The following is a 61,973-nucleotide window of genomic DNA, read 5'->3' as shown; positions in this document are numbered from 1 at the left end:
CATGACAGTTGATTTTCCAAAAGGCATAATGTATTTCATTTCACCGCGCGTCGATGGCGCCACGTAATCTGCCCATCTCATGTCTTCCTACATTGGCGAAAAGGGGGTTGGCACCAGGCTTGGAAATAAGGTTTATTTCTAAACTGGTCTATTTGGCCAGTGACTCCCAACTCTGGAATTATTTAAGTGGTCACGTAGACCAGTTGGTTAATAATACGGTAGATAATTTTGAATTAATAAACTAGACACTGGACTAGTGAACCCCTAGCTTTTGAATAAAAAAACTGGTCCGAACAATTAATAAACTGTTCTTTGACCCAGTGACCACCGCTTATTTCCAAGCCTGGTCGGCACTCGCGGTCAACTTCGCCAGATACAATAGTGCCTCTATTTTTTGTTACTGTGTAGTAAAACAAGTTCACCAAGAAGGCGATAATATTATTTCGTTGCCCGTGTTATAGTTAAACAGGGCTGACAAAGACTTGAGCGGAGCTTTCTAAACGAAATTGATAGTTACGTGGTTTTGCTCTAAGAAATGATTTACCTGGTTTTAGCATTATAGACTCTTGGGGGAAAGAAGGTGTTTCTGGAAAGGATAATACAACACAGAAAACAGTTTAGAAAAGGTCTCATGGGTAAAAAACCTTTTTATTAAAATCAAAAAGCCGTGGCAAGCTTTCGACCGTCCTCGCGGTCTTCGTCAGGCACACTAATTACAAAATATACAGAAAACGTCCCGACAATACGTATTTTTTACAACTGACACCAAGAATTATTTTTTAACATTCGTTAATAATTACCATGGACGTACGTTAATAATACAATACCTCTAGCAGAGGCGGTGAGCACTTAAGCGCGACAAAGGGGGACAATGAAAATCCTACATAAGCTATATTTTATAGATTTCTAATCCAAAAATTAGTTGGTAAAAAAGCTAAATTTTCATTTAAATAAGCCTAAATTTTCATTTAAATAAGGCTAAATTTTCATTTAAATAAGCCTAAATTTTCATTTAAATAAGCCTAAATTTTCATTTAAATAAGGCTAAATTTCCATTTAAATAAGGCTACATTTTCACTTAAGTCAGGCTACATTTTTATTTAAAAAGGCTTTGGATTTAAAAAAGGATAAATTTGTATTTAAATAAGGCGAAATTTGTATTTAAATAAGGCTAAATTTGTATTTAAATAAGGCTAAATTGGTATTTAAATAAGGCTAAATTAAAATACGAAATATATCTACCATAACAATTCTGATTAAATAATTTAATAGACGCTTCAATATAACCTCTGACCTTCTCTTCTGTGATCACGCGCTTTAATGTCGTCCTACCAAAGACAAAGGCGGCTGCACACATAAAGCTCGCAAGCGAATTTTGAGTGCGCGCGCATGCGAAGCATGTGCGAAAGTAGGATTTTTTTCTAATTTCGCGTTGCGTCGCTCATGTGTGCAGCCGCCTTTAGGTGGACGCACGCATAGCCTTCGCGAGCGATATTTTCGCGTGATGTTAATGATAATGTGCTCAACGTCACGCGAAGATCTCTCGCCAAGGCTGTAATAATAATAATAATAATAATCAGCTAGGCTAATTCCCAAGGCACCACCTTAGGCCTAAGTCATCAAGCGACTTTTAAAGCCATTAATTCAGGTGGCCGGGTTTTTTAACGCCAAACCGGACAAAATTCTTACTTCACACTATAGTATACTTTTCTACTATATCTCATAGTTTCGTCTCACAAGCTAGCCAAAGAATATAAAGCCCCAGGAATGGAAGGATTGATATTTTTGGCCGCGTGTTTTGGACGAACTAGAAGCTTCCGGCAAAGCAAATCAGAGTAACCGGAAACGGTTAACGCAACCCGGTCTCTCTTTAAAAACGAGAGGCGCAAAAGTTCCACTAGACGGAGCTACACCTTCCATTCCTTTGGCTTTATATTCTCTGAGCTAGCATACTTTAAGAAAACGAGTATACTTTGTACCCGCGAACTAGCATCCTTGCGACGCTCAAACTTGTACACTTCATACGCGCACACTTTGCAGTGAAGCGTTTTCGCTGACTTTCCCCGTCATTCGCTGGCGCGATATTTGAATCTAACCACGTAACGGCCGGATTTCAACTCGAGAACGGTCAGCTTTAAAATTTTAACTCAATGTTAAGGGCCTGATTTCCAACTAATCGCACCTAATTCAAAATACCTGAGATGGTTATTAATCTAAATTATAAGAGTGATTTTAAACGCTTCCCCCTTATCTCTTTTTTTATATTTTTCCTTATCTATTTTTTTCGGTTCTTTCGAGAGTGTTTCGTTACTGGCCTTGACCCGCCTGCCCTCGCCCCGCAGATTGCGTACGTTAAAATACTATAAAAGCTACTCGCGGAAAGATAGTCTAACGAATCTCAACCAAAATAGCGAGCTGGAGCTGTCCACATATTTTCCGTACCCGCCTCGACCCGCCTGCCCTCACTCCGCAGTTCGCGAACACAGTAAAATACTATAAAAGCTACTCGTGGATCCTTACGGAAAGATAGTTCAACGAATCTCAACCAAAATAGCGAGCTGGAGCTGTCCGCATATTTCCCGTACCCGCCTCGACCCGCCTGCCCTCACTCCACAGTTCGCTAATCCTTTTCAATGGGGGTGGCGGCGGCTCTCATCCATGCTCTCATGTCCCAATCTCGATCGCATAATTTCGGTCCCCGCCCGCGTGGGGCTGGCACCGAAATAAAAAGGTTTAAGCTACTGTTGCTGCGTTGCCAGTCAGAAAATTATCGATTTCAGAAAAAAATTATCGTGCGTTTGAAATTTACGGTAAATTTGAATTTTTGTGGAATATTTTTTTTTCTCAAGTTTTAGGTCAGGGTTAGAATATATGAAAAGATAATAGTTTTAAACAGTTTAGTCTTTAGTAATCAATGGAGGCATTAGCACTCATTTAGAGGGGAAAACTTTTCTTGAAAAACGCAACTGCGTTAACGAGAAAAACTCTTAAACTCTTGAATTATCGTCTGCTTAAGAGACCCTTTCTGTTTTATAAAAGCATTAACATATTCCCGCGCTTTGTTTTAAAGAGAGTTTCGTTTGTCCGAAAACAAAATACGCGTTATGCCGACTGTCCATTTGGCTGACTGCACATTTGTCCGAGTGAGAAGTCGGCCAAAATTAATGCACCCCACCCGTAGTGACCCGTTCAGTAACTTTAAAAAAGCTCAGCGCTGAGCTCAACGGTCAGCAGTTTTTAACTTTTTTTACTGAACCACCTTTTTGACTACCGGTTTTGACGTCACGTTGCCCGTCCGTTGAGCAACGAAGTCATCATTTTTCGAGTTACTCAACGGTCACGTGACGTCGCCGCACGGAGTAAGGCTAGATGCAGACTCCGCAACAGACGATATTTTATAAAATTTACAACAAGCGTAAAAAGCGTTCAACAAGATCCTACGTCGCTGGGAGTAGTGGCGTACTCCTGAAACTTCAAGCGTCTGGGAGGCAGATTTTGTGGATGGCCGTGTGAGGACGACCACCAATCCCCCGTTGGTGTGGCTGTTACACATATCTCGCCCTGATTAATCAGGTGGACAAGCGGACTGAATTTGTCCCACACGTTACAATCCTGAATAAAAAAAAAGATCCTACATCACGTTAGCAACGGTCTCAACGAATTTAGTTTTTCAGATATTTCATTGTGAGTTACTGAACGCAGCTTTGGTCTGCCATTTTTCCAAAAAATCTAAAAGGAACACGCAAAAATTTGCTCCGATCTCGATCTCGATCCGTTGATCTGTCGAAATCGGCAGATCGGTTTTGGGCGATTTCGGAGCACACGAGAGCGGGAAATGGAACACGTGAAACTTGATCGGAGCACACGAGAGCGGGAAATGGAACACGCGAAACTTGATCGGAGCACACGAGAACGGGAAATGGAACACGCGAAACTTGATTGGAGCAGATCAGAGCACGCAAATGGAACATAACATTTTTATCAGAGCGATCCAGAGCACTCGAGAGCAGTCAAATGGAAAACTCTATAAAACATTTTCAAGGAAATTGCCAAGAAATAATATTTCTTAGACCCAGGACCTGCAAGTCACGGTTTACATATAGTGCTTGTTGAAATAATGGAATGTTTTTGCAAGGATTCTATATTTTAGAAGGATAGGAAGTGATGGCGCTTTCGCACCGGGAAGAAAACGCGCGACTGCGCAGTAGCTCCTTCCAAAAATTACCCAGCCAAGGTCAAATATCGCTATGCGTGAAGGCGCCAAAGCTCATTTCGCCGGTGAACGATTTGGCCTTTAGGGTGAGTAAAAGCGGTAAAAGTGATGTCACTCTTTTGTAAAACTCCACGCTCTTCCCGTCAGGAAGTTTATACAGGGGAACATAGTCACTTCCTATCGTTCTAAAATATAGAATCCTTGGTTTTTGCAAAGCTTTAATATGTAAAAAAATCGCTACCCGGTTAAAAGGAAACACTTGTTGCATACGGTACAGGTGAAAGGTTTCCACTATTTTCACAAGCACTATATACACAGTAACTTACAGGAAACATTACTTCTTGAGTTCTTGGCGATTTCCTTGAAGTCTCTATTAACGAACAGGGATATTGCGGTTCATCTAAAACACGAAAAAAAATTGCTAATGGTGCTCTAGCGGCAATAAAATTACACCTGCGCAAACGTGGAAATTGAGGTAAGGGACAGCTTTACCAGACGTCCTATAATTTCGAGGAATTTTTTGGGGTATATTATAATTTTTAACACGTACTATAAAGCTGCCTGAATAATATAATTTTTAGTCTTTGGAATGATAATTGGACTTTGGCAATCTGGTAAGGAATTAATCTAGATGAACTCCGTTTTTTTGGGCATGATAGACTTCGTTTTTACGGCCTTTCTCCCTTTTTCAGTATAAGGTGGAAGGTTTGGCTGAATGCGTTTTGATTGTGTTACTGCACTGGTTTGACGTGTATGTTTAGCTCGAATATTGTACAACTCCTGTAGCGCCGAGACGCTAAAAAATTAAAGTTATCACCGTTTCCCGGGTAACGTGATCCCCCGCGGGACTGTTTTCATAAATTATATTAGGACCCTAAAAGCAAAGTTCCTAGAAAAAAATTATCTTATATTCTTTAAAGGGGTGTTCGGAATAGGTTTACCTCGTAGTGCTCTCAAAGGCGCTGAAACGAACCTTAGTTTGGACAGGACTCTGTATGGTAACCGATCGGAATGAAATGGCGAGGAGAAAAAACGAGAACTCAGGAGTCAGTTACCTCGTAGTGACCGCAAAGTTTCGGTTTTGGAGTCAGAAAACGGCTGTGGAATAAACTTTGGCAACGAGGAGAATGTGATATTGAGGGAATCACCTCGTAGTCGCGAAACCGTACTCCCGGCTGAAACTTGGCTTAGAGCACTGTAGGTTACCTCTCGTTCGTTATCGAGCTTAACCTTCGAATCGGCAAAGAAGATACAAGAGACGAACGGCGCTCTAACATTAAAGTACCTGATCCCCAATGACTGTTGTTCTCCTTCTTGCTTTAAAAGTCGCTTGATGACTTAGGCCTAATGTACGTGGTGGCTTGGTTATTAGCCTAGCTAATTATTATTATTATTTTCCCCATCGATTTCCTCCACGCGACATTTTGCTGACATCGAATTTCTATCACCACGCAGGGTGGCCAATTAGGTGAAATTTTGGCTTCTAAGTATTTTGCCGTAATTTGCTATGGGTAAATATGGACGATATTTAAAAAAGTAGATCAAAATTTGTGGGGAAACGAGCCGCTATAAAAAGGCAAATATTTTACTTTATATTTGTAAACGTTTTGAATGAATAGAGTTAATTGTAAAATCAAAATCATAAAGAATTTTTGTCCGGGACTGAAGGTTATATTAAAGAGAATATCCCTTCACGCTTTTGCTCCAATATAATAAGAATGCAACAATTCTTGCCAAAGAGAAATGCGCGATCAAAACCGGGAGGGTCATCCCACTTTCAGTGGCGTATGACTTTGGTGAAGCCAGGATAATTTTTCACCTTTAGACTGTTTCATTAACTTTAAGTATTATCTCTGAGCATTGTTAATTGAAAAGTATGGATTCACTTATTACGATTTTTAAACAACGGGAACGAAAGAATATTATCGCTCTTGGTGAACTTGTTTATCCCTTCCGTTACTCGCCGGAGAGTGCTATATCCAGTAAGCATAAGCTTATATTATTAATCCAAAGTGCGAGCTTGGTGTAGCAGATCCGGCCAATCAAATACTTGCGTTTTTCCAAACCTAGGTATGAAATACGTTTGGTGTCCAGTCTCCGGTCCTCCAGTCTCCACTGGAAGGTTGGGCCTCCCATCTCCAGGTCCCCAGTCTCCATCGCGACTATAGGACTCCGGTCTTAAAGGCACCATCCCGACTAGATGCCTCCAGTCTTCATAAGGTCTGAGACTGGAGACTGTAGGCCTGAGCCCCTATATGGGGGGGGGGGGACAAGAAATATGGCGTTTACTGAATAGTGGTACACGTAGATGGTTAGCTAGTAGTGCCCATAACGGCGGGAGAGAACCGTTCGACATTGAAGAGAGGTCTACGGGTAACCTCTCTGAAAAAGAAGTGGCGGAGAAAACTGGAAATCAGTCATCTCGTAGTGGTCGCAAAGGCGCGCTTACTGCTCCAAATCCCGAAGAGCAGTATCGGTTAACCTATAAAAAAAGTCTGCGGAGAAAACGGAGAAAGATAAAATGCTAATAATAAGGTTAGCTGGTAGTGCTCGTAAAGGCTCAAATCACACAGAGCAGTGATTTGAGCCTGCTGCCGTCGAAGGGGAAAATTCGGAAATGGTCTTCCCCTTTTTCGTAAAATGTTCAGCGTTAAGGCTCGTCCAATGAAATGTGTACACAACACTGCCAGGTGTGAAACTTTCTTTTTCGAAGTCGTGTATGGCCAGAAGTAATAAATAAGTGTGGCACTTTCTTATCGAAGCCGTGTATGATCAGAAGTAATAAATAAGTGTGGCACTTTCTAATCGAAGTCGTGTATGGCCAGAAGTAATATTTAACTAAAATTTATGGTTTATTACCAATTCATGATTTTCTGCTACCTGCTTAAATGGAATACGGGCATGAAATAATATTATCGCCTTCTTGGCGAACTTGTTTCATCTTACAATCCCCCAACTTTGAACAAAATTGTTTATCGGTGAGAACCACCTCGGGTCGTCTCCTTGTAAGTGGCTTTCTCGCGTTTATTTAATATCGGGATACACAGTGCCGTAACCAGGGGGGGGGGGGGCAAATCGGAAAAATAAAAAATTAAAACATAAATTTATTTTTAAGGGTTTTACGTATTATCAAGAATGTATTCATTTATAGTCAGGGTGAATGAATATGTCGAGATTATTTTTAGCGTTTCTCCAATTCCACCCGTTGGGGCCCCCGGTATGCTCCTCCGCTTTAATAAAATCAAATAATACTGCAATTTCATTGGTTCTTAAAAATCACGTTTTTTGACGCGATTAACGCTGCTGCGAGGACGCAAAAAATTAGACCGCCTCCTTCCCCCCCCCCCCTAGTCCGTCGATAGTCTCGACATATTAATTATCCCTGTGTATAAATAAATACATTCTTGGTATTATATAATTCTGATAATACATTAAACCAAATTGTACGTTCCCACATAAGTATATACTTTTGTTTACATTTCTGTTTCAGACAATCGGACTACACAATCGCTTAATTGTCTTATCTCAAAAACGATGTATAATAAGTGTACATAATCTATAAACGGGCCCGGGGAAGATTTTTTCAAACAGATTCAATTGAAACTATCTTACAGAGGTCTTTCTTTTCCCACGCAACGTCCCCAGTTACCAAGAACAATATATAATGGCTGGAGTGTTGAAAAATAAGAAAATTGCGATAGTTGGAACGTAAGTTTTTGGTTTTATTTATATCAGTTATTGACTTAATTTCCGTAGTACATTTGCGGTTAATTATATATATATATATATATATATTGTGTTATGTAGCTTAGTCAGTGGGGGCGCCAGCATATGAGCAAACTCGGAAAATATTAGATTTTGAATAACTTATTTAGATTACAGCATATTTTTTCCTGCTATCTGCTTATAACATATGTCTCGGAAGCACTTTAGATTTATCGTTTCTGAGGGAAACAGTACACGACTACACAATATGCTGTTTTAGGCTTACTATTCCGTCTTGGTAATTGTAACGATAATACTATAACCATATGTAACATAATTCCTCATAAGTATTCTAATAGCTCTATTTCTTCACTAACGGTTTGTTTCACAGATATTGCGTCATTTGTACCGTACGTAATATTTGACGTCATCGAATCTCAAATTCCGATTATGCCTTCGCACAATTAGCTCTAAGTCTGATAAACAGACGGCTATTATTTTAGTAAACAAACCGGTTTGAACAACCAAGGCTTAGGAGCTAAAATGAACTACAATATAGTGTCAAGTTCTGTTAATGTAATTAATTTGCAAATTAATGAAGTTCTCGAAGACTCGCGTTCTAAAATAAATTTGCATTGTCAAATAAAAGAAGCAAGTTTATTAGAAAAAATAGTTGAAATTCAGGTTGGGCTTTTCTGGGGCATCTACAATTAAGGTTGAAGTCTTTGCAGATTCTTTTGAGCCTAGGCCTAACTCTTCTAGGCTTGATATGGATTTTAATAACGCTGGTGGAATATCCCACTTCGACGACTTAATTGTTCCATTTTCGGAAAGCGATCACTTATTGGTCATTTTCCCAAACTACTCATTATTTAACTTCATCCGCACAAACCGAACGAGTTTATAAAATTCAATAAAGCTACATTGGGCTGACTAAAATTCCGACACCGAAAATTCCTTCTCAGTATAGAGGTTTTCCATTGGCTTAAATACAAATGTTAGTAGCCAATAGTGTGACTCCCAAAATTACTAGGAATAAAGGTACAGTGGCATACTTTATGATACTTATGAGTAATTATGTTACATATGCTATAACGCAGAGGAGCTACTAATATAGAGTAATATCGGCGTGACGTTTGTCAACGTCACCCATGCTTTTCCCTATAGAAAAAAAACTGCCCTCAAAATGGCAGCCATAGTCCAAAGCTACAGAGCGATACTATTCTATTAATGGATTTCGACGCCTAGTTAATAGGGGCAGTGCCGTAACTAGCTTTTCTTCCGCCATGTGCAAAGTTCAATTTTTGGAGCCCTTATTTTTGGGCAAATTACTAAGACAAACACAGAACGAATTGTGCAGGGAAAATAATTAAGATCTAAAATTTTATAGTACAAGTTTGTGAGAATAATGGTGGTTCTATGCATACACATTTTATATTGTTATATTAACCGAGCTCCAGGTCATTTGGCGTCTATAAATTAAAATTGTAAAGGGAAATATTTCCATTTACTAATTTCTTTGTCCTTTTTGGATATTTAGTGAATTTAGTAAATATTTGAAATTTTTAGCAAAAATCTAAGATGACAATCAGCCGCGTAGAAATTGAATTTCACAGATTTGATTATGTCTAATGCAGAACTGAATTTGTTGTGTTACCTGAATATTGTGAGTCGTAAATTACATGATATATAGAACCGGAGGTATTTGGTGTGGAACAACAACATTTCCAACATTGCCCGCCTCCTCGTATGGGTGAATTCTTGCTAAAATTGTATGGGGTCTTCTATAAACTACACGTTGAGGTTATAATCCCTTTCAAATAATTTACAATGTTTGAATTTTCAATTTTGTCTCATTTCCTAAGTAGTCGAGTTGATTTTCAGTGACGGCTTAATTTATTATTTGAAAGGCGGCCAAAATAATTGAAATTTTTCTAATGGACAAAGAATTTGAAATGTAAACTGTGACTCGCCATATTAAACTTTACGAATAATAAAAAGAGGGGCTTCTTATTTCCAAATAATCTCGACGCCACCACAGCTTCGAAAAAATAATTTTGTTTTTAACCTCGATTATGCCCCCCCCCCCCCCCCTTGGCCTCTGGGCCCTGTGCGGCCGCACCTGTCGCACGGTTCGCACCTGCCTAGTTGCGGCACTGAATAGGGGCCTACGACCTGTACGCCTACCTCAAGATACCACCACTGAGATTAGTTATGTAATCTGGTTAAAGGGAAAATAACGTCTAGTATTTCTGTCATCCCCAAAGGGCTCCAAAATTATCGACTTCCACCTATGGATTTTGCCGTTTTCGGCACTGTTTAGTGGTTTGTCGCGCCGGTAATCCCTAAAATGGTTGCCGTCTGCGGCCTTATAGGCAGAATTATTATGGTTATAGTCCCTACGAGTCTATAAAAAGTAATTAAAACATTTTTCTAATGAAGAGGCTTTGTCGGTCGAAGCTGGGCTATGCTTTTTGCTGGTGCTGGCTATCAGGTCAGTTTGTATGACGAAAAATCAGACCAAATAGCGTCAGCCCTGATCGAGATCAAGAAACAATTGGACTTCCTGGAAGCGAACGAGATCCTGAGGGGGCAACTAAACTCCCAAGATCAGTTTCAAATGATAACTCCCGCCAGCTCACTCGCAGACTGCGTTAGTGGAGCTTTCTACGTCCAAGTAAAGTCTTTTAGGCAATAATTAAAAGTCAGTTGGTTCAAGGCTGATAATTTCCTCGTGACAGGAATCTGTTTTCGAAAGAGTAGACGTCAAAAAAAGTGTTTTCGAAAAGCTTGACGCGCTGGTCAGTGACGACATCATATTAGCCAGTTCCGTGTCCTGTATTCCACCCGCGGATTTTACAGAAAATATGGTACATCGATCTCAAGTTGTTGTGGCCCATCCGGTACGTTATGAATACACCCGATATTATTTACTGAAATTTGTGAGGGCAAAATACCCCGACAGCGAGCGTTGACGCAAAAAAAAATTATTCAAGCCTATCATGGACCAATTAACTCTTTTACGCCCAGATACCCTAGTGTTGGGGTACAGTTTGTTCCTCTCAAGGCGGCCAGTTTTCTTCGATTTAAATATAATTTCCCATTTTCCCCGTCTTGTGGTTTAAATCGAGAAGTTGAGTTCTCCATCTACCGTTAACCTCGTGCACTAGCTAACCTCGATCGATTCAAATTGTAAGCTGACGTGAAACGTGAAAAGTCAATCTCTCATCATCACTTCCGGTTTAAGAAATGGATTTATCAGCTAGCTAGCGGGGATAATACCCAAGACACCACCGTAGGCCCAAGTCACCCGCTTGCTAGCGCCAGGGCCGGACTTAGAGATCCTGGGCCCATAGGCAGATAAGGAGTCTGGGCCCCCTTTTCACGCGCCGCATTTACTCTTATCCCTGGAACTAGGCTGTGCCTGAATGTCCCTGATTCAGCGTAGAAATCTGAGCTCTACGGTTATATTACTTAATAACAGCTCTTAACAATCGTCGACTAAATACGCGATAATTATACAACATTGCGATTTAAGGCTGCGTCCGTAAACTGCCAGGCAGAAATTTTGGTAATTTAAAACAAAATCTTCTACCTAGGAATTTCTCCAATATAAATTACGATTGATATTATAGATTTATGCCTTCGAATACAGTAATTACGGTCACTGGAGGGCCCCTTCCAAGGATGGGCCCCTAGGCCACGGCCTAGGCGGAAATACGGCACTGGCTAGCGCTCCGACCAAAGAAATCCACCTAAGAAGGGTCTCTAAGATTTAATTAGTCCATAGGACTAGTACATTTTTTTGCGTCTACACTAGTCATCACGGCAGTTTTGTCCAATTGAAAACCAGCCTTAAGAGCTATCTTGCCAGGTGAATCCACCTTATTACGCGCCGATGGTGGAAATGGTTCCAAGTCCCTGGACTAAACCAGAGTTTTTCCAACGTACGAGAGAGCTTATGATCGAAATTGGACAGAAACCAATGACCGTTCGAAAGCATATATACGGTTTCGTGTCTAATAGAATTCAATACAGCATACTCAACGAGTGTTGGAGACTTATACAGGTAAAAAGCTATAAATTAAATTTCCCGAATAGAGTTAAGTTGTTGTTTAATTAACATTAGGACGACGTGGTGAGCGTGGAAGACATGGAAACTGTAATGTCGGATGGTCTGGGGATGCGGTACGCTTTCATGGGTCCCTTCGAAACTGCTTACCTGAACGCCGATGGTATTTGCAAATGATTTATTTTCGTTCCCGTTTCTCATATAATGTATAAATTGTGCTAAAACGACCTTTACAACGGGCTTTCTATAAACCCTACATTTGTGGTTGTTCCCTTAAATTAGTTATTTATCTGAATCTAATAGTCAAACGCTTTATTATAAATAGGAGAAAAAATGCATGAAAAAGGCACCAAGGGTCATACCAAAATTAGCATAAGACCCAAAAGTGTGTCAGCTGTACCTTCGCGCCTATTAAAATTTCTAGTGAGACCTAGTCGCACTATATACTACATAACCTACTAGTTGGAATAGTACTAGCAACATTATATTTAGTCTATAGTCTGGCGCGATTTTATCTCTTCGATTTACTCGCCCGTAAACATACGTTCTAAAACGCCTCACTCGGCGGCGCTGGAGTACCTCGAGTTTGATGACGTATTTTCCGACCCCCTCTTCGTTTCGCTTTTTTACTTTGCAACAAACTCTCATTAACTACTATACCGTTCTGACACACTTTTGGGTCTTATGCTACTTTCGGTCATTATTTATGTTAGTTACGCTAATAGAATTAGTGGGAGAACGAGGAACCAAAAACGTTATCCTTTTAACAATTTTCCGTTGTGATTTCTCGAAATTAACGCTAATTTCCGATAGGTTGGTTGGATTATTGCAATCGGTACGCTAAAGGAATTCAGGAAGTAAGTCAGTCTTTCGGTCCCGTTCCTTTTTTTGGAGGGGAAACTGCGCAGCGGGTACAAGAAGGCCTGGAACGGAACGTACCCATGGATAAGCTGGCCGAACGACGAAGATGGAGGGACAACTGTTTAATCGCCCTTTCGAAACTTAAGAAGCAACAAGAATAAATCTAAACGAATACTTTACTTCTTTCACTACATAGAAAATTTATGATAAAAAACTAGCACGCTTAAAAATTTTTACAATAAAAATGATAAATACACTTTTTACCCTGGTTTTGAAAGGTTTTATCCGCTATCATTATCGTTCGGACATTTACCGTTTTTTAGTTTAGCGTAAATAACTCTTTGGCGTTCTGGCTTAATCCAGTGACCCGTGAACCTCAAAGACATATCGCAGTCTTTCGGTAAGGCTTCGCCGCAAGAAAACCTCCCATCGTGGAACGGCGTCTGACCAATGGACTGTCCGCATCGTCCAGTTACGAAGACATCTTCGATGGGGAATAACGGTAAAGTCTTGATGGATTGGTAAAGTTGAGTCAGTAAACCTCCGGATACGACGTACCCCGCACCAGCGGCGAAGGTTGGATGTCCTCCAGCGAAAGTATGATCTTTGCTCATGGAACCATCCTTAGTGAGTTTCATTGGTGGGCCGATAGCGTGAGTCTTAATACAACCAAATATCCTTTTTTCATCCTGCCTCGGTTCCAAGTACTTTTTCAGGTTGTCCAAATTTACGTAAATATCGTCATCAGTTTTCATTAAGTAACTGGCCCCCGGACAACTTTCGAGGGTCCATCGAATAGCTGACACGGACTTCAAGGTCAAGTTTAAATATGAATCGACGAATCTGACTTGCAAAATGTCTCGATATGAAGAAATCTCTTCCGCAATTCCTGATTCCAAATTAGGATTGTCGTCTAGAGGTTTCCCCAGCGCAAACACCAAGTGAGCCGAGTTCTTGGTCAGTTCGGAAACGCTTCCCCAAGTTGCTCTGATGGCATCCCTTCTGTCCCTGTGACCGGGAGCCGAAGCCACGAATATAAGCAAAAACGGTTTCTCATTACGAGAACACAGAGTGCTTAACGAGTCACCGCCAATAAAAGGATAATCCGTTTCACTGTAAAAGCGTTTTGCATCGAAAGGGACCAATTTTGGTCCTTTTTTGGCTGGCTCTTTGAATTCGTCAAGGTTCACTGAATGACGCGAACTCCATCTTAGAAGAGTAAATTGAGTGGTCAGAAATATTATCACTACAACGAAAGTAACGGCGTACAGTCTATTTTCCATACTAACGTTCTCCAACTTCATTTTAGCTCTCGTTTCACTAAGCTTAAAGCGAAAAATTAAAAACTAACTTTTATTTAGAAGTTTATATAAAGCGAATAAAAAACGCGTTACTTAAAATCGCCGATTCCCAAAATAACATTATTTTGCCACGTACTATCTAGAATGCCACGAAGAGAAGAATGAAAGTTTCCCTGTGACGTTTAGTCCACTTTCTAAGATGCTCTTACCGAGATGCGTACTATTGAGAGTCATCTTCCCGTGAACTTGAAAAGTAGGTCACCACCCGTCCACAGTCGAGTTTTCTTCAAAACCGGGCTAATAGCCTTCCAAAGTTTTCACCGTTAAACGTAAGCTATGTGATATTGAGGAAACATTTCTTTTATAAATAACTTTAGATAAATAATTGGTTGAGCGAAGCGAAGTCTACGACGATATTCCCAATTATTTTTATCCTGCACGTGTGGTGTAAGCATTACGAGGGGTCGGACATTCACCAAAAATGTGTACCGGATTTAACGCTGGATTTCAAGATTTTTTGTTGGATTTTGGATTTCTTAACTTTTGTCCCGGATTTCTGGATTTCTCATCGGATTTCGAGATTACACGTTGGATTTCGATATTACTCGTTGGATTTCGAGATTTCTCGTTGGATTTCCGGATTTCTTGTAGAGTTTCGGGATTTTTCGATTTATCACTGGGTTTCTCGATTTCTCACTGGGATTTCTTGATTTCTCGCTGGATTTCTCAAATTATCGCTGGATTTCGTGATTTCCCGTCGGATTTCGCAATTTCTTAATTTCACGTCGGGTTTCCAGATTTTTTTGCTGGATTTCGAGATTTTGCTGTCAGATTTCTGGATTTTTCGCTGGATTTCGAGATTTTGAAGAAATCCAAGCTGGATTTAGAATTTCTTGGAAATTGTACGGGATTTCTTTGAATATCCGACCCCTCGAAGCATTATATGTAACATAATCATAATTAACATTATATCCAAGAAGTCATTAAAGAAAATACCGTTATGCTATACTTATAACTGATCGTGTTACATATGTCGTAAGTAACATATTTTGCGATAACTATAACTCCAGTTTCTTTCGATAACTTTTAAATAAAATGTTGTATGGTAAATACAACTGTCCAAAGGAATTTTGGGAGATTCAACTTTATTCTACTTTAATATTTTTGATAAAACAAAACGTACGCGTCTATTTAAATGTTTTCGCGAAATACCAATTGTTTGGTTAAAGGGTCACACCATAATCGTTTGCATTTCTCTAGTCTTTGGAAATAGGATTGTAGAAATTCCTGAATATGATTGGCCAGTTAAGATATCAGGAGGTACGGAAAGGGAGGTTCTACCTGAAATTCGAGCAAATTTTTCAAAAAATTATGTGCCCCTTTAAGAAAGTTTTATCATCCAAGGGCCCGTTGCAAAAGTCTGCTTTGCTAGAATCGCACATGTTAAATCCTATGGGCTAGCATTTTGGCTAGGGCTTTTGCAACAGGCCCTTAGTCAACGAAAAGTTGTTTTCTAAAAACAATGGAGCTTTGAAAAATCTGTAAATATAATCAGATATTTTTTATTAATCCATAATCTTACAATCACTTTTTAAAACGCGTGGGACTAGGGCATCGGACTCGAATCCACTAATTTTTTGAGTTTGAAAGGGGCATGATTCTCCGACCTGACAAAAAGGGAGATTAAAAAGACAAAGACCACAATACAAATGCTTTTGCTGCTACAATCCTCTCATAACGGCTTCCTGAAACATCAAGATTGTTTTCCGACAATAATTAGATATTGCTAATATTATTGATTGAAGATTAAAATAATTTAAAATAATTTGAATTTCCGGCGAAATATAGCTGGAAAAAATAATGTGAAAAAATGATGAGGCCCCATCATGAGGGATTTGCTAGTCCTACGGACGGAAAGTGAGAAACAAGTCGGAGCTGAATTTTTCAAAAGATGAAAACAAATAAATTATAAAAGACTACAGTATTTGTTGTAACCAAAGATAACACAGACCTCGTACCCTAGATTCGAAATAACTGCGTCGCGCGAAGTCCATAGCGTTTACCACTTCCTGCCGGAACTCCGAAAAAAATAGCTCGATAGTTACCATGGTAACCAACTATAGATAAGACCTAGGCCAACTTGGATGACGCGCTGTTCGTGCCACAGCCGGTCATCAAACTTGGCCGTGATAGGACCAAGGATAATATAGAGAAGGATGCAAAATTGCGAGACGAGCTTCTACCTGGCTCGTGAAAGTAATTGGAGGAGAGAAGGGGTTTCGAGGGCGCTAAGTCTTGAATCTACCATGATCAGACCCCACTTCATTGACCCTTCTCTCCCAACATGTGGGAGTAAAACGTTACGGGTGGGGAACAAGAAACGCGAGTAATTTCGCATCCTTCTCTATATTATCTTTGATAGGACAATACAGTGACCGATGGAGGACAATTTTTCGGAGGTCACGTGCCGTAAGTGGGTAAATTAAGGCACCAAACCGCGTCAACCAGAAAGCTCTCAGAATTGGAATCTAGGGTACGGAGTTCTATATTATCTTTGCTGTAATGCCGCTATGGCACACAGGTCTATGTTTCTCGCGAGGGGCTAACCACGGTCAGATGGCCTGTACACCGATTACGCGTACTCAACACTGATAAAGGTACAGAATCTAAAGATTACGCGTAATCTCATTAGTACAGACAAAGGTACGGCAGTGGCGTAGCTGAGACCTCAGATGCCCCCCCTTTTTTTATGGTTAGGGGGCCCCCCCCCCCGCACCGCGGGCCCTGCGGACCATCAGCTACGCCACTGAGGTACGGGCTTGTACACCGATTACGTGGAGTGACTAGCCCCTCGGTTTCTCGGCTGTGGTTGTGGAAACTTCATAATTCAGTGGATAATTTTTTCATAAGAAATTCTCTGAATAAAGTTGATATTTTCATAGTTTCTTCCGTAGATTTTAATTTACGTCTAAAACTCTTATTTATTACGGAGGCTATGCCAATAGCGTCGCTTGAGCCACCCCAAACTTTTCTGAAGCGCCATAATTTTAGAATTTTTCCGATTCACTTTGCAAAAAGTTTCTTCAATTTCTTTTTTAAAAATGACATCAAAAACTTTATTTTGCCTGTCAAGATTACAAACCTTGTTTTTGAGGGGGGCTTTCCTGTAAGGGATACAAGATCCGTGGTTGGATCTTGTTGAATTATTTATTTCCAGTTGGTTAACTTTCATTATGCCTACTAGCGTAGTAGATATTTCAGTTTTTCTGTCACTTCAATTATATTCAATAACCAATGGCATATAAATGTCAATATTATTTATTGATGTGAAAGAACAATGTTATAAATTGCTACTATATACACTTTGAAACAATTTTACAATGTATCTTTGATCCAAAGAGTGCGGGAGACCAAAACAGTGATACATTCGTCAAAACATTCTTTTATTTTTGTTAATAATAATTTAAGATTAATGAACCAACTACAATTTAGAAAGAACGCGTTCTTTTTGAAAAATTGAAACTGAAATTGGTTCATTAATAGACGGTTAAAGGTACTGGGCAGTCAATTTTAAAATTTCAACAAGAACGCATCTCAGTCCTTTGTATCACAAGTTTAGCTCTTCATTTAAATCTAACTGTGGTAGTTGATCATCATTCCATTTAAAGTGGTAATTCTGTTCCATTTTTCTTTGTCTATCCATTTCTCTTCTGGCTTCTCTATTGCGTGCCTGAAAAAGTTTCAAATTCAAAACTAAAAATCAACCAAGGGTTTCGGTTGCTTTATAATTACCAGTAAACTAATTATCATGTTCTGAAATTGCCTAGTTTCTTCATCGGATAACACCTGGAAATCTTTTCCTTCTTCATCATCATAATACCCCGCAGTAATTATTTTTACTTCAATACGTCGTCCTAAAATAATTTTTATCTTAACAAATCCAAAAGATGTTATTATTTATTTACGCAAGTTTTCACCATTAGTGTCCAGCCCCGCTTCCTCCAGTTTTTCTTTGACTACATCCTCTAGTTTTTGTTTTTGAGATACATCCAGGTCTTTCTGCCTGAACCATTGAACTTTGTCATCTGATTTACTAGCCCCGCTATTTATCCGGCGAATACGAACTTTTACTTTGTCATCTTCCAGGGGTATCGAGAATTCAGAATTGTCATCCATTGAATCTGTATGGAAGGTTTGTAAGTACAGTAAAAAAGGACAAGTACTGGCTGTATATTGAGATTACCAGTTTCGATTGAATCTGCATTATCAATCTGGTTCTCAGGGTCTTTATCACCTTCCTCTATTAAAGAATCAGATTGTGAAATTTTCTCAGACTGTTTTTCAAAAACACCTATGGAAATTGCAATTTTGCTTTTTCCTTAACATCAACCCAATCACCAAAAAAATTTGCATTAAAGAAGGCAAGAAATACTCACGTTTAGTGTTTTCTAAGAGGGCTTTTGCAGATTCTAAGTTTTCTAGACGTTCTTTTTCACCGTCTTTAACTGAAATTATGTTTAAAAAATTTTACGTTTTTGGAGCGTTTAATAGCTAATTTAGGAACCTTACATTTCCTTTTCAAAGCACTATTAGCTAATTTGATTTTTTCGAGTCTGTCAGTAGCAGAGTTCATATCTTTCTCAGCTTGGGCCATATTATCAATTAAGCCAAATAACGTTGAAACCATTTCCTGAACGGTAACTTCTTTCTTCTTTTGGTCGATATTTTGTAATAATTCCCGGGCCTTTTTGATAGTTTCGAGTTGACTAGTTACGGTTTCTTGCAGTTTCTTCTCCTCTTTCACTAACTTATCGGATATATCTGTCGAGACTGTTTCTAGCTCTTCCAACTTGGACTTTTCTTTCAGAAGTTTTTCTAGCATTTCATTGGACATTAACTCCAGCTCTAAAAATTTATTTTTTAAATTAATTTTCAAATATGAAACTTAGCCTAATTGTTACCATTTATGCTTTCCAATTCCTCCTCGTCGTTTATATTTTCATTTAAGTTCAATTTTAAATTTTCTTTATCTATGTGGCAAAACTAAAACTTAGGCATTTGCTTTTATGCGAAAACTAATTAGTTTTACGCTTAAATATTACCTTCGTTGGCCTCTGCAGCTTCTCCATTTTCGTTTTTATCTTTGTACTCTTGAATTTTGTTCTTGATTTCCAGAATTTTTTGTTGTTTTAGTTCTTCAAGTTTTTGTTGTTGTTCCGCAATCCATTCTTGCCTTTTCTTCTCAGCTTTCTCCTTTTCCTCTATCATAGTTGTGAAGTTCTATGTTTAGAACCCTTCTTTATAGTCTATTAAATGAAATATAATACCTTCCACTCGTTTCTGGTAGCTTTCGTAACTTTCTTCAGATAAAACTGGGTTGCAAAGTATCATGTGTGGTTTCACTGAAGGTAGCGGTTTCAAATGAGGGTGACTGCAAACTTTGGCAGTGTTTATAGTAATTATGTAACGACATGTTTCGGGTTCATCCACTCTGGCTATGTAATCGCTAGCATCCATTTCACAGAAAAACTATTCAATTTGTGGAAATTGATAACACTTATTTTTCTACTAAATATAATTTTTTTTGGCATGAAAAAAACTTACTCTAACTTCAGAACTTCTAAGTGAACCAGTCAAATCGCACTTTGAACCATTAACATAGTATTGACTAAAATATCGGTTTTGTTGCAATTGACTATTACCTTCCTGAAAGAATTATTTGGTTTGGAACCAAAATAAACATTTTAAACATAAATACTTACTGAATTCAGATTTTTATTAGAATTTAGACTAGGGTCGAAGACTCCGAGGTTTAGTATAGGGCCTGTCATTTGACTTTCTAAAACAAAATATAAAATTATAAGAATTTTGTTTCAAATTATATTTAATTACAATATTTATACCTTCTATATGATATTGTCTAATAAAACGATACGCGCATACTTCGTAAGTCCACCAAGCTATTTTAAATTCAATTATTATTATTATTTCCACATAATTAAATAGACTATTTCCAATTACCTTGAGTCTGAAATGGGTGAAAATGATAATTAAAATCAGTATGTAAAATAACTTGGTAAAATCTATACCTTCAGCAAACAGGGCGCGTTGGTTAATGGACTGAGAAGTTCATTTATATCAGGAATTTCTGGGTCATTTGTTCCTGATCCATCAGTTGCTTCTTGATCTGAAGGTAATACAGGAAGCTGGCATTGATATTGCTGACCGAATTTGCTCATAACTTGCATAACTGGCGATTCATCTAGCTATAATGAAATAATTCAATGGCATATTTATACACGTTTTACATGATGCCTTTACTTACTTTACCAGCTTTAACAGGAATGCTTAAAATATCAATTTCATAGTTAATAGATTTTAACTCTTCAGCATTGAACATGGCGTATGAAACGTTGATTAGTAAAGCCAAAATAATTACAAATAAAAGACCCATAGAATTAAAATTGACGTAGCTAAAGCGCATTTTGGTTGTCATTTGCTGGGATTGAAGCGTTTTATTTTTGGTAATGGTTATAGCCATGACTTTCATTGATTATTATTTTATTTACATAGATGTACAACACTTTAACTAATTTAAATATTCATAACCTTAAGTTTTAACTTTCCAAAATTGTTACATACAACAATCATTCTCATCCATGACCGTCTCTAGCGTTTGCAGTGCGACTTTGCACCACGTAAATTATTTCTATTGGAAAACAAATGTTTAAAGTTGGTTTCCAATAGATGGAAGTAGTATGTTGTTTGTTTGCCAGAGAATGCGGGAAATTTGAGATGTTAATGTTGGGATATCAGACTTTTGCCAACTGGTAAAACTAGGGGAAAAGGAACAAATTTGCACGAGGGTTACCACCAACTAATTAGGGAATATCCTAATAAAGATTTATGATGATTATTAACGGTTTTATAGCTGTACAATTTCATTAACTTGTATTCAAATGTTGATTTTTTCTTTGAACTATATTAAACCATTACTTCATAAGTATTATTATTATAAGTACATATATTAACACTTTCTACCAGAGATAATGGTGCGGTGCATATCATTAAACTTATTTCAAAACAAATATTTAATAAACCAGAATACTTCCAATACTAGTTTAGATCTCTTTTTTATCTGTAGAAAATGTGGCATGTTTTCGATAAAAAGATATCGTAATTTGATAGTTCTTAAACCGAAATTCTGAGACATATCGCCTGGGAATTTTGAGAGATATACAACTACTGAAATGTCGTTCTTAAAAATAAGCCGAGACTCGGATTTTCCTTTAGAGAATCTTCCCTACGGCGTATTTTCAACCAAAAACAATGTAAGTTTCTCATTGTTATTTGCAATAATAAAACGTGAATAAAAATGTTTAATTGACGCGAAAATTTAAGAAAACCCAACGTATTGGTGTGGCGATTGGGGAATATGTCCTGGATTTGTCCGTTATAAGCCATTTCTTCGATGGACCATTTCTGGTGGATCATCAACAAGTGTTTTCAAAAGTAAACTTTAATTAAAGACCCATTAATTTACAGAATTTAATGTAGCTAAATAAATAGCCAACTCTAAACGATTTCATGTCGCTGGGTTCGGAGGCTTGGTCGGAAGCCAGGGCGAAAATTAAGAAAATCTTATCGACTGATAACCCTACTTTGCGGGACGATGCTGTTCTCAAACGCAAGTATGCAGATAACACTCTTTTACAATCCCCAAATAATTTTCTCTAATTGAGGCCGCCATAGCACTGATACATGATACTGTTGAAATGAATTTCCCCCAAAAGAGTGCATGCATTTGGCGCCGTTTTTGACACAGTTTTTTAAACATTTTTTTCGAAGGGCTTTGGTGCCAATGAACACGGTTACAATGCATTTGCCCGCCTCCATTGGTTAGTTCTGTCATCATTTTATAATTATTTTTCACATAAATGTGTCAGTTTCCTATATTCCGCGTGTTAAAATTTACCGTACCGAAAGCCTTTTCTACAAGTACCAGGGGCGTAGGAACCGGGAGGGGCGGGGGGGGGGCAATGCCCCTCCCTAGAATTTGGCTGGGAGGGGCAACTAAGGTTATTGCCCCCTCCAACTTTTTGGTCAGTTGAAATCTTCAAAAGGCTCAAATTATCATTTTAAAAGCATATACAGTTTATAGAATCTCAACTGTGTTTAAATTTCAGTATTTTCCCGCCAATATACATAGTACTAAAAAGTACACATGCATTCGGAGATACTACACTCCATTAAAAATTAAAAACCATTCTCCAGACCCATTTTCGTTTCTCTTTGCCCCCTCCAACCTCTAGAACGTTCCTACGCCCCTGACAAGTACCACACATTTTTGGTGGACTTCAGAATAAATCATTAGGTCGTGTGACTAAACGTAGCATCGGTTCCCAATTTTAATAAAAAAAAATCCTCTAGTAACCCAAAGCAATTAGAGTTGTTAATTTTCCGTAAACATTAAATTCGAAAAGTTTCAGCAAATCGGAAAAATAAAAACTTTAAACATATTATTTTTTAAGGGTTTTTACTTTTGGATTCGACAAAATGAGGCGAAAATGCCGCGAAATTTAAATTTGCGAACAATATTAGGCTAATCACGAAATTAAAACCTTTTTTCGGAAAAATACGGAACATTTTCATAAATTGTTTTTCAGATGTGTTTTTCTCGCTAAAGACGCTGGGTATGATGTCAATTTAACGTCACTCATCATACATAGTTATCAATAATTAGTTCGATTAACTGACACGCTTATGGAACATGCTTCCTCGTTATAGTTAAACGTCACTCTTTAACACCTCTAACTTGTTACAATTAGGCGACTACACTGACTTCTATTCGTCACTTCAACACGCGACTAATGTGGGCATCATGTTTCGAGGGAAAGACAATGCCTTGCCCTTGAATTGGTATTATGAACTGTTCACCATTATTTATTCTTAACTATAGTTATATATTCGAAAATGAAATTTCTTTGGAAGGAAATCCATCCCAATTGGTTACCACGGAAGAGCATCGTCGATTGTTCTTTCTGGGACCGACGTACGGCGTCCTCAGGGACAAACCAAACCCGCGGAAGGTACCGTATCACGGTGTCAGGCCGTTTTATCAGAATAGTTCTTTTTATAAAATAACCTTGGCCATCTTGTTGAAATGTTGCCTCCCCGCTTCAGCTGTGGATCCGTTTTCTCTCCCACTAAAGAACTTATGAACTCATTCTTAGGCATTGGCTGAACTATTCCAGGGCAACATTTCAACAAGTTGGGCAAGCGTGAAGACATTTTATAAAATCAACTATTATAATAGATGTTTCTATAAAATGAATAAAAAGAAAAAAATATAATATGCTGCTCTTACGTCACAAGACTAGTCTTCGTACAAATCGTACCAAAAGTGACATAAGACCCAAAAGTGTGTCAACTCTACCTTCGCGCCCGCTAAAATATTTACTGAGAGCTAGTCTCACAATAGACTACATAAACTACTAGTTGGAATAGTACTAGCAACTTTATATTTAGTCTTTAGTCTGGCGCGATTTTATCTCTTCGATTAACTCGCCCGTAGACATAAATTTTAAAACGCCTCACTCGGCGGCGCTGGAGTACCTTGATATTGATGACGCATTTTCCTACCCCCCCCCCCTTCGTTTCCCTTTCTTACTTTGCGACAAACTCTCATTAACTACTATACCGTTCTGACACACTTTTGGGTCTTATGCTACTTTTGATATAACTAGAAACAATTTAAAAAAATCGCGTGAACCTGAAAAAATCAGGTATTTTAAATAATTAAATTTGAGTAAAAACTGTATTTGAAAATGAAAAAAGCACTAGTTACACCATACTTTTGAAAATGATTAATTGGAATCTTTATAGGAACTATTTTTATTATTTTTAGCGTAAACCAATTAATATTGAAATACTTTTTTGAAAAACGCCAAAAGAACAAATTAGCGTAAGCAGAATTACCTAGTTTTGAAGATAGCCATGTTTCAAGTGAATGACATTAGCAGTATTATCAGAAATACATGAACCGAAATTATCAGCGACTGCTTTTTTATTCTGAGGCGTTTTCCCACAGCGCTAGAGGAGGGTGACAAGGAAGCATTCAAATATTTCAACCCACCCGCGGCCAAGGTATATTTTTGAGTGCATGCCGGGTAGAGTATTATTCCATCTAGTGAGTGAAAAATGAAATAGTTCCAGTTGAACGAAGGTCAAATTATCGAACGTATTATGGTCAAAGGCTTAACAGTCTTAGTTTGTGATGTTGTAAATTATTTTGAATTTATATTACTTTTAATCAAATTACAAACCACCGATTTATCCTTCACTTTAGGCTTGTTAATTAGAAACATATTGCACTGGGTAAAAGCCTCCTTAATTGACATTTTGACGTTTTAATTTGAACTAAATTGATATCTGATATAATGGTAGCTGTAATTCTTTACACTGACTGAAAAAGGTACTTTTTAAGTATTTTTTTAGTCCGTGTTTTTTTAAAGTTTCTCACGGCGGCCACCAGGGTGAGTATTCAAATCTGTACCACGGACCCGTAGAGGATTGCATTCCGCGGAGGGAGGGACTACAACCGAGTAAAGAGAGGGGGAGACGGGGAAAACGCCTTTAGTATAAGCGGGATAGGTCGCTGATAATTTCGGTTCATGTATTTCTGGTATTATAGCATAGGAATATATGTATATATGTAAATATGTATACGAAATTATATGTAGACTCCCCAGTCGAGTTCGGTCCGTGTAAACTTCTGGATTTTGAGCTGGAGATGGGGTACTTCGTCGGTGCTGGTAACAAATTGGGACAACCAATCTCTATCGACCAAGCCCATAAGCACATCTTTGGAATGGTTCTGGTCAACGATTGGAGCGGTGAGTTTTCCACCCGAATCCTAAAGCGCCACACCGGCGTTTGAAAAATGCGGCCCGAATTTAGCACGTGGTAGCAAATACGACCAAGGGTTCTATGGCTAGGTTCAGTGAAGCTTAACGGTCTTATACCGTTTTACGTTTGCGTTGATTCCGTTGAGACTTTTTATCCTGTCCTGTTGAACGCTTTTTTAAGCAGCGTTCAGACTATGTGAAAATATTACATTAGCATCGGTCGTGTCGTTTCGGTTATGTTGGTCGCGTCGGTTCGTTCATTTCACTGTTCAGAAAGGAACCAAACTTACACGGAGATTAACATAAAAAGTGATTGTTCATCCAATCAGAGCTCAGTAATAACGGCGGAAAAATTTAAATAATTTTTTATCCACCTCTGATTGGTTATAGTATTTCGATGGTTCTAAAGGTCGCCACTACCTAGAGTCAGCGCTGATGAGGCATAAGGCTATATGCCTGCTATGAACTTTTTAAGCGCAACGAAATGAAAAAATGTAAACGACACGCGCGAAAATTTAAAGTCTCTGTTGAGAAGTCTGAACGGTGTAAGAAATCGAAAGAACCGACACGATCGACGCAAACGTTATATTTTCACATAGTCTGAACGCTGCTTAACGATTGTTGTAATTTTTTTTAAATATCGTCTGCTGTGTCGTCCGCAGCTAGCTTTCCCGCGTGCTGTGACGTCACGATTCCGTTTAACAACGAAGAAACCGGCTGGAAGAGCAGGTTCAAATGTTTCAGCGACGGTTCAGCAACGCTACGTCACACCGGAAATGGAAAAAAGCGTACAGTAGAAAACCGGTTCCGAAATACCGCAACGTTTAATTTGTTGCAAGCTACTGAACGTAGCCTTGCTTTTAAAAATATAGAATCCTTGATACGACTAATCCTATTCTGGAAACTAGCGCGTGAAACAGGTCAAATTCAAACGTCGTTGTGGCCCTTTAAATAATTAGAATTAATTAAAATGTTCCGTTTAGCTCGGGATATCCAAAAATGGGAGTACGTTCCACTGGGTCCGTTTCTTAGCAAAAGTTTCTCGACGACCATTAGTCCTTGGGTCGTCACGATAGAAGCGCTCCAACCTTTTCTTTGTCCCAATGTCCCTCAAGAGCCGGCACCGCTTTCTTATTTACAGCATCAAGATCCCTTCAACTACGACATACAATTAGAAGTCACGCTGAAAGCGGCCGGTTCCAAACGTGACACTGTCATTTCAAAATCGAACTTTAAGGTGCTATTTTGTCAATCGACTATTTCCAACCTAAAGATGATTCTAATCGTAACGTATTTCTCAGCATATGTACTGGACTATGAAACAACAACTGACTCATCATACAATCAATGGATGTAAAGTTCACCTTTATTACCTTAAGACCTATTCACACGAGCCAACATTATTTCCTCACTTGCAGCTAGGAGCAACCGAGAGGCTAACCACTCTTAGAAAGTCTGTACACCGGATTACGCTTAGATTAGCACTGCCAAAGGCAGGGACTTCAAAGATTACGCGTAATCCCATTAGTACAGTCAAAGGTACGGCTCTGTACACCGATTACACGGAGTGATCAGCCCCTCGGGAGCAACAAACACAAGGAGAACGCAGCTAGCCTTTAAAGGGAATATAACCTCTGGTATTTCTGTCGCCCTCCGAGGGTTCCAATATTGTCCGCTGCCTCCCATGGCTTTTCACACCTGCGGCGCTGATAATCGCTGATTGTGAAGGGAATAAAGGAAATTTATGGGGTCTTCCATAAAGAATGCGTTGGAGGTTCTATTCCCTTTAAAGGGAATATAACCTGCAAAGCAATCTTTATGGAAGACCCCTTCAATTTTTCAAATTTCGCTGTACAGTGGCGCCAAACATTTTTAAAGCGAAAGGCAAGAGCGGTCAGAGCTGCAAACGTTGGTGTTCCACACCAAATACCTGAGGTTATATTCCCTTTAACCACGCTTACGCAGTGTTGTGTACAAATTTCATTGGACGAGCCTTTACGCTGAACGTTTTACAATTTCCGAATTTCTCCCTTCCGACGGCAGCAGGCGCTAAAGCGTCTAACTAATGAAAAATGTACACAAGAAAATGCATGACTTTTGACGGGTTGCGTTCTCCTTTTGTGGGGTGCTGTTTTTGTTACTCCTAGCTTGGATGAACACCGTTTTTGACTTTAGTTCGCAAGTAAGTTGCATTTCCGTTCACACGCTTCACGAAAAGTTAACAGACGAAGAAAATTATACGTAATTCCATAAGTCTATAATATTATTCCATAAGTTTGTCACTTGGGGGAATATTTTACTGTGACGTCATCCCAAGGAGAAAATCTCCCCCTAGCGAGGCGCTTTCAAAGGCTACGTGTGACGCGTTAGCAAGCGGACGCAAAACGGCGACGAAGCCGGTAATGCAGTCTGTCTTGTGAATAGCTCTCAGTAAAACGTTTGCATATGAAGAATGGGAAGTGTCACACTTATGTAAAAATGTTATAAACTTATGGTAATACTTATTAAAAATACATATAAAATACATACAAAATATGACAATTTACGTTAATAAAGGTTGACAAGATAAATATGAATTACGATTTAGTTTTGTTCAATAGAAAGGATGTGTACGAAAATTTAACTATTTGTAATTAATTAAGCCTCAGTTGCTCTTAAAAACTTGGTGAACAAACCCGTGTTTGTGGCCAACACGTTGTTTCTTCATTCACACGGAGCAAGTCGGTTTCGCGACTCATGTCGGCACAAAAAGTTCGCTCGTATGAATTTGCCTTTAATATTTTAGATAGTTTTATGGCTAACCATAAATGTTTATTTTTAGGTAATTTAAGACCGGGTGACCTATTGGCCTCTGGAACTATCAGTGGGCCTGTGAGTATACGCACTTATAATAAATCATATTGAACTACTTAAAGGGTTCTATCAGCCTCGTAAGGGGAGAAACTTGCGTCCCCCTAGCCAGTCTGGATTTTGATTCCGATTACCACTAGAGGGTACACGTCGCGCTAGACGAATGTACGATGACCGCGTAGTATTCCTCCGCGAGTTCGCCAGTCTGTTTTAAAATTATCGGTTTTAACAAGAACTAATTTATACTTAAATTAGTTCTTGGTTTTAACAATGTCGTGCAATGAAATGAATGGTAATACATGAGAAACGAAAATAAAATCAATCACTAAGTCAATACGTTGAACAAGAACAACGTTCCATATTAATTCTAATTATATTCCAATAAAAGCAAACTAGGCCTAGGTGACAAAACTTCGTCCGTTGCGACCGATATCGAAATCCGAATTTCCGCGAAATCATAAAAATTACCACGTGTTTTGTGAAGTTTCGTATTACCAAAGGTTTACCCCCATTTCGCCCAAAATAGTTCTCCCAATTCCTATTTCTCCCAATTCCCATTTCTCCCAATCCCATTTCTCCCAATCCTATTTGTCCCAATCCCATTTGTCCCAAAATAGTTATCCCAAATCCCATTTGTCCCAAAATAGTTATCCCAAATCCCATTTGTCCCAAAATAGCTATCCCAAATCCCATTTGTCCCAAAATTACACTTGGTATAAACATGAATCTAAGTTTTATTTTAATATGCAAGTACATCAAATTTTGCCCATTTCATTTTACATTGAATCCCCATTTTATCGCTTCGAGGAATTCTTCTGGGGTTTTGGATCCTAACCTAATCTAACCTAACCTAACCTAACCTAACCTAACCTAACGCCAAGTCAATTCACATATTCACAAAACGGTAAACTTACTTTGTTTACCGATTCCAAATAATGATTGGGAGAAAGGGGAATCCATATTTTTGGGAATATTGATCGTTGGGAGAAATGGGAATCAATTTTTTTGGGAAACTTGATCGTTGGGAAAAATGGGAATACATATTTTTGGGTTAAATGAACTCCAGTTTGGAGAAATGGAATTGGGACAAATGGGACACCATGTTTTTGGGAGAACTGATAACTTTGGGAGAAGGTAAAATTGGGTTAAATGGGAACATACCTTACCAAATATTTGTATCCTTCCGCGTTAAAAAATAGTGTATTTCACCCCCCACTGTCACACCCTTACGAGGCTGATGGAACCCTTTAATATGGCGGTCGTGTGTGTTTATCAGACTCCAGATTCGTATGGATCCATGTTGGAGCTGTCCTGGAGAGGGACTAAGGAGATTTCCCTCACTAGCGGAGATACTAGGAAGTTTCTCAGAGACGGGGACGAGGTTACATTATCCGGTATATTAAATTAATTGCGGTTAAAAGGAGATTACGCTTTGAGAAATAATAATGCAGGGTTGCCACCATAGATATAAGAAATGTATATAAAGGTCTAGATAAATTTCGGGGCGTCTAAGCCTAACATAATTGACACCTAGCAGACACCGAGGAAGGCACGTGACCAAGAGCGCGAGCTCTCTTAGCATTTTCCGCAGGCCGTAGCCACCGTAGTCTTTAGACACCATCTGTTGGTGACTTGTAGTAAAATTTTTAAGCCTGAGACAATGGCTCTCGCGACGATAGCACGAGCTTTCTTACCGATAGATAGCGCCTTATAAGGATAGCCTGCATAAATTACGCGTTTCTCTGCTAGCTGTCACCTCCGTATTCACTCCCTTCGAAATATTTTATCTAGACCTTTATATACGTTTCCTATATCTATGGTTGCCACAAAATTTTCAGATTCAAATTACCGGACTATTCCCTGACCATTTTAATAGATTTTTCCTGACTTTTTAAGGCCAAAGTTTTCATTTTATATTTTACTTTTATCAGAAGTTAATAAATTTAAAGGACTTATATTTCAGTAAAAAGGTTATGGCAATGTTGAAAAAATTAGCCAAACTTTCAAGGAAATAAATAAATTGGTCATAGATCTATCTAAGTAAAATTACCTTCAAAAAGTGTCAAGATAAAATTGAACTCCCTGACTTTTCCCTGACTATATTCTTAAAATTCCCTGATCTGTCCCTGACTTTTTTTGACCATTTTTAAATTTCCTGACTTTTCCCTGATTACACTGGTGTGTGGCAACCCTGTAATGCTTGTTAGAAAGATCGTGAAAAATAAGTGAAGTCTTAACTTATAATATCAAAAAAGATATAAGTAATAACATTTCTGGAGAATTGTGACTAGGCACCTACGTGATCCTTGGTGGTAGGCTTGCCTGGAAAACATTTAGCTTTTTCAGTGAACATAGAATCCCCTAGTGGCAGCTTTGTGTTTAAACGGAATATAACCTCAGGTATTTGGTGTGGAACACCAACGTTTGCAGCTTTGGCCGCTCTTGCCTGGACTTTAAAAATGTTTGGCGCCACTGTACAGGGAAATTTGAAAAATTGAAGGGTCTTCCATAAAGATTGCTTTGCAGGTTATATTCCCTTTATAAATGACAAAGCTTAAAGGGAATATAACCTGCAAAGCAATCTTTATGGAAGACCCCTTCAATTTTTCAAATTTCGCTGTACAGTGGCGCCAAACATTTTTAAAGCGAAAGGCAAGAGCGGTCAGAGCTGCAAGCGTTGGTGTTCCACACCAAATACCTGAGGTTATATTCTCGCTGAAAACGATAATTGAGGAACATGGTTTAGTCCCTAAAAACCTAGAATGGTAATATCGGTTCCTGCAATCCTGCTGCCATGGACCGAGAATCTAAGCCAATAGGAAAATCACGGTTAATTTTAAGTTCAATATGGACAAACTAGGCGTCGCTGAAGTCGATTTCCGACGTAGTTTCGTAGAGAAGCTGGAGCATTCACGTTCAATTTTGACGAAATGGCGCCGTTGTTGTCGGTTAAATGATTAGGCTTAGTAAGATTTAGACCTAACTTTTATTTTCGAAATTGGTTCTTTAAAAGTTTAAGTAATGGTAATTAACCATTGTGTTTAGTAAAAATAACCAGTAAGCCGGATATTGCTCAGATTTTTTAATCAAATTCACTGGAATCCATTTCATTTCTAAACTTAAAAAATTAATAAAGTAAGCCTAACCTAACTTTCTCGCACGTACTGTCGCCTAAGCCCAGACTAATATTATCGTAGTGATATAGTTGAACAGAATTCTAGAGGCGCTTCAAAGCGGCTAACGTACCTTCGTAAGCCGTCCGATTTAGGCTACGCCTACCGTGTCAAAATATCTGAAACAGTGAGTCCCCTTAGCTTCTTGGTCCATGCAGCTGCCATGCTCTTATACTTTTCAGAATGAGCACGCCTAAAAAATATGTATGTAACGTCATCTATAGGTTCAAATCTTGAAATCTCAGACATATTATGTGTCTAATTATATATCAAGACAATTTTAAAAATATTAAAACCTTTAGTTTAACGCTTTTAAGAAATATTTGTCTGTATAGAAATGTATTTAAAGGCCGAGAAGAGAGATTTTGACCCCCGCGAAACTGAACTTGTCAATTTCTTGAGGAGTGACAGCGTGGACAGCTTGACCGATGGATCAGACTGCGGTAGCGGCGCTAAGGGTGGGCTGAAGTGGGCTTTAGCCCCCCTGCATTTCTGAGAGGGGCCACATATTTATATTAAAGGGGCAACAAATTTATAATTAAGAGGCCACATATTTTAATTTATGAATTTTCTTTGTTTTATTGCCTTCCAAAATCAATTTGTTTACTCAATAAGATAGTAGACCATGAACAGATAGATTCGGGAGGACGGGAGCGGAAATTGAGAGAAAGTTGAATGGACGATAGAAAGAAAAGAAAGGAAATTTATGGAAATACCCCGGGCATGTACGTGTCCCCTCCAGGTCGGATACAAGGTCATATAGGGGTCCAGTAAACCCGACGAGAGCCGCAACAAGAAAACGACCTTGCTCTTCTCGCTTCCTGAAAAATGTATAAGGGGTTACTAAATTTGTAAAATGGAGTGAAGCTACACTCCATGGTTGTAAGGGCCACAAAATTCTTAGGGGCCACAAAATAATTAGCCCACCTGTGAAAAAACCTTAGCGCCGCTACTGTCAGACTGAATAGAATATCGATAATGAGCATCACTTAATCTGTCGGAGCTGTCAAACAAGTTGTCAGAGATGTCAATCAGATGTCACTCGTCAAAAAATAAGTACAGGATGAGTGACAAGTTGTCAGAGATGTCAATCAGTTGTCAGAGATGTCAATCAGTTGTCAGAGATGTCAATCAGTTGTCAGAGATGTCAATCAGTTGTCACTCGTCAAAAAATAAGTACAGGATGAGTGACAAGTTGTCAGAGATGTCAATCAGTTGTCACTCGTCAAAAAATAAGTACAGGATGAGTGACAAGTTGTCAGAGATGTCAATCAGTTGTCAGAGATGTCAATCAGTTGTCACTCGTCAAAAAATAAGTACAGGATGAGAGGGGTGGAAATTCGCTCTCTTCTCGATTCAAATGATATGTGTTGAGATAGTGGTATTCAAAAAATATGTTAACCTAGTTTGGCAATCTATAGAGGGCGCTACATGCACCTTGTTTCAAGGTTCAAAGCGACCTAAATACCCAGGTATTCTGTGTTAATACAAGGTGTCTGATTTTGCTCAGCAACATCGTATTTTTCTCAAAAACTATATTAGGTAGAGTTTAGGAATTTCAGGGTACAAGTATGACCAAAAGTGACATAATACCAAAAGTGTGTCAATCGGACCTATTTCATAATGAATGTTACGAGCGAAATACAAGTTGGGAGGGGAGAAGGGAAATTATGCCATGGGGAGGGAAGGAAGTTAAAACCAACAAATAACGCCTCGCAGTGAGGAACGGAGGAACTAAGTAGCACTGGTCAAAGTTAGTGTATTTTTTAATTTATCGTCGTTCTGTGGAGATGCTATCGCCATCTACCTACGATATAATACCATAGACTAAAAAAAGATCCAGAAAGGCGACAATAAATAGTCTTTTATGTGGTCGATCTCGAGTCGAGCATTCAATAAACCTTTACAGGCCCGTACACAGCCGCCAAAACTCGGGGGCGCTCAAATTCTTTTTGGGGAGGCCAATGCCTTGAGTCTAATCACTTTTCCCTTTTTCGTGTGTCCGGTTGTAGCCCTAAAATATCCGTCAAAACATTTTTGATAAGCTGGTTCAATATTTCTACAATTGAAAGATTTTACTGGTGCAGTGAGAAGCGCGAAAGCAATTTTCAAAAACTATAGTAAAATGGTTTCAAATATCTACTAGTAAAAGTAATTTTCCTTTTTGATTAATATACAAATATTTTAGATCATATCTTTCGGTAATTGAGCAATCTTTTTTTTTTGGGTCGGTCGGATTGGGGAGGCTCAAGTACTCATTTGGGGGCGCTGAGCATCCCCTGGCGCCCCCCCATGTACGGGCCTGAACCTTTAGCATATGAAAGTACAGGGATTGTCACACTTTTGGTAACTATGTCACTTTTGGTATGACGTAGGAAAGATTGTAATTTCTAATTTTCCGAAAATTCGAAAAAGATTTTAACCTTATATCTTTATGAAAAGTCGGTATTTTTTAAGTATTCTCTACAACTTACTATCACCTACCGGTCAAAAAATTATTTTTTTAAAAAATCTAGCTATTATAGTTTTAGAGAAAACTGCGATGTCAGAGCTAAATCAGACGCTCTATATAAATAGAGGCAAAAGTCCATTTGCAGATTCTGATTTTTGACGATCTTGCTAATGAACGTAATGTTTTCTCAGGGTATACTTTTATATTAAGTATTTGATGTATTTACGATTTCTGGCCCTAAGGTTTTTGCCAAGGTGAAGGCTACAGAATCGGCTTTGGTTCGTGCACCGGAAAAGTTCTACCCTCCGAATAAAACACTCATTCTTTAAAAAATGTTTAATAAAGATATTATAGATTTAAAAAGACTAAAATCAATTTTAGATCACGTAAAGCGCGAATTATCATGGTTTAAATACGCAGGTAATATCTTCAACCCGAAATTTGGGTTTATTTTCGAAGAGTTGCCTCCAGGCGTAATAGGCCCGTTTGTCCCAAACGCAGTCTCCGGCGCCCTTGCAGATCATTTCGCGACATAAACTCAGGTTCCTTCGCAAAGCGCTTAAACTCGGCACAATGACTCCTTTTATGTAATTGTACAAGGACTGGCAATCGGCCTTGGTGGCGACGTTCTTCGACGACCCCCAGATCACGACGCCATCGACGCCCAGTGCGGCCGTCTGAGCCAAAAGGCGCGCGAAATCACCCTGGAAAAATAAACCCATTCTTATGTAAGGTAATTGTTGATGAATGACGTGGTATCTGAACAAAACATACCCGGGGTACAGTCTGGTTACCATCGAAAACGTAGTAGTTGATGTACGGGTACAGTGGTGAATTGTAGCCTCCTACTCTGATGGCCTCTAATATCCTACCGTGAGTGTACCAACTACGTTGAGCTAAATTGTAGTCCGTCAACTGTTGGTTTCTGACGTACAAGGATGGACATAGAGCGCTGCTTCTTTGCCACATCCATTGCAATTGATCATTTCCTTCCATGATCTTACCCCCGCAAAAGTACTGCTCCGGTCGCGTTTTTCCGTAGTAGTTGTAACAGTCTGGAAAGCCGTAGAAACACCTGGAAATTTGGTTGTTTATTACGATCTTCGTTTAACGGAAAATAAGGTATTTTACCAAGATCCAGGAATCCATAACGCTACTAGTAATAATTATCTTTCACTAATTCCCGTCGTATATTGTCGCGAAACTTCGTGTTTTATTATTTGATGTAAAACTGTGACGTCGAAGCTCTAGATTTGACTTTCTGTTCGGTATTCATCCAGCCACGACCGCCATAGGAAATGAAATGTACGACGTTGGGTAGTGGCATCTAGGAGCAATAAACACACCCCACACAAGGACAACGCAACCCCTCAAAAGTCAGCTATTTTCTTGCGTACAGTTTTCATTGGTTAGACGCTTTAGGGCCTTCTGCCGTCGGAAAGGGAAAATTCCGAAATTGTCTTCCCCCTTTCCGTAAATTCTCGTCCAATGAAATTTGTACACTTGTTTAAAGGCTGGCTGCGTTCTCCTTGTGTTTGTTGCTCCTAGGTGGCATAAATGGATTTTAGGAACCGGATTCGTTTTCTCTATGATGTTATTGAAGAATTGAAAATGCTTTACACAAAATACGTGTACGTCCCGTCAATTAGTTAGATAACTAAAGCGGACTATAGAGGTATATGATATTTTCAATTGTGTCAAGCCTTAAAACTACAGTTCTCGGTGTTGGGTTGGCTAGATAGACCGAGAAAGTAAATCTTATAACCATTCATAGTAGCTTTCTGGATTCTCGAGCTTTACCATTTTGCGTTCGGTCTCATTGTCTTGGCGAGTTTCATGGTTTTGTCCATAAAGTTCCTAGAAATAGGAAGTATAAATTTCTCGTTACAATATTTTAATTTCTTAGAGAAATTGTGACTGTATACCTGGACGCTGTCTCCCATTGTATCCGAGCCTGCCTGGTACAGTTACCCAGCGGCCAATCCGGGTGCTGTTCCCGAACCAATTCGATAGACCGTTGTTGGTATATTTGCAGGCTCGCGAAATTAAAATCGAAAATTGGTCTCCAAGCTTCCCAGTCTATCAGCGCCAACCCCGAAAAATTGGAATCGGGAATGGAGTTCTCGATGTCCTTGAGCACTTGATCCAAGTGCGACTCGACGTTCACCAACTGTAATAATCGTAGATGAAAGAAAGGGAATGGGAATCGAGTTACCACTTGCAAAGTTTTTCAATTCTCTTTAATTCCCTCCGATTGAATATGCCGATATTTAGGTTGCGTAATGTTTGTTACGCTTGTTTTTCCGAGTCTCGCGTTTCTTTTCTCTACGCTCGTGATTTAACTTCCGCATAATTAGTTGGTCGTCTTCGGTTACTTTATTCCAATATTGTTTATAGGCAATTGAAAACTGATGTTTCGTGTGTGGAGAAGTTCGGCACTTGAGGCTAGTTCCCACTTGGCGAATTTTCGAGACGAATAAAATTTTCGCGCAACGAAAAAAGACGCGTTTTTTCGGTCGCTGGGGAAGCGGTTCTCACTTTAGCGCGAAAATTTAAAAACGCTGAAAACAACCTAACATAAAACATCAGTTCAAAATGAACCAAATGGATGTTCCTGTTGATAATATCAATAAAATTAATTTAATTGTACTTAATGTCTTATTGGTTTATGCAATATACAATAAGTATGTGTCCCCAAAAGATAGACGTTTTTGGGTTAGGGAAATATTTTAAATTACCTTTACTTCAGTATCTTGATCAAGTTGGCTGAGCTGATTTTCTAAAGACCTAGGCTTAATAAGTGACGGACGGGAGCGGAATCCGAATAGATCGAGGGAACGCGTTTTCTGATTGGCTGAAGCTTTTTATCGCCAAGGTGTGGACGTCAAAAAATAGAACATTCGCTAGATACCGCGGAGACGCGATTTTAGCGGCGAATTTCAAAAAAAATCGCGAATTTTATTCGCGAGCGTCAATTTTCAGCGCTAAGTGGGAACTAGGCTTAAGACTGGTTTTGACTGGCCTAGTTTGGTGATGTTTTTGTTGACCAACTTGTCTAACGACCATTTCTCGTTCCCGTACTATTTTATAGCGTTATAGTTTAGTTTTAAAGTGGTTCATCTTTCTTCCCATTTTTTTCCTTAAAGATCAATTTTTCCTCTATCACTTTCAATATTTTTCATTATATTTAAGATAATGTTTACTTAGTTATAATTTTAATTAGTGGACAGTTTTTATTCCAGTCTAGTTCAAAATTGGCTCATCTTTTCTGTCGCAGTGACAAAATTTGAACAATTTACTTATTCACACTGAAAACCGTAATTTTGTATTTGAAACTCTACAAGAACGCGGTATATAGACTTAAAATGAAAAATTTCATCGGTTAGATATCATAAAGTGTTTTTTTTTTCGCCTGTTCTCGGTTTTTTGAGCAGGTTATAAAGTGTAGCCCTATGACGTCTTTTTACTCCAATTCTATCTTGACGAAAAAAACGAGTTGGAGTAAGAAGGTTAAAGGTTAAAGGTTATTTATTTGTTTTGTTTTTAAGTTGGCGACCGGTGGTGAGGTCATCAATATATGACTCATTTTTCTTATTTAATTAATAGTAATAATAATTAGCTAGGCTAATACCCAAGACACCACCTTAGGCCTAAGTCATCACGCAACTTTTAAATTCATTATATAGCATTTAACAATTGGATTTTCGTGATTAAAGCTTGCCATAATTAGAAGATGTTCAAAGCCCGTCATGTTTTCGTGAAACGAAATTTAAGCAGAGGAATTTTCTATATAAGCTTGATTACTCCCTCTACACCTCCTTTCAAGGAGGAGTAAAAAGTGTAACATTTGAGCTCTGGAACAAAATTCGGGACAGGGTAAATCTTACCCCGAGAACAGGCGAATAAAATGTCTTAGGGTAAAAAGTTTACACTTTTTGTCCTCGGACAGGCGGAAAAAAACCAGTAGCGGCGCTAAGGGTGGGCTGAAGTGGGCTTTAGCCCCCCTGCATTTCTGAGAGGGGCCACATATTTATATTAAAAGGGCCACATATTCATAATTAAGAGGCCACATATTTTAATTTATGAATTTTCATTATCTCTAGAAATTTGTTTTATTGCCAATTAACCTTTTTTCTGGAAAAAATCTTTCCAAATCAATTTGTTTACTCAAAAAGGTAGTAGACCATAAACATATGGATTCGGGAGGAAGGTAGCGGAAATTGAGAGAAAGTTGAAAAGAAAGGGGCTTATGGGAATTTAGGGAAATATCCCAGGCATGCACGTGTCCCCTCCAGGTCAGATACAAGGTCAGTAGGGGGTCCACAACACGCGACGAGAGCCGCCACAATAAAACGACCTTGCTCTTCTCGCTTCCTGGAAAATTTTGGGTTTTTTCGATTTCACCACTTTTCCGAAATATGGTCAATCCAAGGTTCCCGCTAAGGGCCACAAAATTCTTAGGGGCCACAAAATAATTAGCACACCTGTGAAAAAACCTTAGCGCCGCTACTGAAAAAACCACCTACTGTCGAACTAAAGTGAATTAGAAAAATAAAATCTGTATCTACTTGAGGTATTCCTCCGTTGACGTCTCCCTCTTTGGTAATCCGGGGATAGAGCCCCAGTTTGTAGAAAGTGGTGATTTTCTCTCCCTGGAAGGTGCCGCCCTGGTTGATGAGAATGCCTTCTTTTTCCAGCACCCGCGTAATATTTTCGGGCAATCTTTTGAAACACGGTTCGAAAGGCACGCTCCAAACGACCTTAAACCTCTGCTCTAGCTGAGTCCGGGAATCTTGCAACATGAAGTAGAGGAAGGCAGCTAACCAACGACTGGCCATCTTGCTGGATGCTCGAGCAACGGACCAGCTGTACGGAAATTTTCCCTAAGAATATATTGCTGCCGAGTTCGATTTTTCTTAATTAGAACTGACAACAGACGGTTGGGTCGCCCACGTTCAATCATCATCCCTGCATTTTGTAACGCCACTTGTCATTACGGTTGTATCATGACCACCCCTCTCCACCCCCCCTGTATCTTTTCCACCTGTCCAATACCTCTCAGATTTATGTATGACCAGAATTTTTTTCCTTCGCTTTAGTTTGGCGTTGAAATTCATCGTTTCTTTTTATTTGGTACGGTTAATATTATTCTTTCGGCCAATCGAAATTGATAATCCTTTTTTGAGCCCCGCGGGACACCCAGAACTATAATATTTTCGGAGAGTGCCCTCTTGACCTACCACCATTTGATCGTGTATATTTCTCAGTGAAGCGGCTCAAAAACCGTGTTTTCTGATTATCCGTATGGTTAGTCCGTGAATTCCAAAATGTTATTTTATAAATAAGGCTTTCTTAGGATAATTTAGGCCTAAACTGATAAAAATAACACCTTAAACGAAATAACAACAAACAAATTTTACTTACTCAAATTTTAACTTTTTCCATTAAAGGTTTTTTGTACACTGTTTAAATAATTTAATTACTTTGTCGTGTTGTTACGTGGCTTTTTTCCTCTTAATCCCAGCAGAAATAATTCATAATTTTGTGATTTATAAGAGCGTCTGGCGAGGTTGATATTAGAACAATTATAGAATGTTTAAATATTGGGGAAATGTATTTCGTACTGGCTCAGCTGGTTAAACGGCGCGATGTTTGGCTTTTCTGTTTTACTTTTAGCTGCGGAATTAGAAACCTTTCGTATTGATACAAAGAGGGCTTTTTGGAAAAGCAGTTGCAAAATGAAGTACGAGGCGTGCATTTACGGTGCTCTGTTTTTAATTTTTTTGAGTGGGCTTAGCGTGAATAGCCAAGAAAAGGAGAAAGATGAAAAAAAGCCTGCAGGGAAGAATCAGAAGCGGCGGCGAAGAGGCAATCTCATTAACGTTCTGACCTACGCTGTGATTTGTGGTTCGTTTTAAACCGATAGAAATTCAAATTTTCCAGTTTAAAAGTTGTTTCACCGCGTTTTTAAGATGATAAGGAAATTTCCAGTTGTACGGAACCGATGAAACTAGTACGTAAAAATTAAAATTGCGCTTATAATTTAAATACAATTAATTTAAGCGTTTTACCGCGTATAGCATGAGGATGTTAAAAATGCGCTTTCTTCAGTGACCGTCGCCCCAGAGTTAAAAAGCGCCATTTGTTTGAGCAAAGAAGTAAGAAATGATATTTGAAATGGCGTATACTATAAACATATTTAGGCTACTGAGAACGTACTAGTCTACCTTTCAGATCCGCTAGAATGCTCTACTACCTAAGCTACCCTCTGAATTTTCCTCAATTGTATAGCGCCATCTAGTAAGGCTCGTAAGAACTTTCTTTTATCTTCTGATAATATGCGCCATAGATGTTTCAATAAAATTAATAAACAGTAAAAAATAGAATATGTTGCTCTTACGTTAAAAGACACTTCTTTATTAGGATATTCTCCGCACGCACGATTTTCACGCGCCCTAGAAAAACCGATTTTCCTCTGGCCACTGAATTTAACGATTTAATAAAACATATATAGTAAAATAGGTGGTTCATTCTTAAATATCGGGTAAAAATATTTTAAAAGTACTAATTCAATTTGAATACTCAGTAACTTAAATATGTCCTTAGTATAGCTTATCACGAGTAATGAACCGTTGAATTAGGTGAGAGTAAAGCTACACAAGTTGAGAAAGCAAATCGCCGAAAGCTACGTCAAAAATCAGGTGAAATTTATTAAAATGCTTAACGAGTTATTTGTCTACGTAATAATCGCATTTTTAATCATTCTCAGCTACTTCCCTTGAATAAAAGCAAAATCGACGTAAGAATTACTTATATAGGACCAATTTTTAACAAAATTAATTTGGCTTTTGATTCGTAGATGGCGGAATTAAAAACTGCAAATGCAAGTTTATTTTTTGGCAAATTTTTTTAAAGATGTTTTCAGAAATTAATTATGACTTTATTCATAACTGAAGGAATGCTTCTCGTCTAAGCTTTCAAAGGCCAAAGAGGACAAAGAAGATGCCCAAGTGGTTGTCGTCAAAGCGGATGACAAAGAGAACGCGTCTAAATAAGCTTTTGTATATTCAGCTGAATTAAGAAACCAAATAAATTATTTGATAAATAGACCTAAAAGGATTTCATCATTTCGAGCACGATCTAATCCAGTGGAAGGGCAACCTAATTGGCCTTTCTATAAAGTAACATTGGCCTTATTGTTTAGACGTATCGGGCACGTCACTATGATAGCCAATAGACGCTAGCATCTAGGAGCAACAAACACAAGGAGAACGCAGCTAACCTTTAAACACGCTAAAGCCTAGTTCCCACTTAGCGAAAAAAACAATTTTCGCGCTGAAAATTGACGCTCGCGAATAAAATTTCCGATTTTTTTCAAATTCGCCGCCAAAGTCGCGTCTCCGCGGTCTTTAGCGAATGTTCTATTTTTTGACGTTCCCTCGATCTCTTCCGCTCCCGTCCGTCACTTATTAAGCCTAAGTCTTTAGAAAAGCAGCTCAGCCAACTTGACCAAGATTCTGAAGTAAAGGTAATTATCTCACGAATAGCATCGTTTATTTATTGAAATTATCAACAGGGACATCCATTTGGTTCATTTTGAACTGATGTTTTATGTTCGGCCTAAAACATTACTAAAAATCCGCACGAGTTGTTTTCAGCGTTTTTAAATTTTCGCACTAAAGTGAAAACCGCTTCCCCAGCGACCGAAAAAAACACGTCTTTTTTCGTTGCGCCAAGTGGGAACTAGCCTTTACGCAGTGTTGTGTACAAATTTCATTGGACGAACCTTTACGGTGAACCTTTTACGGTCGGTGGGGGGGGGGGACAATTTCCGAATTTTCCCCTTCCGACGGCAGTAGACGCGAAAGTGAAAAATGTACACAAGCAAATGCACGACTTTTGACGGGTTGCGTTCTCCTTGTGTGGGGTGCTGTGTTTGTTGCTCCTAGCTAGAATAAACTCTATTTATGTCTTATTCAACTTGTGTAAAGTTCCACGCGCACGTCTTGATATTTTAGCATGCTCTCTGAAATAAAAGAAATGCGCGAGCCTTTTACGCTAAAATATTAAAGAGTGCGTGGAACATTTTAGCAAGTTGAACAAGGCATGAATTAAAATTCGATGAGTCTCCCTTTTTATGCAGATCTAATACTGAACTGAACTCCTACGTATCTCGTGACGAAAGCGATACATTAAAACAAGTTCGGCAAGCGTAATGACTTTATAGAAAGGCTTATTGACAGAATCTTCACCGTGACAGTTACCGAAGGGGGAAAAGGCTTGCATGAAGCAGCATGATCTAGTTCAAAGAAAGTCGGCCTGTGGCGTTACCGTACAACGCCAAAGTACTAGTTTCAGTGTCTCGTTTTAGTTTGAGCGGGTTCTGCTTTTGTTGCCCTTTGTTATCTATATCATAATTTTAAAATTTAAATTTCTATTTCAAACTCTCAGATTTCGAGAGAAAGTGGTGCAGCTGACGGCAGTGGCGTTGCCAAGAGCGGGAACGGGCCCCGGTAAAATATAAATTTTGGACCCCAAGAGAGCCATTGCTACTGGAAATAGCTACACTTTCACGGAAAGAAACTCGGGATAAGTATACCTCGTTTGTTCAAACCCGGGCCCCTAGGCTGCACGGGGCCCTGTAATTTGTGCCGGCTTCCCCAGTCTCTTGTCGGGCCCGAGCGAACGTATAAATTTCAGACTGGCCCATAATTTAATTTAATCCTGAATTCATTCTTGATTAAATTGAAATATTAAAGGCAAAAGTGCGATAATGTTTTTCAGTTTTACGAATACCAAAATAAAATTATTAAATATTTGCTATTTCAAACACGAATTATAAAAATATTTTGTTAAAATTAAGATAAATATTATTATTAACTTCTCACTAGAGTTTTTCTTCCTAACTCGAAATTATGATTTTTATGACAAGGCTTTTCGTTTTTCTTTTTTCTTTTTAAGAAGGGGGATCTAAATGACCAGCCTACATGAAAACAAACCAAGCAGCGCCACTGTTTGGCGGACCTGAAGTTTCTTGCATTTGTTGTATCCTCAGAGCAAAGTCTCAAGTGCCTCTCGTGTGTTTTGGCAGTGGCGGCGCCAGGTTTTATGGGAAGGTAGGCTAAGTGAATAGATGGGCCCCCTTAATATTATATATTACCTTCAACAACCAAGCGAGTTATGTTCCGATAATAATCTATCATTATTTCGCTGAAGTAAGCGCTATTTTACTTTTGAAGGCGTTTTAGTTTTCATTATGCCTTGGCCACGAGCTCATTATTATGCCTGAAAGTTACACAAATGCCCAGTTATTTTGCGGCGTACGCGTTAAATACGTAAAAAGGCCGAGAATGTTTCTACGTGTAAACGAGGTTTATAGTCCCTTTAATCCAAATCAATATTATAACCTTTGGTTAATTAATAGTGAAAGAAGGTTAAACAGACGGAACTCTTAATTTATAAAATGTTAATAGAAAATTAATTTTTCCTTAAGCTTTTGTTATCTGTATTATTTTTATATAAGAAAATAAAGTTAACTACTTTGTTAACTCTGCCGTGACTTCTTTCGGGGTGATTATGTTCAGTTCTTATTGCAGCAGAACTAGGCAGCGCTGCTCGATCCGGATCACGTGGATAATTGCTGCAAGCAGTTTCTGGCGATCACCTCGGTCTAGACCATCGGTCCACTTCTCCTCACGGTTTATCAAATCCCGCCAGTACAAGAACTCTGCGTGGCGACGGCTTGTTCGCTACAAAACGAGACAGTATTCACCGGAGAAAATCAAATCCGCACACGAGGAATATAAAAAAGGTTCAAACGAGGTGAATAACGCTTCCAGAAAATTCAAACGGCCATTGGAACTCAACCTCATGTGCACCAATCGTATCGCCTCGTGAATCGTCTTCGCAAAACTACCTTCAACATAACTCCCGTTTGACACAGCCGCAATGGCGGTCCTCCTTAACAAACACTTTATTGGTGTCTCGTCGAATGTGCCTACTGCTGGCTTTGTGACCGGGGCTTCCTCATCGCCCCAGCACCGTCACCACTGCCTTCAAACAGTTGGTGGCTCTCGATCAAAACCAATCTGCTGACTCCGATGGTCTTCACCCGTTCATGCTGAAGCGCCTGGCTCCGTCCCTAGCGTTCCCAACTTGCCGCTCTCTATCAATAAGAGCTTTGGTACGGGGGCAGTGAATGATTCACAAGGCTGGCGTTCACATAAGCCCTTACAATTATCGGCCTATTGTAAAGACTAGCCTCGTCAGCCGTGTTGCGGAGTGGCTGCCTGATGATCCTATATGGTACACAGTTAGAAAAAATTGTTTCCATGGGTTTTATTAGGGTTTGCTTTGGGTTTAAAAAAGGTTTAGGAAAAAATTATAAACCCTTAAGGTTTGTTTTGGCAACTTGCATGGTTTGAAAAGGGTTTAAATGTTTAAAGGAAACCCCTATAGGTCAATGGAAAACACTTAGGATTCCAATTTAAGAACCTATAGAAAAAAAAATAATTAATCTATTTTTAAAACCCTTTTCAAACCCTGCACGTTTTAAACTATCTCACGCCATCTACGCCAAATTTGATATCAAGCCGTTTAATAATTTCATAAAATGGTTTCTCTAAACATCGTTGCAATCATACATCTTTCGGTGGTTCTGTGGTAAAACGCCCGCCGGTCGTGCTAGGGGGCTTGGGTTCGAAACGCGCCCGTTGCAATCGTCAAAATTTCTTATAAAGTCGTAAATTAAATTAATTAATTTTAATTTAATCTATAAATACGGGGGTTTTGTTGCAAACCCTAGGAAGTTTTTAAAGGATTTCTAATGGTTCAATTTATAATCATAAAAGTGCTCATTTTTAAGCCTTGTGGGTTTGAAAATTTCCGTTTTGGAGGGTTTGAATTTGTGGAATTTTTTTTAAGAACCATGGGGGTTTATAATCAAACCCTTTTTTCTAACTGTGGACGGAACATTTTTGCGTTTCTAATCTACTTCTCTGATGCTGGTTGTCAAGGTTACTCGTATGCTGTGGGCAGTTAGAAATATTACCAGCAAATCGAAGAATAAATACTTTGTATCTCGGAAGGCTGTTGCTGAGCCTACCATAACCTTTGCAAACGATGTTTTAACTGTTTCTCCATCTGCTATGAAAGCGTTTGACTACGCCCAAAGGGAGGTTGTGCGACTATTAGGGGTGAAATGGGCTGGAGTATGATGGAAGAGGGTAGTAAGCTAAAATACTTTGGCCGGCTCATACTATGGTGCCTGGGGTTGTATTCCGATCTTTGAGACAAGAGGGTTGTTGGCTCGCGTGGCATGCAGGGCTTATCACCACCCTCCTACGCATTGTAACCTGGCCACCTGTTTAAAGTCATTATAAGTCGCTAGATGACTTGGGCCTAAGGCAAGGTTCGTAAAAGAAAAGAACTATAAGGTTGGCTCTTGTAAGAGTGGCGGGAAGGTGGATTTCGGCAGCCGCTGGGAAAGGGGAAAGAGAGCGTTGTTTCCCCTAGTCACTAGTGAGAAAATTAAACAAGACGTGGCGTGCTGTTATATTTGTTATATCTACGGCGCAGGTGCAGAAGAATAAAAAAACTACTTCGACCTGCCGAGCTTCCACTGAATGGATATATCAGCCAAATTTGATTATAAACAACAAAAATAGATATTTCTGATTTACTTTATAAAACGTTTCATATTGATATCTGTTTTTTAGAATTGATTGTTTTTTTTAAAGCTCATACATTTAATACTATAAGCTTTTAATTAATATTGGAGGTCAGTAACGTAAAGATGGTACATATTAATCTTATTTTATTGGGCGATATTTATAAGAATATATGCGGGCTCAGTTAGGCCTAATGGTTACGATTTCCTACAAACCACGTGGCGACGGTGGCATTGTTATGATTTTCAAATTGAAAATAAATTTTAAGGTAAGAAAATAATTTAACAATTAATTTAATTTTTTTAATTTAATTTATATTCATGTATTGAATTCCAGGCTTCGGCTTAAGTTCTTTTTATCTCTAAAAAACAACAAAGCAACGGCTATCCAGTGGCGTAGCGAGGGGGGGGGGCGGAGGGGCGGACCGCCCCGGGCACCACCATTAGGAGGGCGGCAAAATTGCCCCTTTTTACAAGGGTGATTTTGGCGCGTTCATTCCTTCTACTTCGCCTCTCTTCCTATCCTCCTTGGAATTATGATTCCGCCCCAGGCGACAATGGCCCACGCTACGCCACTGCGGCTATCAAAATACATAATTACGTACCCATTATCCACATCTGATAATTATAATCTGGTCAGATCGCTCGCTTGCTCTCTCTTCGCGTTTCGAATTTCTCTTCAAAAACGAGTTCCAGAGATGCGCCCCCGTTGGGCCTAAGGTTGTGCCTTGGGTATTAGCCTAGCTGATAATTATTATTACCCGTTTATTCAAGAAAATTGCGCAGTTAGATCGTAACTATGGCAAGGGAACTGGGCGTGGTTGAGCTTCTACACTAAGAAAAAAAGGATCCATGTAGGTCGGAAAAAGGGTTTTCAAAAATGTTCCTTATTTCGAACCCTTTTTTGGCCTAGTTAGAACCTATTTGAAAGGTTCCATTTAGCATCACCAAGGGTTTTTATCGAACCCCCTTATGGTTTTATTTAGCACTGTCAGGGGTTCTATCTGACGCCGCCTTGGGTTCGATTTGACCGCCATCACGGTTCCATCCATAGAAATCTTATACTCCTACCTAGAATGCTCCCGTCTACGGGAGAACCGGACGCCAAGTCATTTTGTAGCAACGACTAATGATTATATAGTCCTTGCTTAAGCTTCAGCCAATCAGCGGCCATTCATTGACTACGGCAAGCCGCTAGCGGCCGCCATAACATGGCGGTTAAAAATAGTAGAAGCTCAGACGATTCTTACAGGATCCATCCGATCCAAGCTCGCAGAATTCCCATAGGTTTTTGCTGGAGTTTTTCACACGAACCACTTCAACGTTTTTTGATTTTTATTTAATATTATAAGGAATATTTAAATGTCATTGTGAGCAAGATTAATAAGATTTCGTTTAGGTTCGCTTTGAAAATATTTAAGCCTAGGCCTGACATAGGCCCAACTTTTAAAATAGCAGGCAATGTCAATAGCAGTTTTGGGAGACTGAAGGTCCTTAGTATTACGCTTTGTATTTAAAGGTTATTTCACATTTAAAGTAAGTAATATTATATTTATATAGAAACTTAGATAAACAAAAACCTTATGAAAGAGTAATTATATCCCAGAAAAAATACATTACACAGCAACAATCATACTGATAATTGTCTTATTTTTCAAAACTTTACCTTCTATTTAATAATATGCTTTTTCTCTTAGAAGCATAGCCAAGATAAATGTCTCGCACTCTGCTTAAATTCAACATTCCACTGTTGAACAACATAAGAGATAGTACTCAACGAAGACCGATATTTACAATGTTAAATAAAGTGTTTTTAAAAAAAAACGGATATTGCAGTAATTATAGTCCTGACTTTTTGTTCCACTAGGCTCACTGAACTTCCTGAAGTAACTTTCTTTTACCAAATCATTAATTTGAAAGCCCGCCGTTTGTTAACATTTCAAACCCAAACGTTTACCTGTAAAACTACACCGCAAATCGTTTTCTACACGTGGAAATGAAAAATCGAGGTGCCATAACAACAAACAACGCAATAGTTATCCAAAACGTTTGCATATAGGCGTAAGAGAAAAATATTTACGAGTAAAGAAACAGTCTACCATGTTTAAAAACTTCATTAAACTCGATCACGTCCCTTTGCACGCCCCCACGTGAGCGCGTGCAGGGGGACGTGGCTCGATTGACGTGGGCCAATCAAATGCGGGTTCTTAAGGTGACGTAATCTAAAATCGAATTATTATTTTCAGTAACTCAAACTAGATGGCAACGAGTCGTTGCCGTAGTCACTCTTTGAATCGTGATTGGCTGATAATGACGAAACTTTCGAAAATGTAATTGGCCCATTTTGTATTTATACGGAATCATTCTACGTTATAAGATTTCTATGGTTCCATCTAGCGCCGAAGGGGGTTCCAGCAAAGTGGCTGAAATGATTTCCAAGTCTTCATCCACGATTTCTGCCGCCATTGACACTGCCTGCAGTGAATCTGCCTCAGCCGTTTCGCGCTGGCACAACGTACTTCTCTTCGGATTCCCGGAATCCTCTTCCGCTGGTGATCATGCTGACGTCGCTAGCTTTCTCTCTCAGTGTGGTATTAATAGCTTCGTCCGGCTATACCGACTTGGTCGCACGATTCCACCAATTACTTCTCGGCCTCGCCCCATCAAGGTGGTATTGGAGCTCCCTCACCACAAGGAGAAAGTTTTTTCCTTCGTCCGCCAGCAGCACATGGCTGACAACTCGTATCCCTTCGCTGCCCGCTCTGATTTTACCCCAAATCAGCGTCGACGTTTCATCAAGGCCAAAGACGAACTGAACGCGAAGATCAACGCCGGCGAGCAGGGCTGGACTATTCGTAACTTCAATGTTGTAAAGTGGAACCAACCCTCGCTTCCCTCGCGCCCGCTTTCCAGTCTTGCCAACGGTGCGGTCCCAAAGGCGTCATTTTCTCATCATCCACCGCACTCTCATGGAATTTCGTCGCCTCTTCGTGTTAGCTCCCAGAATTTCACGTTCCCTACTCTGCAGCCACCACCACTCCAGAACTCGCCAGGATCATTTCCTTACTACGGTGCCTCTTCATACAGTGCATGATGTTCCCCAACTCTCGTTGCTCCCGGAACTCCAGACAACTCAACTTTGAACTATCCCCTAGTTGCCTTTCGTCCTTCTCGACCCACCCACGTTAAATGTTTAACGGACCAACTGTCCACTTTATACCATCGGACCTCCGACGCTGTTTTAGGTTTGCCCCCTGTTACTTCCCCTAGAGTCTCTAATGCTCTCTTTTGTAATGCTGGTGATTTATCGGGTTATAAAATTGATGAACTGAAGTCGCTGATCCTAAAATTTTGAATAACTCTTAATTGTCGCTATTACAGAAACTTGGTGGAACAAAGACATTTCTCGCGCTGAACTAAACATACCAGGTTTCTCGCTGTTTCGCCACGATCGTGTTAAAGACCCTATTGGGGGTGTTCATCGCCCTCATGGAGGTGTTGCGCTGTTTATCCAAGAGTCTCTATTGGTTCGGCCTTTTAACTTTCATGCTATTGACTGTTCAATGGGCACTGATCTCTATGGTGTCGAATCTGTCGCAGTCCAGGTCGTAACCTCCGATCTAACTATTGTTATTTGCGTTATATATCGTTCGAATAATGCTCATTATCACAACCACGCGTATGTTATTTCTTTAAGCTCTGCTCTTTGTTCTCATTGTGACGCGAAGCGTTATAGTTTATTACTCTTAGGAGACTTTAATTATCCCTCTATAGACTGGCTTAATAATATTCCGCGTGTAGGTGCCTGTGCCCAAACGAAACTCTTTTTTGATTGTATAACTGATTCCTCCCTCTCCCAGTTTGTTAATTTCCCAACTAGATCTGGCGGTGCACTGTGTCGCGACAACACTCTTGATTTAATTTTTCCTCTGACCCCGGTCTGGTTTCGAACACTTCTCTTTTTCCTCCTTTGGGTACTAGTGACCACGGTATTATTTTCTTCAATTTGGCCTTGCTTTGTATGGCTCCCATTTTTCGGCCTAAACCTAATTTCTACAAAGGGAACTATGACGCTTTTAATGACTTTCTTTCACGTATTGATTGGTCTCTGACGCTTTCCCGTGATTCCCTCGCTGACTCTTGGGTTGCCTTTAGTTCCCTCTTAACTGCCGGTATTTCGTCCTTTATCCCATTTAGTAAGCCGAAGCAGCGTAATAATAACTCTAACCGCCGCTCTGCCTTAAGCAGAAAAGCTAAATCTATTGCCTGGTGTCGCCTAAATCAATCTAAAAAACGACACGCTTCCCAGTCAATTATCTCTGGACATGTTGCCTCTTATCGTAAGGCTCACAACGGCCACACTAATCACTCGCGTAATTTGAGGAGAAAATCTGAGGCAGCTCTTTCCAGTCTCGTAAAGGTCAACCCTAAAGCTTTCTATTCTCACGTCAATCGATTTCGCGTTACTCGCCATAAAATAATTGAAATTAAAAAATCTGATGGCTCCTCTACGACTTCTTCCTTGGATGCCGCCAATGTTTTTAATCAGTATTTTGCCTCTGCTATTCAACCTCTGCCCTATGTCCCGTCTCCTTCTTGCGCTGCCCCTCTCTCTACTTTTGACAAATTTACCTGTACGCCAGCTGATATTAGTCGTCTACTTGGGAAACTAAAAATTGACAAGTCTCCGGGCTCCGACGGTATTCATCCACTCTTATTACGCAATTGTGCCGCTTCCCTTGTTTTCCCCCTTTACCTTCTTATTTCATTCTCCTTCTCGAATTGTTCGTTGCCTCCTTCTTGGAAGGAGGCAAATGTCACTCCAATTCACAAAAAGGTCCCCGCGATCTTCCATCTAACTTTCGCCCCATTTGCGTTTTAAACCAGGTTCCTAAATTGTCTGAAACCTTGGCTTTTGAACAGCTGCTTAGCTTCCTCTCTTCCTCAAAATTTTTCAGTAATGCCCAGCATGGCTTTCTAGCTAAACGATCCTGTCTCTCTAACCTCCTGTCTGCTTCTAATCGTTGGTCAAGTTTTTCTTGATCAGGGCTTCACCGTCGACGTAATTCTTCTGGATTTTAGAAAGGCGTTCGACTCCCTCCCCCGCGCCGCTATTCTTTCCGCCCTTCAAGACGCCGGTGTTTGTGGTGATGCGCTTGCTTGGCTCGCGGATGACCTTTATTCTCGTTAACAGCGTGTTGTGATTCACGGTGAAGTCTCTGATTGGGCTGATGTCCATTGTGGTGTCCCCCAGGGTTCTGTCCTTGGTCCCCTTCTGTTTAACGTCTTAATTAACTCCCTCCCTGATGTTGTCCGTGATGCGTTCATTGAGCTCTTTGCGGATGACACTAAATTATTTCATTGTATAAAATCCTCTCCTGATTGTCTGTGTCTTCAATCTAACCTTAACGCTGTTATTCTCTGGGCCGACTCTAAGGGGTTATCTTTTAACACCGACAAATGCTCCGTCTTACACTTAGGAAGGAATAACCCCAATCACACATATTTTATTAGGGATGCCCCAATTAACACCACTCTCTCTGAACGCGATTTAGGCATTATTATGGATCTTTCTCTGAAATTCTCGAGTCACACTAATAAAATTTCTAAGAAAGTTGTCCGTCGCAATATTTTCTTCCGCTCTCCTAGGCTAATTCGTACCCTATATAATTCCCTAATTCTCCCCCACTTGGATTTCTGTTCCCCAATCTGGCGACCTCGTCTCCAATCGGATATCCTTGCTCTCCAAAAAGCTCAAAATGCCTTCGCTAAGCTTCCCCACAAAATTTCGTCTCTCCCTGCCGCCTCTCGCTTGCAGTACCTTCGCATCGACCCGGTACATCTTCGACACCGTGTTAATGATCTCTGTTTGCTTCACGATTTTTTTATAATAACTTAAATCTAAATTTTGACGATTTCTTCTCTCTTAGTTCCTCCGAAACTCGGGGCCATTCCCTCAAACTCTCCAAGCCCCGAGTTCGTACCGCAACAGCGTCTAAATCATTTTTCCTGTAGTGTGATTAATGATTGGAATTCCCTTCCCCAAGAGATTGTTTCTATCCCCAATCGCCACACGTTTCGCCGCCACGTCTCTGCCTTTTTTCATTTTAAAGATACCTCTCGCGTTACTTGATTTTTAACCAATATTTCCAAATTTACTCATTTGTTTTCGTCTCTCCCTTTATTTAATTTTTTTTTTTTAATTGTTTTTGGTTTTGCGTCTTTCTGTAGCGATGCTCAAACAAAAGCCCACCTGAGGCTTATTGAGCAATTATATAAATAAATAAATAAATTAATAACCGGACGGGAAAAGCCAAGGTTGGTAAAAATACTGCGTACCTCAGAAACTCCGCGGTGGGAAGACAGCCGAGCGGGAGAGCTGACTGTAAACATTCCTCTTCGGCTGGCAGGCCGCGTCTGCCTTTGCCCTTTTTATAAAATTCCTTTGTTGATTAAAATTCAGGTAAGCATTAATCGTTTACCCATAAATTAGATCCATTATAGTATTACATTTTTACTAGTGTTAAATGGTATAGTTATATAATAATAGTATTTTTGACTATTTTAAACCATTAATTTTATAGCCGAGGCTTAACTTTTAATTTTTTAAAGGCGGTTATTTTGAATTTTGTTAATAAAGGCTTGTCAAGTTGTCATGAACTCAACATAATACAGTAATGCACGGATTAAAATGCTCGGTTCTCGGGTGCAATAATTCCTTAATTGGCACCCGAAAGAAGAATTTGTCATACCATCGATTCCTATCTCAAATAACCATAAGGCAAAAATGGATAACCGCTTGCGGACGTTCCCAAGACAAAATAAATGTGAAATATGCAAGGATTTGCTCAGAGAATTTCTATGAAGAAGATTATCCAAGAGATCTGAGAGTAGAATTGATGAACCCAATACAAAGAGGCTCTGAATACCCACTGCCATTCCTTCAAAAAAGAACAAGAAATTAAATATAGTATAAAGAAAGTGATAAAGTATTAGTAGCATGTTATTTAAAGTTTAAATATGTACAAATTTAAAATTTACTAAAGTAACAGGAATGTATAGATATTATAATTAATATACTTTAAAATAACTAAAAGTAAAAATCTACAATTTGATTAATTACTGCTATTGTTAACAACTGTATCTAAAGGCATCACATTAGGTTATATAGTTACTGAATGTATAAAATATTAAAAGCGTTAATATATCGAAAGGTGTCACTTAACTAGTATTAATAATTTAATTGAAAGGTGTTTTATCATTTTACATGCAACGGTGAGAATCGAGGTTGAAAGGTATTGCTGGCAAAAATGCATGGTGTTAGGGAATAAAGGCAACATTTTAGGTTAAAAACTTAAAAATTAATACTTCAATGGTACCAGTACCAAAAATAAATTTGTACGTTGTGGAATTCATTAATATTTGTACCTTTAGCAATCACACTTTTTTAAGCAATTGTTTTTGTAAACAGGAACTTAAATACGACAATTTTAGCTTTTTCTCGTGAAATGCATCCACAATAAATGGTAACGTACGACTGGCATATACATTTCTCATCTTTTTAATATATCTTCCATGTATTTTTCATTGCATGAGATTTCCAATTGAATTTAGATTTGACTAGTAAATACATAACAGAGAGTTCTGTTTGCACCAAAAATATTGTATTTTTCAAGTACATGTAGTAACAATTTTTTCCATTCTCGTGTAAATAATACATATTTCTATTTGTCCAATCTAATATCGTACTTGTTACTTCTAATTAAAGATTGTAGGTCTTGTGATAGTGCACATTTTATTTCTAAAACTTTTTCAGGACCAATGAGGTCATCTGGGCTCGCACTAATTTTAGTAGTAATGATGCACCATTTCCGGAATTAAATTCCCTGACATTTCCAGGTTTTCCCTGTCCATTTTTGTAGAATAAATTAATGATTTGAGGTAAAATCTTGAAAAATATTGATTATATATTTGCCGGGTTTTTTTGGGGTCATTTTAAAATACCCTGACTTTTCCCTGATCTTTTGGAAACATTTTCAAATTCCCAGACTTTTCCAGGTATTCCAGGTCGCGTACGAACCCTGTCCCTAGACAACGCATTAAATATCTTATCCCCCTATTATTAATACCATTAAAAAGCTGTCGCACTTTGTGATTGATAAGGTTTTTGCTTCTTGTTAATACATTTGGTGTGGATATTTGGATATCTACGATTCCTAACGCATTCATTGATTTCCTGGGTGTGCTAGTCATTATATGATATTGGAAATTGGACGGCATTGGTCTTTTGCATGCGGTATGTGTCACAACGTCAACAGGAAGTCTACGAGTCGTCCACTACCAGATGTCGAATATAGCTATTCTACGGTATCTTCATCAAAGGCTAGTGTTGAAATAATACGAGCGATAAAGATGCGGCAAGTATTTCGTAAGCGAGAAAAATACAAATACCCTCTGTAGATATTTCTTTCATTAAAATTTGCTTCGTATTATATTCAACTGATAAACTTGTACTGTAAAAAGGGTTAAATTCAATTGTGCATTGTTTTAGTACGTCTAACTCACTGTTGTAACTACTTAATTTATAATATTCTGAATAAATTAAAATCGGTTGTTTCGTCTCAATTATTTTAATTATAATTAAAATTTTATACCGGGAGGGATAGAACCAGGATTACGTTTTTAGTAAATAACTCTGAATTGCGGAAATATATCTTTAATGGTCATCTCGAGAAATTATTACCACTAGGGACAATTCTTCCGAGGAGAGCTATATTTTGGAAAGTTTGCCAACTTGGTTGAATATATTTAATCGTTAAAATGTTAGCTACACGCTGATAACACTCTTTTTCAATCCGGTCAATATTTTGTCTAGTATGAGTAACTTTCCATTTTGCCTTATTCGCCAAAAAAGCAAAAAATGGGTTAATAATAATAATTCCTAAAAAATTAGGAAATAAATACAAAATTAAAAATTGCAGTTTCTGAAATGATATTGGAATTTTATTTTCGGAACTATATGTGCAAATCCAAAATATTTCCTACTAGGAAACTATCGTAAAAAGGTGGCGGTCACGTTTTGTCTGTACTACTAAGATCATAAGTAATATAATAATAAGCATGACAATTAGCAAAAAATTATCATTCGATTGATTTTCAGAGTTATTGAGAAATCAAGGATTAATTCCGCACAGAGCCCCCTAGTGCCTAAATATATCCCAGTCAAAGCCGGGTGAGAGTATCAGTATTGAGCAAAGGTTCGGTAATAAAATTAGCGTTAAAACAATAGGAAATGCCATACTTAGAGTTTGTAACCCTTCAGGTTCATTTTCCCCCGTATACTTATTTTTTTTTACTTTTTCTGTGTTTTATTTACTTTTGTTATTACGTTTTCCCCGCACTCTTGACCCTCTAAATTTACAGTTTTTGTTAAGTATTCGTAAAGCCCCATACATCAAATTTCTTAGAATTCCGAGCTCTATTTAATGAAACTAATCCCCGTGTTAAATATAAATTTAATTTAATGATAAACTAAAAACTTAAATAACTTTTGAACCATACATACAAATTAATTAGTGTTTATAAGCCTTATAGAACTCGATCAAACCCCACGATAAAATATAAAATTAAGATAATTAATTAAACCATTCTCTCAATATAAATTATAAACTAAATCCCTGCCTTCGGCAACGCTAAAATTAATCCCTCGCTAATTAAAGTGTTTTTATTTCGGTCACAAGACCATGGTGCAATACATTAAGCAAACTTTCCCAGCCCAGATTTCCCTAAAACTTTCCGAACTAAACCAGTAAAGCTCCCTCAGCTTACAGCGATCCCATGAAGTCATTTTAAGTCCACAAGCTTCATATTAACTATCAGGTAGCAAGATCCCAAGAAAAGCGGACGTTTTCCAAGGTTGCCGCCATAGGGTCAAGAGGGCGCCCGGACGTTTCCGCTTGGAGACAGAAAATCGGGAACCTCGAGACTCTCTGGCATTTCCCCCCCGCAATCCCAAGCGAACTTTCGTAAATCGGACAACGTCACCACCGCATGACTAGACACGAGTCTTAAATACACCAATGACCTAGGTAAAATGGGAGGTCACCAGTTGCTTTTTGTTTCAACCCCGCCCCCCCATAATCCGAACAAAACCAAGAGACAGGGCCCCAAAGAGAGAAGTTGAGAGAGCTTGAGAGAATGGTACAGAACGGATAGAACTCTGCTTTGGCAGACCTGGACAGAACTTGACAGAACTCTGCTTCTCGGGCAAGAGAAGAACCATGTCGAAATAAATATAAAATAATGTGCGATGAAGTCGCGCTTAAATATTAATTAACCCTCAATGCAAACCACATGATCGGAACAACGCTCCATGATTGCCTAGATGACCCACAGCCAGGACATTCCGATCGGAAGAACATAAGCCAAGCAGTAATGGGTCTGAGAAGCGTAATGCCCTCGACACCCTCGAATCACCTGTTGATCACCCAATATCTAGCCATTCCGAGAGAAGACAGCCAGATGACCGAGACCGATTCCCTAGCCTAGCCGGACATTTCAGACCGAAACCCGAAGTACCTACGCCCCCGTCAGCTTGTGAAGTAAAATAATATAGGAAGAAACCCGCAATCCGGCCGCCAAACCGTAGACGAGTAAATAAAGAGAATTAAAGAAAAGTGTGAATAAAGAAACGCGTAAACAAGCAATCCCCAAAGACGTCCCGTTCTGTGAAGTGCGTGTGTCGGGCATCTTACGTAAACCGAGGAAAGAGAAAACCCGTAAACGGAGAGACGACAACGTAGCGGAGGACACCGAAACCAAGTGATGAGTAGAATTTCCATCATAACCCCCCCCCCCCTTGTAGAGTACCCAGGGTCGAAATACGAAGTAGCCAGTGAAAAGTAGAGAAAAAGTTTTAGAAAAGAAAGCTTAATCCCTCGCTATTGTCCGAGAAAAGGATTTAAGACAGGTCCCCTCGAGGTTGAGAGTTCATTCTGCTTCTTGTATTTATACAGTTCGGATTACTTTTTCCGTTCGGGTTGTGCCCTCGCCGTTGTTATTATTTTGAGTTAATTATTGTCATTGTTTAATTGTAGAATCTTTAATTGTAGTATTTAATTGTAGTGTTTATTATTATTTAGTGTAAGTGTATATTTGTTTCTGCCCCCTCCATCCTTTGAAACCAAGATGCCTGAGAGTAGGGATACCGGAACTGATCCCATAGAAAATAGTAAGAGATAGTTTCATTAACAAATTTAAGGTCAAAGAGTGTATTTTTAGTGTTTAAATTCCCCTCTTATATTGGAAAAAGCTAAAAGAACCATAGTAGAGATGGCCTAACCATCACTAGAAGCGAAGTAAGATTATCCCCTCAGTTCCCCCCGCAATTTTGTTCATTGTTTTTGTATTTTAGTGTTATTTATAAATTTGAGTGTTAAATAAAGATTTTGTGATTGATTAACGACAAAGGGTTTCCATTCTGAATTCGAATCTCCCCCTCTTTTTTTATTTTTTTTCCTTTCCCTGTATGTAACCCCCCTCTCTCAGATTTAATTCACTCCACGATAAGGCCACGACTCGCATTTTGTCGCCATCTTCCCCCCGCCTTGGTGAATTAAAATCTATGAGCAAGGGTTAGGAATATTTCCGTCCATAAAATCTATGACGAATTCCTTAAAAACCTTACATAATGGCGCAGTCGGCAGGATTCAGAATAAAGGGACATTTGTCAGTCGGTTGATCACGATATCTCCTTTTTTTTCACTGTTTTTCCCCCAAGAGTGTATTTATAAGTATTAGCATCCGTAGTGTGTTGCCAGAAGCGTATAAAACCCCCCTCGATAAAATCTCTTTAAAGAACGCGATATGGAGTCCCTCAGATTTATCGATATTGTCATTGGATATCCCGCGAGAGACCTTTTAATGCTAGGAGCGCTTTTGTTTTTTTTCCTTACCTTCGTATACCAAAATAAGGCTAGGATAATTAGACCGTTTATATATGCAGGAAGAGGGGTAATAATCCTGAGTAGAAAATTGATGTATAGATCTCCTCCCACGCCCCAGATTAACCCGGAGAACAATTTGATCATGCAGATGATTCAGGCGCAAGGTCAGATGATGCAAGAGATGACCCGTGCCCTACTTGATAGGTCCCCACCTTCCCCTCCACCAGATAATCCAGCGACTACCTTGCTCCTCCAAGCGGTCCAAGTCCAAAGTAACCTAGTTGGTGAGCAAGTGGCCGCAATACAAAATCTAGCCCGCACGATGCTCGATAGATCACCCCCGCCCCCAGCCGATAATCCGGCGACTGATTTAATAGTAAGAGCTATCCAGGTACAGGGTGAATTGATAAGAGACCAGGTAGACGCCGCTAGAGGCCAAGCCGATGCAATGAGGGCCTTGTCGGAAAGGATAGGGACCGTCGATGCAGTTATATCAGGCGCGATAACCAGAAATTTAGCGCCGCAAAACACCTCGACCCCCATTAGTGGAATTCAAGGGCCACCCCAAAATTCTGTTACAGTAAACGAGAACGATCCCTCTCTTTCGCGCCTCTATCAAAATCCCGTTAAGGTACCGCCCCAAAATCCGGGGACAAGTCAAGAGACCCCTCATAACCCTGGTCATTTCCGGTCACAGAATATGTCTTTTCGCCGTGGACCTAAGATTCCCCCCATAAAAGCCCGATTTAGAGGCGATGACAAAGTGAACCCCCTCAATTTCATTTTCCAATTAAAGGAATATGCCCGCGCCTCCGAAATTGATTTAAACGAGATGTTGCCCCTTATACCATTGACCCTCGAAGACCAAGCTAGTGATTGGTTTCGCGATAATTCAGGAACAATTCAAGATTGGGATAGCTTCGTTAACCAATTTAAATTAGCATATCTTGGGGTTGATTATGAGGACCGGATATGGGATCAAATTCAAACATGTAAACAGGAACTTAATGAGGAGCCCGAGGCCTATATTCGCCGATTAAAAGTGTTTTATGCCCGCCTGCTATGTAGACCTAGCGAAACCACCGTCTTACGCCAAATGAAAGCCGGCATGTTACCAGAGTTTGCCGCCCTGCTCCATCTTAAGAAATTTTCCTCGGTCGACGAATTGTTGCATGTTGTCACTCAATTAAAGCCGGTAATAGGTGTTTTCCAGAAGAACAATAGTCCTCCGGTACAAGCTCCCGCTCACCCCTGGTCTAGCTATTGCCACCTTTGTAAAAGGTCTGGCCATACCGCGAGCGTTTGCCGGACCCAAAGATCCTATCAGCCCAATAATTATAGACAGGAAATCATTCCTACCCCCATAGCACCCCCGCCCCCGCAACCTCCTTACGAAAACCGTTGTTTCCATTGTTCTCAGACGGGACATTTTGCCCGCGAATGCCCCAATCGTCCGCCTTCGCCCCCGCAATTACATGGATATTTTGACTCCACCACTACCATCCCTAAACAAGTAGTGGAATTACCCCCAAATAATGTTAATTTGATTTAACATTTTACGCCGGGTACCCACAAACTATGGTAACGACCATCAGATTATTTTTTTTCTGTGCAGTATTTTCTTTATATATATATTATTGAGTTATAGTGTTTGGTTTTTTTTTGCGGTCATCCAACAATCGAGTGTTTTTTTTTTATATCTCAGTGTTTTTTTTTCATCTAACAATTCAAGTGTCGTGCTTCTTTCATCTGACAATTGGTGTCGTGTATATATACATATTTTTAATGTCGTCCCCCTAAAAGGTTTTTAAGATACTAGCGACACCTTACTTATTGTATAATTGAACTTTTGCGATGTCCGAGACGGACACTAACGAAGGGGAGGGATATGTAACCCTTCAGGTTCATTTTCCCCCGTATACTTATTTTTTTTTACTTTTTCTGTGTTTTATTTACTTTTGTTATTACGTTTTCCCCGCACTCTTGACCCTCTAAATTTACAGTTTTTGTTAAGTATTCGTAAAGCCCCATACATCAAATTTCTTAGAATTCCGAGCTCTATTTAATGAAACTAATCCCCGTGTTAAATATAAATTTAATTTAATGATAAACTAAAAACTTAAATAACTTTTGAACCATACATACAAATTAATTAGTGTTTATAAGCCTTATAGAACTCGATCAAACCCCACGATAAAATATAAAATTAAGATAATTAATTAAACCATTCTCTCAATATAAATTATAAACTAAATCCCTGCCTTCGGCAACGCTAAAATTAATCCCTCGCTAATTAAAGTGTTTTTATTTCGGTCACAAGACCATGGTGCAATACATTAAGCAAACTTTCCCAGCCCAGATTTCCCTAAAACTTTCCGAACTAAACCAGTAAAGCTCCCTCAGCTTACAGCGATCCCATGAAGTCATTTTAAGTCCACAAGCTTCATATTAACTATCAGGTAGCAAGATCCCAAGAAAAGCGGACGTTTTCCAAGGTTGCCGCCATAGGGTCAAGAGGGCGCCCGGACGTTTCCGCTTGGAGACAGAAAATCGGGAACCTCGAGACTCTCTGGCATTTCCCCCCCGCAATCCCAAGCGAACTTTCGTAAATCGGACAACGTCACCACCGCATGACTAGACACGAGTCTTAAATACACCAATGACCTAGGTAAAATGGGAGGTCACCAGTTGCTTTTTGTTTCAACCCCGCCCCCCCATAATCCGAACAAAACCAAGAGACAGGGCCCCAAAGAGAGAAGTTGAGAGAGCTTGAGAGAATGGTACAGAACGGATAGAACTCTGCTTTGGCAGACCTGGACAGAACTTGACAGAACTCTGCTTCTCGGGCAAGAGAAGAACCATGTCGAAATAAATATAAAATAATGTGCGATGAAGTCGCGCTTAAATATTAATTAACCCTCAATGCAAACCACATGATCGGAACAACGCTCCATGATTGCCTAGATGACCCACAGCCAGGACATTCCGATCGGAAGAACATAAGCCAAGCAGTAATGGGTCTGAGAAGCGTAATGCCCTCGACACCCTCGAATCACCTGTTGATCACCCAATATCTAGCCATTCCGAGAGAAGACAGCCAGATGACCGAGACCGATTCCCTAGCCTAGCCGGACATTTCAGACCGAAACCCGAAGTACCTACGCCCCCGTCAGCTTGTGAAGTAAAATAATATAGGAAGAAACCCGCAATCCGGCCGCCAAACCGTAGACGAGTAAATAAAGAGAATTAAAGAAAAGTGTGAATAAAGAAACGCGTAAACAAGCAATCCCCAAAGACGTCCCGTTCTGTGAAGTGCGTGTGTCGGGCATCTTACGTAAACCGAGGAAAGAGAAAACCCGTAAACGGAGAGACGACAACGTAGCGGAGGACACCGAAACCAAGTGATGAGTAGAATTTCCATCATAACCCCCCCCCCCCCTTGTAGAGTACCCAGGGTCGAAATACGAAGTAGCCAGTGAAAAGTAGAGAAAAAGTTTTAGAAAAGAAAGCTTAATCCCTCGCTATTGTCCGAGAAAAGGATTTAAGACAGGTCCCCTCGAGGTTGAGAGTTCATTCTGCTTCTTGTATTTATACAGTTCGGATTACTTTTTCCGTTCGGGTTGTGCCCTCGCCGTTGTTATTATTTTGAGTTAATTATTGTCATTGTTTAATTGTAGAATCTTTAATTGTAGTATTTAATTGTAGTGTTTATTATTATTTAGTGTAAGTGTATATTTGTTTCTGCCCCCTCCATCCTTTGAAACCAAGATGCCTGAGAGTAGGGATACCGGAACTGATCCCATAGAAAATAGTAAGAGATAGTTTCATTAACAAATTTAAGGTCAAAGAGTGTATTTTTAGTGTTTAAATTCCCCTCTTATATTGGAAAAAGCTAAAAGAACCATAGTAGAGATGGCCTAACCATCACTAGAAGCGAAGTAAGATTATCCCCTCAGTTCCCCCCGCAATTTTGTTCATTGTTTTTGTATTTTAGTGTTATTTATAAATTTGAGTGTTAAATAAAGATTTTGTGATTGATTAACGACAAAGGGTTTCCATTCTGAATTCGAATCTCCCCCTCTTTTTTTATTTTTTTTCCTTTCCCTGTATGTAACCCCCCTCTCTCAGATTTAATTCACTCCACGATAAGGCCACGACTCGCATTTTGTCGCCATCTTCCCCCCGCCTTGGTGAATTAAAATCTATGAGCAAGGGTTAGGAATATTTCCGTCCATAAAATCTATGACGAATTCCTTAAAAACCTTACAAGTTAATATGCTACTTATACTAACATATAACCACTAAACACTCAATTCTGTTCGACGAAAGTAAAATTATTTTTAAATTAAACAAATATTTTTAACGTAGGGGAATTACTATGTATATTAACACTGTAAAAAAATTATTTTGTTTTAATTTAAGGGTCCCCCAATTGACGAAATTGCATTTAAACTTGATTAAATTAAATTTTTAAAATCAATTTAAATTTTTTTAACGTTTTTGAAATTTTCAATTTTTTTAATTTTTTAAAAGGTTTCATAGGAGGGATCCTTAAAATCCTTCAGATTCCCATGTTATTTTCAATGGAAAAATCCCAAATCATGTTGTCAAAAACGTTTTCGGTTGCCATGGCAAAACGAAATCCCGTCGCAACTTTTCCCATGCAGTTTTTTTAAGGTACGTGGAGGTGTACTCTATACCCGAGTTTGTTAGTACTAAAATGCTAAGAGAGCTCGAGCTCTTGGTCACGTGACTTCCTCGGTGTCTGCTAGGTGTCAATTCCGTATTTTATGTTAGGCTTAGACGCCCAAAATTTATCTAGAGGG

The 61,973-nt window shown here is 39.1% G+C and overlaps 6 protein-coding genes across 6 annotated transcripts; 3 read left to right on the top strand and 3 right to left on the bottom strand.

The window, feature by feature from the left end:
* The first annotated feature begins 7,775 nt into the window (after positions 1-7,775).
* Positions 7,776-13,112, top strand: LOC149922304 (lambda-crystallin homolog). Its single transcript, XM_090162958.1, has 6 exons — positions 7,776-7,921; positions 10,361-10,595; positions 10,660-10,821; positions 11,793-11,987; positions 12,048-12,153; positions 12,804-13,112. Exons 1-6 carry the CDS (start codon positions 7,878-7,880, stop codon positions 13,010-13,012), a joined length of 951 nt encoding a protein of 316 aa, XP_090019084.1. The 5' UTR covers positions 7,776-7,877; the 3' UTR covers positions 13,013-13,112.
* Positions 13,113-13,132: 20 nt separating this feature from the next.
* On the bottom strand, positions 13,133-14,155 carry LOC149922303 (beta-1,3-galactosyltransferase 1-like). The gene has a single exon (XM_090162285.1). It carries the CDS (start codon positions 14,153-14,155, stop codon positions 13,133-13,135), a length of 1,023 nt encoding a protein of 340 aa, XP_090018411.1.
* A 3,297-nt stretch (positions 14,156-17,452) lies between these two features.
* LOC149922302 (uncharacterized) lies at positions 17,453-20,862 on the bottom strand. Its single transcript, XM_090162284.1, has 15 exons — positions 20,478-20,862; positions 20,242-20,418; positions 20,174-20,180; positions 20,056-20,112; positions 19,915-19,991; positions 19,757-19,858; positions 19,480-19,681; positions 19,255-19,413; positions 19,114-19,182; positions 18,722-19,057; positions 18,589-18,657; positions 18,396-18,503; positions 18,130-18,333; positions 17,945-18,066; positions 17,453-17,882 (listed from the first exon to the last, which is right to left on the bottom strand). Exons 1-15 carry the CDS (start codon positions 20,700-20,702, stop codon positions 17,760-17,762), a joined length of 2,037 nt encoding a protein of 678 aa, XP_090018410.1. The 5' UTR covers positions 20,703-20,862; the 3' UTR covers positions 17,453-17,759.
* Positions 20,863-21,383: 521 nt separating this feature from the next.
* On the top strand, positions 21,384-33,897 carry Faa (fumarylacetoacetate hydrolase). The gene is made up of 12 exons (XM_090162665.1): positions 21,384-21,483; positions 21,554-21,664; positions 21,722-21,843; positions 22,001-22,050; positions 22,981-23,071; positions 23,144-23,241; positions 24,895-25,047; positions 26,043-26,296; positions 26,361-26,412; positions 27,881-27,930; positions 29,186-29,303; positions 33,777-33,897. The coding sequence occupies exons 1-12, from the start codon at positions 21,403-21,405 to the stop codon at positions 33,845-33,847; spliced, it is 1,251 nt and encodes a 416-aa protein (XP_090018791.1). The 5' UTR covers positions 21,384-21,402; the 3' UTR covers positions 33,848-33,897.
* LOC149922300 (hyaluronidase HYA1-like) lies at positions 33,886-38,407 on the bottom strand. Its single transcript, XM_090162666.1, has 5 exons — positions 38,103-38,407; positions 35,460-35,704; positions 35,335-35,391; positions 34,309-34,609; positions 33,886-34,238 (listed from the first exon to the last, which is right to left on the bottom strand). Exons 1-5 carry the CDS (start codon positions 38,370-38,372, stop codon positions 33,936-33,938), a joined length of 1,176 nt encoding a protein of 391 aa, XP_090018792.1. The 5' UTR covers positions 38,373-38,407; the 3' UTR covers positions 33,886-33,935.
* A 747-nt stretch (positions 38,408-39,154) lies between these two features.
* LOC149922299 (uncharacterized) lies at positions 39,155-40,636 on the top strand. Its single transcript, XM_090163816.1, has 7 exons — positions 39,155-39,441; positions 39,507-39,547; positions 39,615-39,692; positions 40,176-40,235; positions 40,304-40,333; positions 40,394-40,417; positions 40,491-40,636. The coding sequence occupies exons 1-7, from the start codon at positions 39,183-39,185 to the stop codon at positions 40,587-40,589; spliced, it is 591 nt and encodes a 196-aa protein (XP_090019942.1). The 5' UTR covers positions 39,155-39,182; the 3' UTR covers positions 40,590-40,636.
* Positions 40,637-61,973: the final 21,337 nt, after the last annotated feature.

Source organism: Leiobunum rupestre, chromosome 11 (assembly GCF_980474605.1).
Source record: "Leiobunum rupestre chromosome 11, qqLeiRupe1.1.hap1, whole genome shotgun sequence".
Lineage (NCBI taxonomy): Eukaryota > Metazoa > Arthropoda > Arachnida > Opiliones > Sclerosomatidae > Leiobunum > Leiobunum rupestre.
The sequence above is the reverse complement of the archived record's forward strand: the minus strand, read 5'-3'. Positions and strand labels throughout refer to the sequence as shown.

Bases quoted from the DNA above. Each gene is read 5' to 3' on its own strand.
- LOC149922304 (XM_090162958.1), top strand. From the start codon at position 7,878: ATGGCTGGAGTGTTGAAAAATAAGAAAATTGCGATAGTTGGAAC. The intron at 11,988-12,047 runs GTAAAAAGCTAT...AATTAACATTAG, and splicing joins AGTGTTGGAGACTTATACAG to GACGACGTGGTGAGCGTGGA. The intron at 12,154-12,803 runs GTATTTGCAAAT...AATTTCCGATAG, and splicing joins TGCTTACCTGAACGCCGATG to GTTGGTTGGATTATTGCAAT.
- LOC149922303 (XM_090162285.1), bottom strand. From the start codon at position 14,155: ATGAAGTTGGAGAACGTTAGTATGGAAAATAGACTGTACGCCGTTACT.
- LOC149922302 (XM_090162284.1), bottom strand. From the start codon at position 20,702: ATGAAAGTCATGGCTATAACCATTACCAAAAATAAAACGCTTCAATCC. The intron at 18,658-18,721 runs GTAAGGTTCCTA...ACATAATTTCAG, and splicing joins TAGTGCTTTGAAAAGGAAAT to TTAAAGACGGTGAAAAAGAA. The intron at 18,067-18,129 runs GTGAAAACTTGC...AAATTATTTTAG, and splicing joins AGCGGGGCTGGACACTAATG to GACGACGTATTGAAGTAAAA.
- Faa (XM_090162665.1), top strand. From the start codon at position 21,403: ATGTCGTTCTTAAAAATAAGCCGAGACTCGGATTTTCCTTTAGAGAAT. The intron at 21,665-21,721 runs GTAAACTTTAAT...CTAAATAAATAG, and splicing joins ATCAACAAGTGTTTTCAAAA to CCAACTCTAAACGATTTCAT. The intron at 22,051-22,980 runs GTTAGTTCTGTC...TGTTACAATTAG, and splicing joins GCATTTGCCCGCCTCCATTG to GCGACTACACTGACTTCTAT.
- LOC149922300 (XM_090162666.1), bottom strand. From the start codon at position 38,372: ATGGCCAGTCGTTGGTTAGCTGCCTTCCTCTACTTCATGTTGCAAGAT. The intron at 34,610-35,334 runs GTAAAGCTCGAG...CCAAATTTCCAG, and splicing joins ATGAGACCGAACGCAAAATG to GTGTTTCTACGGCTTTCCAG. The intron at 34,239-34,308 runs GTATGTTTTGTT...TTATTTTTCCAG, and splicing joins GTAACCAGACTGTACCCCGG to GGTGATTTCGCGCGCCTTTT.
- LOC149922299 (XM_090163816.1), top strand. From the start codon at position 39,183: ATGTTTGGCTTTTCTGTTTTACTTTTAGCTGCGGAATTAGAAACCTTT. The intron at 39,442-39,506 runs GTTCGTTTTAAA...CGCGTTTTTAAG, and splicing joins GACCTACGCTGTGATTTGTG to ATGATAAGGAAATTTCCAGT. The intron at 40,236-40,303 runs GTGAAATTTATT...AATCATTCTCAG, and splicing joins AAAGCTACGTCAAAAATCAG to CTACTTCCCTTGAATAAAAG.